Source organism: Gymnodraco acuticeps, unplaced genomic scaffold (genome assembly GCF_902827175.1).
Source record: "Gymnodraco acuticeps unplaced genomic scaffold, fGymAcu1.1, whole genome shotgun sequence".
NCBI lineage: Eukaryota > Metazoa > Chordata > Actinopteri > Perciformes > Bathydraconidae > Gymnodraco > Gymnodraco acuticeps.
In genome coordinates, this window is record NW_022989812.1 from 903 (window position 1) to 72,991 (window position 72,089).

General features: G+C 39.9%; 4 protein-coding genes across 7 annotated transcripts; 1 reads left to right on the top strand and 3 right to left on the bottom strand.

Moving 5' to 3' along the window:
* The first annotated feature begins 7,034 nt into the window (after positions 1-7,034).
* Positions 7,035-20,312, top strand: cunh6orf89 (chromosome unknown C6orf89 homolog). 2 transcript variants are annotated; one of them, XM_034230635.1, is made up of 7 exons: positions 7,035-7,369; positions 14,350-14,515; positions 15,113-15,261; positions 16,012-16,163; positions 17,150-17,285; positions 17,745-17,901; positions 18,168-20,312. In XM_034230635.1, exons 1-7 carry the CDS (start codon positions 7,181-7,183, stop codon positions 18,248-18,250), a joined length of 1,032 nt encoding a protein of 343 aa, XP_034086526.1. In that variant the 5' UTR covers positions 7,035-7,180; the 3' UTR covers positions 18,251-20,312. The 2 variants fall into 2 exon arrangements, with proteins under 2 accessions (XP_034086526.1, XP_034086532.1); XM_034230641.1 differs by having other exon boundaries at positions 7,040-7,369; positions 17,745-17,868.
* A 694-nt stretch (positions 20,313-21,006) lies between these two features.
* On the bottom strand, positions 21,007-26,807 carry dram2b (DNA-damage regulated autophagy modulator 2b). Of its 2 annotated transcripts, none has more exons than XM_034230585.1 (8): positions 26,576-26,807; positions 25,391-25,551; positions 24,937-25,004; positions 24,361-24,503; positions 23,856-24,033; positions 22,909-22,991; positions 22,613-22,705; positions 21,007-22,321 (listed from the first exon to the last, which is right to left on the bottom strand). In XM_034230585.1, the coding sequence occupies exons 2-8, from the start codon at positions 25,519-25,521 to the stop codon at positions 22,199-22,201; spliced, it is 819 nt and encodes a 272-aa protein (XP_034086476.1). In that variant the 5' UTR covers positions 25,522-25,551; positions 26,576-26,807; the 3' UTR covers positions 21,007-22,198. The 2 variants fall into 2 exon arrangements, with proteins under 2 accessions (XP_034086476.1, XP_034086471.1); XM_034230580.1 differs by having other exon boundaries at positions 25,391-25,556.
* A 4,581-nt stretch (positions 26,808-31,388) lies between these two features.
* cept1b (choline/ethanolamine phosphotransferase 1b) lies at positions 31,389-44,531 on the bottom strand. Of its 2 annotated transcripts, none has more exons than XM_034230604.1 (10): positions 44,344-44,531; positions 42,072-42,337; positions 40,134-40,308; positions 39,102-39,249; positions 38,871-39,012; positions 34,105-34,189; positions 33,680-33,811; positions 33,091-33,249; positions 32,840-32,965; positions 31,389-31,917 (listed from the first exon to the last, which is right to left on the bottom strand). In XM_034230604.1, the coding sequence occupies exons 2-10, from the start codon at positions 42,263-42,265 to the stop codon at positions 31,795-31,797; spliced, it is 1,284 nt and encodes a 427-aa protein (XP_034086495.1). In that variant the 5' UTR covers positions 42,266-42,337; positions 44,344-44,531; the 3' UTR covers positions 31,389-31,794. The 2 variants fall into 2 exon arrangements, with proteins under 2 accessions (XP_034086495.1, XP_034086486.1); XM_034230595.1 differs by having other exon boundaries at positions 42,072-42,366; positions 44,344-44,526.
* A 70-nt stretch (positions 44,532-44,601) lies between these two features.
* Positions 44,602-47,965, bottom strand: pth4 (parathyroid hormone 4). The gene is made up of 3 exons (XM_034230615.1): positions 47,927-47,965; positions 46,732-46,820; positions 44,602-45,967 (listed from the first exon to the last, which is right to left on the bottom strand). The coding sequence occupies exons 2-3, from the start codon at positions 46,815-46,817 to the stop codon at positions 45,700-45,702; spliced, it is 354 nt and encodes a 117-aa protein (XP_034086506.1). The 5' UTR covers positions 46,818-46,820; positions 47,927-47,965; the 3' UTR covers positions 44,602-45,699.
* Between the last annotated feature and the right edge of the window lie 24,124 nt (positions 47,966-72,089).

Below are 72,089 nucleotides of genomic sequence, written 5' to 3' on the forward strand. Positions count from 1 at the left end.
GTAACTTAGAGAGATATTTTATTATGTAGGTAGGAACTGTATGCATCGCTAAGGTTAATATAAATTGGCTATGCTCAAGTATGTATACAAGCTAATGTCGAAGTAGTGTATGTGAAATCAACCTCACAATAAGATGTGTGTATATTACAATTATTAATGTCATATTTCAAGATGATTGGTTAGATATTACAATATGGTTGGTTGAGCTGGAGTTCATTATTGAGCTTACACGTTAACGTCACAGTCATCTGAAGAACGGACCCAAACCTTGTTGTTTTTATTAATTGCATTACCAAATGGGTATCAAATAAACAGTAAGCATTGGTAACACAACTTCCAAAGTTACAGTAAAATAAAAAGGACTCTGACTCGGACAATACACAATCCAACATGTTCAACAGAAGAGAATAAGTTATATTGTTTGTACACATGGTACTTTACATATATATCTGTTTGTTTAAGGTGTCCAGGTGATGCAGACAGGCTGGACCAGACAGTGAGAGACAGAACTGGACTCCTCACAGCAGTGAACTTCAGCACAGGTACAAAGACTCTTTTTTCATACTGTACAAAGAATCAAGAAAGATATTGGTTTAAATGAATGAAGTATTGACTTGAATACACTTATATACATTCCATTAAACAATACTAAATACTAGATCACCTACACATCAGTTAAGTTGAGGGTTTTTTCCATGCAAAAAGTCACATTTAGATATTTAGCAATATGACTTTGTCAGCTTTATAATTGAATGTATTGAAGGCAAAGATATTTAACACATAGTGAGAACTGCTACTATTTATCTCTCAATATTGTCTGTAAAAAACGTGGTAAAAGTTATTCTTTCAGTGAGACAACAGAGCAAGCTTCTACAGTTGCACTACGTTTTGATAACAGTTAAATATTATTTTGATAATAACATATATTTCAATGTTGATGAACTTCATACTGTTCCTTCATAATCTGATTGTCTTTGTAGCTCACTGTTAAAAAAAACCCATTACAATTACAAAATATATCTACATTATATGTATATTATATCTACAGCCCCTAAACACACAAACATACCGCTTTCATAAATAACACACTTGTTCTGCAATAATATGTTTTATGTTTCCTGTCATTTTTGTTAGGAAAGGACATGCCTGAAAGACACGACATCTTCTCCTTCTCTGAGGGTCAAGAAGAACATCCAAGAGGAACATTAAAAGCTGATGCTATGAGATTTTAAGACCAGTACAGGACATTCACTAAGAAACTACTTTTATTGTGAAAACAGTCAGCTGATCGAATGCAGCTATTTCCACATCTACACTCCATCAGCTGATTATTTCTATTTGCCTCACTTTATGAGCTTCACATCACTTGTGCCTTGTACCGCAGAGTTTGCAACGTCACAAATAAATGGGGCCAATCTTCAGTCAGATGTGAATGTGTAATCTAACATTTTCAGTAAGAATAATGGACGAAAGGAGTGCAAATACAAATACAATTTATTGAAAGGTGAACCAAAAGTTAATCAAACATGTTTTTAATAAAAAGCACATATGGACAGAAGGTGTAAACCTATTAAATGTATAAGTAAACACATGTAGTCAAATAAAGTGACAGACTAGGCCTGTGCAGTTGGTATCGGCTATGCCCAGCATGGGCTCCTCCATCAGGCTTGGTCCTCCTCGCTGAGGAAAGACCCTCAGTCCTCTCCAAACCAACAGACAGGACGTCCATCACACGGAGGTTTCTCCCTGAAGTCTCTGCTGCTCTCTGGACACCACGCTGTCTCAATCCGTCCACACTGAATATGAGAGGGGGAAAATGAAAATAATAAATGCTTTAGACAATAAGAAACATAAAGTTGACTGTTGAGTTGCTCAGTTTTTTTAGATTGTCAATACTATTACTGTATAACTATATCTCAGGTTAAGAGGCACATTCAAATAAAGATTGGTCTTTAAATACATTTTGTCTCTTGAATTGTTTGTCTAAAGTCAAGGATCTATAACTGGTACTTAGTTTTAATGATATAGTCTGGTTATTATGCTGTTTGGAGGAGGCCTCACAGGTAAGAGCACTAACTAGCTACCATCACATGTACCTTAGCTTGACTTAAATGTATTAAACGTATAGTTAAGTGATATCAAAATATAAATAACTAATGTCATGCAAACATTAATATTTGCTTGATTCCAGTGTTGAATTTAGCACAATTGCATACAAACGTTAAGGGATTTTAAGATTCTAAAGTATTATGCTAAAAACTCAATAACTTAGATTATTATTTATAGTTTTGCGAATAGTTTAATGTCCGCTTACCTTAGAAACCAGTGGCGAACCGTGGCTATCACAACTGGACCTTCTGTAGACACACATCACCCTCCGCGGCATTATAATGTCTGTCTTTTCACTGAATTGTCGTCTTGAAAAGGGTACTCACAACAATTCCGCAACAACTTCATCTTCACCTGTTGCACTTGTCATTTCAACGTTAACAACAATAAAATGGCATGAATTGCTTCGTCACATTCGTTTTAGATCCTCTGTCTCGAGCCAGTTAACTAGCGGGCCTTCTAGAATACCCTGGAACCGAGGGGAACTCTGAAAGAATACGCCCATTGGCTACAAATCAATATATGATTGGTTGATCAAACTGTCAGTCCAAACGTACGCTCTCATTCAGTGCAACGGCCAGGGCATTCGATCAAGGATGTAGAATACCTTGGTTGAAGGATGTTCTACCCAGAGACCCAGAACAAGATCTGATTGGTTGCTTTCTTTTCTAACACAAAACCACTGAAATGCGTAGTGCATGGTCCGAGAAGGACAAACAAATCAACGTAACACTGTAATATTACAGATCAACAACACGGATACGATTCTCATTTATTGATTTTATATACATTTTATTTATTTAATTAAATCGATTTTTTAAATTTTTATATGAGTGTTCCAGGGTATTCTCTGAATACCTTGAAGGCCCTGACGGTTCGCCACTGTTAGCAACGTAAAATGCCACGGCAGTGTGCAGATGGGGAGCATGTTAGCTTAGCTTGGTAGCTTCAGCTAGCTCTGGAACTTCCAGCTCGGTGGCAGCAGGTCCCGCCTCGGCTCCGCCTCTTTGCCCTTATTTGGAGCAGGCTGAAGCAGGCGGGAGTTGAACTCTGACGTCACTGTCGAGCCGTTAGTGGCCGACTCCGCCTACTAAGGGCTTCTCAGCAACTCTGCAGAATCCTATGGGTGACGTCACGGACCCTATGTCCATTTATATATACAGTCTATGGTGCAAACGCGCTACAACAGCCCAAAACACTTCCAACTGTCACTCTTGCAAAGTTAGTCTGTTTCATTATTATAAGTGTTTTGTCAGTATATTTGAAATGACTGCTAGGTTAGCTACGTTAGCTAGCTAGCTTACAGCAGATCTGCAATAATGTCAGAAGGAATCATATCACATATTTAAAATAAGCCTTTAAAACGTTGTATTTAAACTTCAGGAACGTTTTCAGGGACAGTTGCAGTTGGCCCACTTTATAATCCATCCCTGAAGGTCAACAAGCACTCTGTCTGGTCCCAGCTGTTGGCATCCCTTTTTAGTTTTTGCAGCGCTTTTAATAACCGCTGCACATGTTTCTTGAAGTTGGAGAATACTTTCTGAATCCTGCTCATGTGTTGCCAAGTTCGTGAAGATGTTTCTTCACTTGCATGTGTTTTGGCACATTTGTGTTTTTTATATTTGCATAATTTTAGAAAGGGCAACAAGTTTCTGCTAATGGCAATGTTGTATGCCGTTGTAGTGCGTTTGCAGTGCACCTATCGGCCACCATAGACATCAGTATAAGACTAATACAACATGTCTGCACCATGTTACCTCCTACTTCAGGGAAAATTCGCTATTGATGATTGCCACAAATGATCTAAAATAACTCTTACATGCGCTTGACAACAAACCTGTTTGAATAAGTGGCTCTGGCATGAAGTCCATTGGTCCAGACTCACAGCACACTACAACCATGCATAGATTGCACATAATAATTAATATAATATAACAACCCAGTCTCACGGCATTTCGTGTTCACCAACACGATTTTTAATCTATTGATTCGTGTTCACCAACACGATTTGCCCCTTTTTTTTCGTGTTGCACAGCACAATTTTAAAAGCAATGTATTTCTACTGCCTGCAGCACGTCTTTTTCTCCGGTCGGGTCGTGGGAGACCGGAAGCTGTGTGGTTCATAAAAACATGTTCTTACTCAATATCAAGCCACAATTATTGCTTTTATTTTAAATCGTATAATTTCGGACTTTTGTTGCCGTCTGTGAGGAAAATAAATGGGGCTCAGAGCCTCAGAATACGGAAATCTGTATTTTTAAATATTTTTTTCCTTCTAATTCGTTATTCTTTTCAAAATAACACACTGTTATTTACTCACCAATAACACACAATTATCCTTGCTTTTATTTATTGGTTTAATTCCATAATCTCGGGCTTTTTTGGCGTCCGTCAGGAACTGAATTTCAAATTAAAAATAACCGGAAACAGACGTAGGCCTATAAGGGACATTTCGAGCATCATTGCGATTGTCAACATTTCTGAGTTTAGGATGGCCGAAGACACTACACTACCCATAATCCCTAGCTATCGTTTAGGACTACAGTCCCGTAAGGTTACGCAGAGCGTCAAACAGCTGTGTGAAATGGAACGAAACCACGCCAGACTATCCAAAACTGGAATCGAACGCCCCCCCAGAACTACACATGCTGGCTATTGTGTTTCCCAAAATGTTCTATGGGACGTCTCTACTGAACGTTTTCGTTTTTCCCACAATTAGAAGTTGTCAGTATTAAACACATTGGTGTTATCAAATGTAAAACATATAATTAATAAATGGGTGAAAATCGCTTGTGTCCATAATGCGCAGCATTAATACCCACATGACAGCTCATTGTTACTTTGTAATTATACTCCACTACAATTCAGAGGTTAACCTGGTATTTTTACTCCACTGCATTTATTTGAGTTACTTTGCAGATTCTGATTAATTATGTGAAATATAAACAACCTTTAAATCAGACTTTAGTTACACCTGAGTAAAATTCAGGTAAGGTGATTGTCAAGTGCCAACAATCAGGAGAGATATTTGATAGTTGGTGCTTGAGAAGACTAAACATGTATCTGCAATTGACATGAATGGAAACGAGTAATAAAGTATATTCATTACTCGTTATTCTCTACTAATAGTTAATTAAAGACTGTATATTATGGCTATTTTGCACATCCCTTTCAAGATTTTCAAAGGTTTATTGACATATCATATACACAACTACGGTGTAGTTATGCAATGAATGAAACACTTGGGTCACAGGTTCCTCAACAAGACATCTATCAATATGTGTGTACCTCCACCATCAAACTGTCATATTCTGCAAATTTCTTATTCTATCTACATACATAAGAGTATAATTAATATGTATAATATCAGTTAAAAATAAGTGCTTCAACATAGTTAACATTGCAGGAAAGCAATATATTAGACGTTAAGTACTTTGTCAGGCTTAATATTTATCTGTAGATAGATACCCCCAAAGTGTTTTTCTTATTTAAAAGAAGACCTTAATCTGTTATTTAATGTTTAAATAAAGGTTCATTCGTTTTTCTGTTTTGCACCTCCTCCTATTAATATCTTTGTACATTCTGCACTAAACTGTTTTATTGTAGAGATCACTTGGAGTATCTTCTTGATTTTTTACATTCTATATTTATACTTTCCCCCTATGAAAGTATGTACTCTTAATATGTTTTTAATCAAATATAACAATAATTCAATAACGTGCTTTAACCACTAGGAGGTGCACACAAGGTACACACAGCCATAATAACTTTGTATTATAAATGTAGGACACTTATGTTTTCGTACATCTGAAGATGTGTAGTTTTATGCATGCTTTCACATAATTTTACAGCATATTGCTATACTATTTCAGACTCAGTATTTACATTCTTACATTCAAAGAAAATCAGTAATATCTTTAAAAACTACAGTCCTTTTATATCAGCTGTGCACCGTTATGGTTTAAATATAACCTATCTGTTAATTAGATCAAATGTAAAAGTCAGCCGAATTAGTGTTGATACTGCAAGGAGACGTATTGTGTGAAGATAAATTGAAGATGTTGTTTAATTGTTGAATATATTTATGATCCACGTCAAGTATTCAGTTTCGGCGGCATTTTCTCAGTTTTTCCAAAGGTCTTCTCATCAGGGCTCTATAAATAAAGAACTACGGCAGATCTGTAATATACAATGCAGCCGAACCGTGTATTACAATGCCGTTATGTGATGACTTTCAAAGAGAAAAGCAAGAGCGCTCGGAATTAAGTATTATTTTATTCTTTTTAAATGTTTTCCGGATTTCATATCATATAAACACCAAATCCCAGCATGCATTGCGGCTAAAACATCCAATAAGCGAGCTTAAAACCATAGCTGAGGATCTTGGGTAATCGCTCGAAATGCCTACGTCTGTTTCCGGTTATTTTTATTTTGAAATTCAGTTCCTGACGGACGCCAAAAAAGCCCGAGATTATGGAATTAAACCAATAAATAAAAGCAAGGGTAATTGTGTGTTATTGGGGAGTAAATAACAGTGTGTTATTTTGAAAAGAATAACAAATTAGAATGAAAAAAAGATTTAAAAAATACAGATTTCAGTATCCTGAGGCTCTGAGCCCCATTTATTTTCCTCACAGACGGCAACAAAAGTCCGAAATTATACGATTTAAAATAAAAGCAATAACTGTGGCTTGGTATTGAGTAAGAACATGTTTTTATGAACCACACAGCTTCCGGTCTCCCACGACCCGACCGGAGAAAAAGACGTGCTGCAGGCAGTAGAAATACATTGCTTTTAAAATCGTGCTGTGCAACACGAAAAAAAGGGGCAAATCGTGTTGGTGAACACGAATCAATAGATTAAAAATCGTGTTGGTGAACACGAAATGCCGTGAGACTGGGTTGAATATAACAACACCTTTTAATAGGTTAGTTATGATATGTAGTTGTTTATGAAATGGTGTGGTGGTAAACATTTAATATGACTACCTAGGTGACACCATGCTCCTGAAGCCCGCAGCAGCTGAAGATCAACGTGTTTGACCAAGAAGCCGCTGTGACCGCTGCCGTCATGGGAACGACGATGAGTGAGCCGTGCATCTACGACAAACTGTCCGAGAGCATCGACATCCTCCGGCAGTCGGGATACCGCTACGGCATGTCGGAGAGGGAGATCGAAAGGTTCATCAAGCAGGTCCTGGAGACCAACGAGCCCAGGAGAGAGCCTCCGCAGTTCCCCATCCTGAGAGCCACCATAAAGGTCAGGGAAATATTTCACTGCTAAAACATCTAATCGAATGAAAATATACTCAATGAACTAAGGAAGCCCTTTGTCACATGAAAGTACTTAAAATGCAGTTACAGCCTGTACAATATGTGGTTAATTCGCAAGTTTGTCATTACTGTAAAGTGATTTTAAAGGTTTTTGAATGTGTGTGAGAGAAATAATAATAACTTTTTTGGTGACCACATAAATTGTCGAAATTGGGCCCAATCCTTCACAGCAGGGACTGAGCCCCAGTGTATGGGTCCCCAACTTCACCAAGTGAGCTAACAGCGCCCATGGAAAACACAATTAAGTCAAAGAAAAACCTGTTTGACGACATTGATTGAGGTTTAAAAGCGAGCAATTGAATGCAGTGGATTGATATTCATTCTAATTTTTTTGCAATGACATTTCTTCTAATGACGTTTTTATTCAAACATAGCAAACCATTCAGCTTATTGATACTTTTATAGCATAACATTTGAGCAGCATCCTGTTTTCAAGTGAAAACTCTGCAAAGCATTCTTACAAATCCAATGTAACTGCTATTAAACAGCTACCACAATCACATTTCATTTTGAAATATCTTATAGCTCATGAAAAGAATATTCCAGCCTTTGTTTAACGTTCCCTGAGCTGTGTCCCCAGTAGGGCCTGAGTTGCTTGATGAGTCGAGTCAGCCCGTTGAAATAAACATTTTTAGGAAGAAAAATTCCTCTAACCAGGTCAGAAAAAGATTCTTGGTCATTTTAAAACCTGTTCAAACTGTTTCCAAACGGTATATCCTGTCACAACTACAGAGGAATTTTCGATGCAAGTGACACACAAGTTTAGCATTGAAAACATTCATTTTGAGGCTCACACTTTTGCAATAGCATTAGGTTATCTAACATTTAAAAAATAATTGAGTTATTTTAACAGACAATACGCCATTAGACTTATGACGTGTGAGTTAACTTCGGTGAATTAAAGCTCTAATCGAAAAATGATTGAAAAGGTGAAGGTCAATTGTAGCGTTATCCGACTGTGTTCAGTGTAGTCTTGTAAAATGTAGTTTTTGTCGAGAAAGCCAAACAATTCAAATGTCTCAAAGATACTTTAGCATTACATGTTACTAAACACTTGTATCCAAAGTGACTTACATGCATTCAATACTGTGGACAGTACACATGACTTGTTAACCTTTTCTTACAATATATGCAAACATAATATTGTTTTTTTTTATACCATATCGAATTGGTAAACTCAGACAGCATTTAGGATGAGATAGGGCTGCTCAATTAATCGTATTTTAATCGCAATTACGATTTTGGCTTGCAACGATTGTATGAAAACAACATCATCGAAGTAAAAGGATTATTCTTTTTATTTTTTTATTTTATTTTTTTATTTTATTGGTTTTTCAGTTGAATTATACTTAAAGTTTAGAGTAATCAACTGTTAAAAACATATTATTGACCCAAAGAATCGAGATTATGATTTTTGCCATAATCGAGCAGCCCTAGGATGAGATCCACCTCACTCACCGCATAAACTGCAATTTTAAGACATAATTCATCCAATTTCTGGCGAGGCTCCTCCTTAGTAAAGATGTCACGTCCTTTAACGCCAATCTGGAGGAAACATCATAACAGATTACAAATGGCTTCGGGCCAAATTTGCATTGTTGGTTACTTGTAAAACTGGAAGCACCAGGCTGCATTCCTGGCATGCAAAGGAGGAACAAGCAGGTTTTACCTTGGCATGTCCATGCTTTCCAGAATGAAAGTTAGTCACTTCTATGATCTCACAGGGACGTCCTTTCAGAATGGCCAGGTCAGTCTCCTTGATATCAGAGGACCACTCAAAACTATGCTTCAGTGAGATGTGATCTGCCATGTTGGGCTCTACTCCATCCAGAGGAGCACAATAAATAACATGCAAGAGTTAAGACGGTAGCATTGCTAACAAGGCTCGCCCCCCCCCCCCCCCCCCCGTTTATCTTGTCATCTTACATCATCAACAATCTCCCGATTTAAAATCAATATTAATATTTGAGAAACATAAATATATAATAATAACATTCTTATACAAACTATTTTGTGTAAATATATTTATCTTTACATTATGAGTTTAGGAAACTATCCTTTGACCAATTTCAAAAATGTGCAAATAGATGAAAAAAACATTCACATTCCCTTGAGTAAAAGTAGCAATAACAAAAGGTAAAGATAAATATATTTGCACAAAATAGTTTGTATAAGAATGTTATTATTGTATATTTATGTTTCTCGAATATTAATATTGATTTTAAATCGGGAGATTGTTGATGATGTAAGACGACAAGATAAACGGGGGTTTTCAGTTTTAAATTAATTTAAAAAAAGATAATAAAAACAACAAATTATTACTTAAAGGTAGGGTAGGTAATTCACTTCAGAAACACTTTTAGTTATATTCCATGGAATGCTCTTAACATCCCGATAGCAATGAATATATGAAATGCTTTGACAATAAATATATACAAATATATACAAATATTTCATCTGTGGAAGCCGTGGAAGCCGTGGCGCTGTAAAAAGCACGACCAATCATCTGCCTCGGCCCGCGGCAGATGATTGGATGGCCTACCTGCCTGTCAGCCTTCCATCTCGTGCACAAATGTATCTCGTGCCCTCATTGGTCATGTGCACGTTCGTGTGTGTTGGAGGAGGGGCTCTGTAAGGAAGTCTGAAGGAAGGCGCAGATTTTTTTCGGCTGCGTACTTTCAAATTCTAGCGCACTCGATTTGGTTTCTCCATTCTTACCTATTCTACCTTTACTTAATACAATGTACAAAATAAGGATTCAGGTGGAAATCTTCCAGGTTTCCCCCTCTTTCATAAATCCATAATCATTGCTTTGTATTATTTATTAGTTAAATATTTATTTTCTTCATGTTTTGTATTTGGTAAATGAATCATTTATTGTGATTTATTTGAGTTGATTAGAGTAGTGGTTTATGCTTTTATTTTGAAGGCAGGGTTGGTCATGTATTGGGGACAGGTGGAGCAGTGATTGGGCCCCGGGAATAGGCAAATGTTTTTTTTCTAATAGAGAAAGAGAAGACGTAAAAAAGTTGCAATAAAAGGTGCTTAACAATAGAAAGGAGAAAAATAATTTTAAGGTAAAATAAATGTCTTAGATTTTGTTCAAAGGTATTTAGAGATTGTGATGCTCAATCTAGAGACGATGACAATATGAACTAAATGCTGCCTCCTTCCTTGCCTCAGCCCTCACCCTGGGAATATTTAAATGTCAGAGGAAGTGTTTAAACTAGCATTAATTAAAAGCATGGCTGACAAGCATTCATGTGCTAGTCTATGAAGGGATTAAACACAATTCTATAACATATAGGTGTGAGCAAGCTCTCTGATTGGTCAATAGGCGTGTTTGATCGATCAAAGAACGGTCAAATAGAACGTGCCTTTTCACAACAAGTCAGTATCCCTCCGCGTCTGAGAAAAACGGTATACCCTTGGCCCGAAAAGCAAACTGCTTGCAGGCGCAAACTGCTTGCAGGCGCAAACTGCTTGCAGGCGCAAACTGCTTGCAGGCACAAACTGCTTGCAGGCGTACGGACCTCGGCGCAAGCGCCTCGGTCCTGCCGCAGTACTGTCGTACCAATAATGACGTTAAAGAACGGCCTCTCGTGTATGATTGCTTAAGTAAAAGGATCATCAATTGACAGGACCTAAAGCCAATGGAGATGTTTGCTCTTATGTTGGTCCTGGTCAGAAAGGTTCTGCTTCATTCTGCACAATGTCTACCTAATTATACCTTTCATAAGACCAGAAGGTAGAGTCAGTAACAAAGGCATGCATAAGTGTCTCAGTATAGGCCTGGGGGAGAAACGGATGAACTTTAAGAACATCTGAGGTTTCAAAAAGACGTTTTTGTCTTATTACGGATATGAGATTCCAAGATTCAAACCTGGTTATAAAAGCAAGCCAATATTTATATATATATATATATATATATATATATATATATAGCCTACTGTATATGCAAACATTTCTCCTTTCAGAATTTGTTATTTTGAAAGGTTATAGCTGGAATCCAGATGTCCTCAATTTGATTTTATTTACTTCGCGTCGGGCCCCTGATCAGCCTGTCGGGTGTTCTTTTCCCCATAATGACCACGTCGCTGCACATTATCCCGCTTATTACATGGCCACATTCTCAACAAAGTAACGATATGACTGCCAATATTAATTGAAATGCTTTTATAGATTTAGAAAGTGTTTTTATTGATTTAAAAAATAGTACGCTATTATTTATTTAAAATGACATGCATCCGCTAAGAAAAGTAGTCCGTTGTTACCGTTTGAACTAACGTAGCAACGGAAGGAACTAGGCTTGTTTGAGACAAGCGAGACCTGCGCAGACATGCGCAATGTCGATCAACGTCTTGCTAGTGCGTTGCATGATGGTTAGTCATTTTGTCCGACTTGCTCTGGAGGCTCGCCTACATGAGACGTTGAAATCTCGCGGGACAAAGACGCCCGCAGCCTTAAGAGCGAGGCGCAGCGAGGCGGCGCAGTTGCTCTCCACGGGCTGCGGAAGCGAAATGCTTGATGGGAAACGGCTCGCTGGTATCTCGAGCTGAGCGCTCATTGGTGGTTTTTACCACGTGCTGCTGATGAAACTCTCCAATTGGCTCGGCAAAAGTTTGTTGTTGTTTTGTGTCAGTTTTACGTCGCCACATCCATTCCCATTATTCATCATTGTTCCACAATGTTTATCATCATGAAATTAATATCTATATATGTTATACTATACTTGCACTGCTTACCGTTTTCATACTTTATATATCTTAGCATATTCATACACACTGTTCATACTGCTCACGGCTGATATCTAGTGTATTCATACCCCTCACTGTTTATTCATCATTCAATTCATTCTATATTTTATTCTGTAGATTGTGTACATTACTTTTCACTTTACTGCTTGTTGCACCTGGTTAGAAGCTAAACTGCATTTCGTTGTCTCAGTACCTGTAATATGTGCAATAACAATAAAGTTGAATCTAATCTTGAGCAGGAACAAATGTATTTACTTAGTACATATCTGACATTAACGATTAAACACATGTGTGCATTCTTTATAAATGCAAACCGAGTCAAGCCGACTCCGGAGGCGGCGGTATGCACCTTAAAGTTCTTTGCAATCCGCCAAAAAACCGAGAGAAGAAGAAGAAGACGAAGCCGACTCCGAGCATGGACTCCGAGCTGTCCGACTTCAGGCGAGCTTTTTGAGACCTCCCCCGGCTGCGATCGGCTATTCTCGTCTACTTTCGAGGCGAGCCGCAACGCGTCTCAAACAAGCCTAGTGTCTCGATAGCGTTTTTGAGGAGCTTTTTGATTACAGATTTGAAAACATCGCTGCTTGCTTTAAAAGTAGCACAATTCATGATGTCAAACCTTGGAAAGTATCTAGATATCCCTGCCCTAATGCTAAAGTAACTGCACACTGAATATGTGTCGCCGTCTGATGTCTATTCGTTCACACACACATACGGGTTTTGGGCCGAGGGCGACACCGTACTTCCGGTATCCACCATTTCACACGAGGTGCAAGCAGAATATCATAGTCTATTGCCTTAATCAATATCTAGTCAACTCTAAAATACCACATATATGCATTGGCATGATAATATTATTGTGACAAGTGGGGTATTCACCTGGTGTTTCTAGAAGATAGATGTAGATGCTGCCAAAATCGACCGAAGGCCACTTTCGAGAGTCGTTTTTCCATACATCTGCAGGCAGTCTGTAAAGGCAATCCGACAACCCACACAGATCTAGTTTACGCTGGTAACGACCTAGAGCACACCCCTCAAGTCCAGAGATGTAATCCGAAGACATGCAGCGATTTCTTCGGTCGTTAATTCAGAAAAAAAACCTAGTGCGCTCTGCCTGGCTACGTTAGCTAGCTGTTTATATTAGCACCTCCAGGATATTAGCACCTCCAGGAAAATGGCGTATTTCTATATAGATATATGGCGCGCGTTGCATTGTGGGTAGCTCGTGACGTCACTGTGTGTGAAAGAATGTCTGGACCGCTGCGTAAAAAGGAGGGTTTCTGCCCCGTTACTTCTCCGCTCTTTTCTTGTCGCTCTTGTCTTGTCAGTTAGCCAAACTGTATACAGTTAAATCGAACGGACTTGTTTGTGCAGATGTGAGCGTCCTTAACAACGGTCAATAAATCCTTGACAGCGGTCTGTCTGTTCTGGATTAAACAACGTGTCACATGTTCTGAATTGACCAATCAGAATCAAGTATTCAACTAAGCCATGTAATAAATAGGAAAAAATACAGGAATTGAAGAAATTACAGTTTTTTTTTGTCCGCAAACCATCCTTTCTTGAACTTTAATGCTATACAATTGGTATTTTTTTAACAATATTTAACCGGATGAAGGATTTTACTCACGGACTTCTGGATCTTAAGTTATCAGAGCAACAAGCTGAGCTAGCTCGGTTATCCTGCTGTGATCTGATCAAGAATGGTTGTGATTGGTGGTTTGCTGTGCATGCAGAGCCTGCATGTCACTCACTCAAGTACCCCTGACATGAGAGCCACGCGAGTTTTCCTTTTGCAGCAAGCAGCAAAAATAATTGTAACATGACGCGTTTGAGTTAATTTGCCTACTTAATATCGCACGTCCTAGAAAAAATAAAAAAGGATTGAATTATTATTATTTTTTAAAATAAAAATAAATCGCACGTCCTGCGATGTCAATATCGTGCATGCGATTATCGTCACGACACGATATATCGTGCAGCCCTAGTATTTGATTAAATATCAATTAATGCCAAGATCCAACTGACCGAAATCAATCTCTAGTAGATTAGTGTTTTTATTGTTAAACACTTGCCTGTGGTTGGAGAGTAAAGAGCATACAGTCTCTGCTTTGAGGCGAGTGAAGTGACATCCCTGTGGTCTGTGCAGTTTGTGGTGGCAGTGGGCTTCCTGCTGGTGGTGGTGCTGGCCTTCACGTACCCTCAGAGCGCCCCCCAGCTGGGGCTGGTCAACCTGGGCTGCTACAACTGGTCGTCCCCCCTCAGCCACGTCCGCCTGCTGTCCCTGCCCATCGCCAAGAAGTACAACCTGCAAGGTCTGACGCACTGACACACAAACACAGGTTTCATTAGAAAGTACTGGGTGTCTAAAGGGTGAACAAATAAATGATATTTTTCTTTTAGGAGGGAGTCCAATTAGAGCTGTACTGGATATTTCAATATGAACACTTTTGAATATAATATTTTTGTTCTTATGTAATCCTACACTAATGTAAGCTACACTAATATTATTATTTGTAGAACTAGAGTCCAGTGTTTGCTGCGTAGGATTGTTCCCATGTGGTCTAAATATTTAGCTTTCAATCCATACTTGTTGGCATTAATCGTTTTAAAGACATTTAATGTGGTCAATAACCAGTTTGCTGTCCCAGACTACAGGAGGCTCACAACTGTATTCATCTAACAGCACCGCAAATGAAATAATCACTATAAGCAACAATGTATTTGTTCTCTTTAGTTGTAGGGTGACCTTTAATAAAATATGACAGACATACAGAGCCTCAAAAGTTAAAACAAAGACAAAACACATTTGCTTCAGCCCTAAAACCTCCACTTTCCAACATCTGTCTTTGGAAGAAACATCAGCTTGAACTATAGTTTGTCTAAAGTGAATCTGTGTTTGTGTGCTGCAGGTTTCCATGAGTGGTGGAGTGCCGGCTCTCTCCGGCAGAATCTGGTCAACTGTTCGGGCTGTGCTCAGATCTCCTCGGTGATGGAGGTCCCAGAGAGCCTCAGGGGGACGGTGGCTCTGAGGCGGGGGCCGCAGCTCGTCCTGCTGAAGGTCAGAACTGAAAGCGTCCACACACTTTCACTCCTTTTCCCATGGTGTAGAAAAGCATGAACTTAACCCTATATTGAGTTTTGAGTCCAAATGAATTCTAATATTACAGTTACTGATACATATGCTCCTTTTTTTTACACTTCTTTAGAGTTAAACGTGTCCAAGACTCTAGCTCTTTAAAAAGGTTCTTCTTTTTCCTGTTGAACACGAACAAAGGCCAGGAGTCTGGAATCTCATAATTGTAAGAGCAAAAATGCATCTTTGCGCAGCCTACTTGTAATGGGTTTTAGTCCCGGGGTGTTGCTGGGGGCTTTTAAGAAGGACTGCGTGTTTGGGTAAATTGACCTGTTTGAAAACACAGTACTGTGTGTGCTCTGGTAAAAGTATTTGTCTGCTCTCCCTAGTCGGTCTTTACTTACTAAAGCTCTGGCTGTTAATGCTAGAATCCCTAAAACCCGTTTGATAATAGCTAGTGTGATAGAGACTGTCATTTTTCTTTATCTCAGTTGATTGTTATTTGTATACCTGTTACTTGCCCACTGCAGTTAAAAATGAGCTAATTTAAGCATTTTTTTTTAGATATAATGTATTTTCTTTTATGCATGGTCCTATTTTCATAACGATGAGAGGATTTAATTCTAGGTTTACAATACTTTACTGTCCGACTCTTTGTGAGTGTTGCATTGAACTAGCAGAGGTTTGAACGTTGCTGGAAAGAGAATAACGGCTCCTGTAATGTGGCTCCTGCAGGGCGGGGAGTCCCTCAGCGTGCAGCGGCAGCAGCTGGAGGAGCTCTACCTGGCTCACTCCAACTCCATGTCCATCCTGCTGGAGGAGGACGACGGTCTGCACAGCCACAACCAGGGCCTCCCCCAGGGGCCCGCCAACTTCACTCTGCTCTGGTACTCATTGGTTTTGAATGTAGACTTAGATTTATAGTCTAGTTTCCAGCATAGTTAACCTGGAACGTCAAAGTTTTATGTAAGAAATGTATAGTACGGGTCCCCAGCACAAACGGATGCTAACTTGCATATGTTGGGCAATTTGCACAGTTAGCATAAATTGCGTTAAATGAAATGAATTGCATTATCGCCCACGTAAACAATAGTTAAAAAATGGCTTGGCCAATTCTGGTGGTAATTGAGGATGCTGAATGCATTTCTGACATTTTCAGTATCAGAAATTGCAGTTTTAATCAGAAGGTGGGCTGATTTTGACTCTGCTGAGTAGTGTTGCGACCATTGGATATTGAGAGCACAAGATGAAAATGATTATCTCTACTGTAGACAGCTTTTCTTCAAATAAATTGACAATTTATCCAATCCAGAGGATCCAGAGTCCCCTAAATCTTCAAAATCGACCCAAAATATATGAAAATCAGCCCACCAGGAGTACTAATATGACCCTATTTTTGAATGTCAGAAATGGACTCAGCATCCTCAATAATCCCCAAAACCTCTCAAAATGGTCCCCATTGGCCAAGCCATTATATCACTAGTTTCTCCACAGGCTATAATGGTAATTCATGCTTATTAATGCAATGCTAATTGTGCAAGTTGCCCAACATATACAAGTTAGGATTCGGAAGTTTCTAGGTGTTGGGGACCCCTACTATACATTTCTAACATAACACTTTGGTGTACTCAACATTTCAGGGTTCCCAACAGGACTCTATGAGCTGGCAACTAGACTATAAGGCTTTTATGGAGCAAATGTACTTGCAGGATTCTGAATTGATATCTTTACTGAAGGTTTTTTTTGCACTTATTGAAAGCTGCTTTGGATAAAAGCGTAAACTAAAAGAAATGGAATGTAATGTATTATGAAATGATATGCCGCACATTTTGGGCGAGGGTTTTTATGATTGTTTCTGGTGTTTTGTGTGCAGGAGGTTCAGCTCGGGGACCAGGGAGAAGGTGCTGAGGTGGCTCTTCCCCAAGGCGGAGCTCTGCCCCCTGCTGGACAGTGCCGGGACCATCGTGCAGCGCTGCCTGGTCACACACAGCACCAACTCCCAGAGCAAGGTCAGTCCACACACACACATCTTTACACCTGGACCGTCAACATGTCCAGGACAGGTGTCCTCGGGCGAGGTACTTCACCCCAAACTGCTCCCATAGGCATGAGTACGCCATTCAAGTGTGGATTTCTTTTCTAAATAATAATGGCACTATTACCCTGTTTTTACATCCATTCTGTTTTCCCCTATTCGTAATGCACATTATGCAGCAATCCTTTTATGGAAGGTGCTATACACTGATTATAAAAGTATAGAATTTTGCAAAGAAAAAACCCCTTTTCTTCTGATCAAGTCTGAATGTCCCAATGTTTTTGTCTCCATGACAGCGGCTTGTGACATCATTTGCCCTTTCCATGATATAATACATTTCTGTCTGAATTATCTAAGGGTGAAAATGCAGTTGAAAGTGCATCCGTCCATCACTCACCGTAAATAACCCCTCAGCCTCTGCTCTGTGTTTCAGGGGGTGGGAGTGTTTGGCTGGCTGGTGGTGGGGGAGGGTCTTCCCACAGTGCGAGTCCTGCCTGTCCAGCGCTGCCAGAAACACTGCAGCTCCTTCAACCTGTGGCTGAACCCTGGAGACATGGGTACCACCGTTTTATACCGCGTACACTTTCATTGTAATTTTTATATATATATATATATTGTGTCACTGCCCTATAATATAATTTAGATGAATACATCTTGCATAGATAATCTCACATACACTAAATCATTGTTTGTGCGTCGTCCTTTCAGGCAGCAAACTAAGCAAACAGTGTAACTATTTCTACAGTTAACAAAGATATTGTATTGTCATAGAAAACCATGACTGTACCTCGCGGCCTGCTGGATCTGTTCTCCTCATCACTGACCGTTGTTCCCTGTGACCTTTGACCCTGTGTAGTGTACGCTGACCCTCGGTACTGGCAGATGGAGCTGTTCCCCGGCCGAGGCCAGAACATCATCTGTGACGGATCAACGTTTTAACGTCAGGAGGAGCGACGTTCAGGAGCAGCGTGGAGAGTTCAGGATCGTGCAGATCGGCCTTTCTGTGGCCCCGCCACACCGATGCCTTATTTCCCTCCGGCCTTTTTTACTGACGCCCGTCCGTCCCATAATCCTCCCGGCGTCCTCAGAGAAACACTGCTCACATGACTTGAGTTTGGGAAAAAGGGATCCTCCTCCAGGAGGTCAGAGGATGGAGAAATGACTTTATGACTTTGTCCTCCGGAGTTTTAAACTCTCCAATGTTCTGGATGTGGATAGCTTCAAGCATATATTTAGAACTTCATATAATTCATCAATCATTGGGTGTCTCTCTTTCAGAAGGTGGTGAAAAGTGATGAGAGCTTGGCATTAACCTGAGCATCACAGGGAATCGTTTCCTGTGTTAAAAACCACAGCTTGGTGGGCCTGGATGTATGAGGACCCCTCTGAACAGAAAGCAGCTGACATGAACACAGCAGACTGAAGGCAGGTTTATCTGTAAAGCACATTTCAGCAACAAGGCCATTCAAAGTGCTTCAACATAGATATGAAAGGCATCAAGGCAAAGTGCAAATCTAAGAACAAAGACTACATTGAGCGTGTGTATCGGGGACGCTGCAGATTACATGGTGAATGTTCTTTTTGCATTTAATCAAATTATTACAAACTAAGTTTAGGAGCATGTGGAGTTCATTCAGTCAGTGAGCACTTACTTCATTTGCATTGCATTCTGGGAACTTTCAGCGTCTACTCTTTCACTTCCTGCTGTGTTTCTGATGCTCACCCACAGCTCTTCACCTGGTTCGTTCCTTGATGTTAAAGGGACAGTTCACCCAAGTCGAGTCCTCTAGTAAACACATGTCAGATCATTCTGTTAATGAGTACCACGTCGTTCTATATGTAAAGAAGAAATAATAATAGATACAAATAAGAGGAAGATGTGACTCTTCCTCTTATTTGGATCTATTATTTGCTTCTTGTTGACAACTTCCTGTTTTTTTTTGTCATTTCTGTTTTCTATAGACTTATAACATTAGTGCCAAAAAGTGACGTTGCTATAACAATGTATTAAAATAGAGATTTTCAAAAGCAGTTTCATATTTATTCTAATTTTTAAAATGGCTAACTCGGCCAGCCATAAATTGGACTTTTTATTTTTATTTCAATAGCAGATTAGTACATGTTCCAGCTCATTTGAAGTTTGGAGATTAAACTGAAATTTTTGCTAGTTTTTTTAGATATTTTTTAATGACATAATAAAAAAAGTTGCTAAAAAATGAAATCTTTTAAATAGTGATTTGAATTTCTAGCAAATTGTCAATCAAAGCCAGAATAAATGTTGTACAGTTTTAATTGGGTTAAAATAGTGTCCACATCAGAAATCTGTCTCCATCAAATGTTTCTGGATTATCCAGTATTTCATGGGGACACTGTTCCTCAATAAGAAGTTGATTTTGTATTTTTTTTTAAAACACATTTTTAATGCTGAAATCTCAGAAACATCTGGAGAGAAAAGGTAGTGAATATGTGTTTAAGATTTGGGTGAATTTACCCTTTAACGACTAGATTTTACTTTAATCTAAAACCTTTTTTTTTAATGTATTCTTATCCACGTTGTTTATAAGGATCAGATATTTTTAATTCTGAATGTACAAACAAAGCTGCTTCTCTAATTTTGCTGTTATGATTGTATGTACATATGTTTAAAACATTAATATTTGAATAGTAATGTGTTGTGAATGGATATTGTTCGACTTTTATCACCTGTGCTCACAGTTAACATCAAATCCTGTTCAACAGATTTCCTGAAACCCATGAAGCAGTGAACGGTGTGATTCGTGCTTGATCAGCGTTTCCTTATCCTTAAAGTCTGAATAAAATCATTTTGCCAAAGTTGATCGGTCTCTCTCATTTTGCTCCAGAAACCCAAAAAGCCACAAGTATCCAAACGTCACCAGTTGGGGTCTCTGGAACCAAAGGAAGGAGGGAAGATTTTTAAATGTACGCTTTGCATAGAAATGTCAACATTTTATGAGAAAATAAAACTTGTCATGTACTTGTGTCCGTCTGTGTTGGGTTTCTCTTGACTTTGTGATTTGAAAGTGGTCGAGTTTGTTGGAGAACACAGGGATGTAATATGAAGATCAGTGTTGGAAAGTAACTAAGTACAATTAAACATTTTAGTTACTTGTACTTTACACACGTATTTTCGTTTTATACTACTTTATACTACTACTCTACTACATTTTGGAAACGTTGCACTTTTACTCCGCTCCATTTATTTTACAGATGTATTTACTACTTTAGATTAAACCATCCTACATTTGATTTAAGTAACTTAAATGCGTCTATTGTGCCAAGAAGTTTTGTTATAAAATCTTTCACAGTTCCAGCTTCGTAACTGAGGATTTGTTGCTTTTGTTTTAAAATATTGAAAAAAATTAATAATCTGGAAAGAGTACTTTTACTCCTAAGACTTTAACTACATAATTCTACTTAATTACTTTTCCTGATGCAGTTATTTTACTTGAAATGTAGTATTTTTACAATGTGGTATTATGTCAGTCATTGTACTCGAGTGAAGCATCTGAATGCTTCTCCACCAATGAGAAGACAGAAGAGAGAGAGTTTTCAGGCTCTCTTTGCCCGCTCACATCACCACGTCATGCTCAGAGCTTCAGATGGAAAATACGTTTCTTTTTAAAGACTGAATAATTGATGATATCCCAAAGACAAATGTGACCATTGGGGCAAGAAACAAGAAATACATCTTTATTTCTCTCAACATGAATAACGTAGCAACAGAACAATGCACAATAGCAACTCAATGTTAGCAGTAAGGAGATTGTGTCTGATTAAATATTGTAGATATGTCAATATATGATATAGACAGATGGTTTATGTTTGTATTTTGTGTCTACTGTGACATGTTTCCATACTTTAATGTTACATAGTGATGCCACTATATTACGGAAGTAAACAAAGGTGTCAATTGGAATTGTTCAGGCGGCATTAATTAAAAGTATTAATGCTATCTAGTTTAAGTAAACAATGAAATATTCAGAAACAAATAACATATTAATTGTATCCACACACATTCATGCATTCGCACACACACAACTGAACTAACACTTAACCTCCGTGCCAAATGTCAGCCTCAGAGTGCAAAAAGTTATTTTGTTAATGGAAACCATTGTTGGTCTCAGCTAAAAGCTAAATGTAAATATTTTCTGGAAAACAAAAAAAGAGTTGTTACCGTTTTAAAAACAGTATGAATATTAAAGCAGCAACAAAATATGAAAAAAAGTATTTTACATTGAAAATTAAAAGCTAATCAGTTATTTTAAAATGACATTATTCATGATGTTAAAACATAGAACCGGTGAGTAATTGATATACAAATAATTATCAAATGTGATCGTGTTTATAATATATTTTTGAATTTGAGTTACAGTAAAAACTGTGAAAAATACACCGTATTATTTGGTAGCATATGGAAAGCATCCTTAGAAATAGTTTTAAAAATGCAACGGTCCTGTATGCACAGACTGTAAACTCCCATTACAGTTGAAACCATATGACCCTCAGTGGGCTTTATGGACTCATTAAGGTGGTGAGAGGTTGCCTTTTTCAATTGAATAGCAAGTATACATGATATAAAGTGCTGCGCTGAAGTGGACAAAGTCACTGAGAGGGACTGATGCAGTTTTAGGTCAAAGTGCAAAGTGTCACATTTGCATCTAAAGGGTCAGTTCACCTAACATACAAAATGAATGTATACATCTCTCCAGTCAGATAGTTTGGCTTGACTAGCCAGGTGTGTTACGTTGAAATGCTTTGATCAAAACGATTTGACTGGAGAGATACAACTATGCTGACCCAAAACAGCAGATTTGAGAAAGTCTTTAGAAAAAGGTTCAAGTCAGTGTAAAGCGGGAGGCTCTGCGGTCACGTCCCTCCGGCCAGCAGAGGAGACGTCTCCGAGGAGTCACCTTTGTGATGCGGAGACTGAGACCAGCTGTCGTACAGGTGGCTGCTCTGAAGGTCCGCCTCCACACGCAGGGTGATTTTCTTCAAAAGAAAGAAAGAAAATGAGAAAGAAAGAAAATAAGAGAGAAAGAAAGTAAAGTCCCAATGTTTTTTGGCTCGTGTAACCATTAGCTAATAACCAACCAATGTAACCCCCCGCCCACCTTATCACCTGAGTCTCCTCCTAGAGCACCATTACTACATAGTTTATGCATTCGGAACTATCATATCTCTATACTACAAATACACCATTTATTTATGTCTGGTTGTTTCTAGTAAATATGACCTACGTATGATAGAAGATGATTAGAGCCACTGTGGGGGTCAAGGTACCTGAAAGTCTCTGATGTAGGTGAGGAAGAAGCTGATGAAGGAGAAGGCCAGAGACCACTCAGAGATGGTGCTGATGATGTGAGCCGTGTAACCCTGAAAATACACATACAACCATCAATGTAACACTGATAGGAGCCGTGTTACTGTCCAAAGTGTATATTTGATTTTAGACAAAGTTCTAACATGATTTGAAAAACATGATTGTATATGTCAAATAATGTTTCACTTTGTAGCAGCTCTAACAGATCCACACCGGACCTAAGATTTCATCCATCTTAAAAATATGCAGAACTGACCGTCTCTCCAGGAGTCCAGTGCAGTTTGTGAGCGACGTCGACCCCCGGCAGACTGCTGTACATGATGACCGACGATACGAACACTGAGGAGGACGATGTTAAGGAATACAACAGGACATGAAAGATGTGTATTTGTCTATGTAAGTGTCAGGGAGTAGCCTCAACCACAAATTGAACTGCATTTCCCATAACGTCCTGGTTTTTATCCCTAACGTTATGTAATCTAATTTGAATGTAGCTTCAATATTAAAGAAACTGTAGTTTTGAGCTTCACATGACCAGAACTGTACATTGTGTTGAGGAAATGAGAAAGTTTCAAATATGAAAAAGAAATCATTTGTTTAGTTTTATATGATAATAATGAGCTCAACACCTTCAGAGTCGCTCACAACTATCCAGATAATGTCAATTGAAGTTAAAATGAGTTTTTTTTACGTGTGATTTAATCTTATGTCGCCCAATTCCTACGCTTGTGTAAGGTCAAATCAAAAGTCCCCGACTGCAGGATGACTTTTTTTATGATTTAAAATAAAATACTGCTAAGAACTACTACTATATTACTTTGTTTTTCATTGTTTTGCCAGGTACTGATGCATAGCAGAACAAAAATGGCATGAAGATATTTTTGGCTTATTGTGGAAACTTTTTAGTTCAAGTTGTAATTAAGACACTTTACGGACAACGACACCTGGGAGGCCATTTGCATGTTTACACAGATTGTAGAACCAGTGAGTCCGGACAAACTTTACACATAGAGAAATGCTCTTTCTATCTACTGTAGGCACATTTAGGAGCAGCATAAGCAAAAAGAGAGAAACACAGGCTAGGACAGGTAAGAGTTCACACCAGTTATAGGGAATAGAATCAAAAATATATATGATATGAATAAATATGTCTGGATGTGTAAGAATAACTGAGCTGTGTGTTTCCAGCTGTGTTCAGGATACTGGTGATGATGCTGCCGAGGGTCCAGAGGCCCACCCCCAGACGGACCAGGTAGATGTTCTTGCTGTGGACGTGGGGCTGCATGTAGAGCGAGAGCAGCGTCTGCACCAGGATGTAGAGAGCCCCCACCCCGAAGGTCAGCACCGCCCCCACCAGGTGCATGGAGAACAGCGTGGTCTTCTGCTCACACACCGTTTGGGTTTTACAAACAAGAAAGACAACAAAACAAATGGAAAAGATTTACTGATATGGTTTGTCCTGAAACTAATGACAATGACTGACTGTAGGTCTGGAAATCACATTTGGAGATGTTAAGCTCAGATTCAGCTCAGTCAAGGCAGCGATGTCCACAAAGTTTAAACCTGAGTTCCTGTCCAAGGCTAGTTCTCCTAAACTGGAACACTTCTCAGTTCCTTCCAAAGAAGGAACTGAGAAGTGTTCCAGTTTAGGAGAACTAGCCTTCACACACTTTACAGCAGGAACTGATCCCAGAGCAGCAGCACTCACCTGGAAGTTGGCGATCACGCACATCCCGAAGGAGCTGATGAGACCGAGCAGCAGCCCGACGCGGTTCAGTCTGACCCGCTTCAGCTCCTCTTCACACGTCAGAGCCTCCACCTGCTTGTAGCGCACGTACACCGTCGCCATTCCTAGACACATATAAACACACACACATTTCTATTTGTTATTATTATTTTACGTAGACACAGTTTTGCTAAAATCTCTCAAATACAACAGATAAAGAATAAAAGAATGAAGAATATTTAACTCCTGTACAATAGATTGATCATGAGATTGATAATGATATTAACCTATTATAACATTTAGATTGAGACACAATACATTTAAAACTTATATTAAAAACATTTTAAAGTAACTAAAATAATTTGACTGTCAATTAACCTCACGATTAATTTAAATACATAATTCCTTGTTCTGGTGATCAATAAAGTCTGAACATTTTAAGAAATGTCTCAACACTGTGTTGACATTGGGTTATGTGACAGTGTGTGTGTGTGTGTGTGTGTGTGTGTGTGTGTGTGTGTGTGTGTGTGTGTGTGTGTGTGTGTGTGTGTGTGTTACCTAAGAAGGCTGACACATCCAGCATGATGCCGAACACACACCTCTCTGGTGCCATCGTTCCCGTGTCGCTGCAACACAAACAATTTAATAATAATGACTGACTGTAGCTCTGCAAAATACACGAGGAAATGATTAAGCGAGTTAAGGAGTTTAGGTGAATTATCCTGCATGCTAATGACCTCATAAAAGGTTGCACTCTTGTTATTAGCGTCTCTAAATCGAAAGAGGAGTGAGACAATATCTTGAGTATAGCGTATGTTTTTTTATACTTTATGGATTCTACAAAAACATATTTTGCTCAGATCGCTCTAAAAGTAGTTCCATGAGGCTGGAAGTTACACTGACTGTGCAGGCCCCCTGTTCTGAGTGCAGCAAAGAGAGTGTGTGTGTGTGTGTGTGTGTGTGTGTGTGTGTGTGTGTGTGTGTGTGTGTGTGTGTGTGTGTGGACTCACACCTGATGTAAGGCAACAGAGGATCCACATGCTTCAGCACCACGGCTGTGATGTAAGCGAAGACAAAGGACGCCGCCGTCCAGATGACCAGCGCCGCAGGCAGGAAGCACAGACCCTGCTGGAACCACCACATGGTGTGTGTGTGTGTGTGTGTGTGTTCACTCTGCCCTGTGTACAACATACAAATAGAGGTACACACATTCATATACATCACAAACTGGCCATCAACGTCCTTGCCAATGCTAATATTGATTTTTCTTTCTGTTTCTACCAGGTTAAAACCTATCATTTGTACATTGATAAATCCAAGACAAATTCTGGAGTCTCAAACATACCACTGTATTATATAATTGGGTAAATAATCAATTCTGATACATTTGAATCAATTAAATAATAATTGAATTCACAGTAATTCAAACTACATTATTAATATTTCGCTGCTTTTCTCACTTTTAAATTAACTAAATATATTGGGGTTTTGAACTGTTGGAAAATATACATTTTAAGATGTAACTTATGCTCTGGAAGTTATGATTTGTAAACAAAATTGTGGCCCTGTCATTAAAACTTTTGGGGCATCATTGTTCATATTTTGAATTTCTTTGTTATTATTATTTATTTCAAGGGTTAAGGGAGTCTAAAGGGTCTTTCAGAGTGTAAACACTATTTTAGCCTTTTTGTGTTTATTGAGAAGTGATCCTTTTGCCTTTCTCTGTAATTAGTAAAAATAAGTCTGGTTTTCACTGAGGAAGTGAAACCGAAAACAGTCAGACAAGATGTCGGTGACATGAGCTGTTTACTAGCTGTCGTTGATAGGAAACCAGGACAGCAAACCAAACTCCATTAATACATGCACGCTTTAAAAAAAACATTATACAATTAAGTATTCGAGACAAGGTACACCAAACGGCCCACACTGAATATACATGAACTCTAATGTTTACAGAAAATACAGAAACATGAACCTAATAATATTGGTTAACAATTACGGATAAATATAATAACAAAACAAATTAATGCTAACACCAAGCTAGCTAACGTTAGCTTCACCACATAGCATTCACCGAAGATATTAACGTTGTATTTCAACCTTTTAACCGTGTGTTTGGCGTTAGACACAGCTCTGTGGCTGAGGAAACAACATCATGTGAACTAACCACATTGACAGGCTGTTTAATGACACTCACGTTATCCGAGTCCTCCAGAAACCTTCAACTAAAGTCCTTTAATCCTTTATTTCTAACCCCGACTATGAGGTTGAGATCTCCGGCAAACGTCCGCAATTCTCGGTGTATTTACGGGGTCTTCTCTGAACAAAACTTCCATTAAAACATACATCAAGTTTAAAAGTTGTCTCTTCGTCCTGCTACTAGTCGACTTGAGACCACGCATGCGCAAATTGACTAATGTGAGATTGCTGTCCCGAGATTTGTCTGAAAGGCGGGCTGTGGCCTCATTTGACTCGGCAGCATGGGAGGGGATTGGGGGAGGTCATATGAAGGGTTCTACATCATTATTTAATACACTATATTAGTCATTTCAGATACACAGAGAAGCTGCAAGTCAATTCAATTAAATAGACTTAAGTGGCATGACATAGCACAAGACAAGGAAAAACAAAGTTGATATATTAAAAGAGATTGTAAGTAAATGAAAAAAGTGTATATAATATATTTACAAATGTAATTAATTACGTTATATATTATAAAATATTAAATGAAAAACATAATAGCCTATATATAAGTTCCTCGATTAATTTCACAAAAGGTTTTAAATAATTAAATGTTTAAAGTATTTAAAGTAATTATTAAAGTCACAAATTCAAAGATAACTAACTTTAACAAAAGACCAACAAAAACAATGCAAGTGTTAATAACATAATTGGCTGTTAGTCTGAGAATGTAATACTCTATTGATAAAAACAGAAAATCTACTAATAAAATAAAGACATGATAAGATAAATGAAAAATATGTTAATGGTACAGATAATACAAGACAGCTATTGTACTAATAGGAGACTGACCAACAAGGTAAGTGTATTTTCCAAACTGTTGCCCTCTTCCTTCAAGTTTCATTTTGTTCGCACACAATAAAGAACATACCATCGTTTGTGGCTCAGAACTGAATGTTGTTTTCATTAGAAGGCAAACAAGTGAGGCAACGAGGAAGTGAATGCTTCAGTTTGAACATTTCCAGTGAAACACACACCTTGCTCCAGGTGAAAGTATGAGATTTATTTGCATTGGTAGATTAAGAGATGATCAGATGATCTTGTTTACTGTATTTCTGCACACTGCTAGGGACATACCTGAGCTTGTTAGTCTGGCAAACACAACACACTCTTCTAGACAGCTGTGTGCAAAACAATAGAACCAACAATTGTTTAACTATTAAATAACCACAGACTCAAACTATCCAAACAACTTTAAAAAGCCTGTTTGTCCTCACTGTATTTTGTATAGTTTCAGGAGGCTGTGATTACCGTAGGGGTCACATACGTTTTATACACTCACATCTAGTTTCAGTAATTGATTTCCCTACAGCTAAACGGCTGCAATGGACACAAACATGATGCCATATCATTTTCCATCTTAACTTTTCAGTCATACCTATTCGTGCAATTGCAAGGCTGTTTAGGGACTTAATAAGCATTCAATTACATACTTTTTGTAGAGAGGACATATAATACTACTATGCATGTTCATATTTGTTTGTAGTGTCTCTCCTGTGACATGTCTCCATGCTTTAATGTTCAAAAAGCTCTTTATTTTTCTCATGCTGCCTGTGCTGCAGCAACTCTTTTCACCCTCTGTCTGAAACCAGAGCCCAGTCTGCTCTGATTGGTTAGCTGGTCAGCTCTGTTGTGATTGGTCAACTGTTTGGAGATGTCCAGCCCTTAACCCTATAACGTACAATGTGCTGCTGGTCCAGTGGCAGGCTGGCAAATCCTAAAAGCACAATAGGTCGCTTTTAACTATACGCAGAATCTGCATGTTTTATTCTTTAAGTGAAGCTTCTTTTCTTTTCGTGGATAAAATGTGTTCTTCTCCCAAGCTTCGTGGAAACAATTGGGACTGAACTGCATTCATTTAAAAACCTTTAAAGCCGTATCTTGGACCAACTGTATTCGTATCATTACTATTCATTTCTTTAGAAATGATATATCTTTATAACAAAACAACTTTATCTTTAATGATATGCATCTGTATTTTATTCATCTTACAATATTCTTGATATTTTGCTAATATTCCATCTTAACATACTGCAAGGCATTTAAGAAAAAAATATGGTTGTGATTTGAAGTGACTCTTTAACAAGATCGCAGAAGGGTTTGTCAACATTGTTCAGAAGACTATTAAATCACCCTGAACCTGAAGTCATAAAGGAAACCGGTTAAACTAAAATGTTGAGGCTTAATGCAGCATCTGCAGATAGGACGAAATATAACTTAAAACAGGCACATTATGCAAAACGCAATTAACTAATATATAATGGACACAGATATATTGAAACATCACTACAGGCTCTCTTCAGAAGCAGCACCATTAAACAACAGTCCAAATAAAACAGGTTTTTATTTTAACGGTCAGGGACAAAAGTTTGATCCGTTTCTTTTCAGACACCACCTTCAAAACTGTGATGCCATCATGGGACTTTATCTCCGACACATGTCTGCTTCATGGGTTCAGTTTGTGGTTTCGGGGGAAACTACATCTCAACCAGATTATGTTATTAATTTAAAAAAAAGTATACAGTCACTGATTTTAAGTTTTCAACCTCTAACATAGTATATATAGTTTATTATTGTATTTGTTTCAAATCACTTTAAACTGAATCATTGACATTAACAAACATCAAAAAGTGAAATGGACATTTTCTTTACAATATTTTACGACATTCAACGAATCAGCAGATCATTTGATAAATAGAATAATTGTTATTTAGGGTTTCAAGTTTTCAAAAGTGTTTGCAGCACCCCCTGGTAATACAGGAGTGTCATTTGCTCTTGTCAACTCGGTTTGTGAAAATGCCAATAACCAGAAATGAATTGGTCCAAAGACACGTGTATGTATAACCAATAAAAACACATCAATGCGCCTCACTGTTGCACTGACATGTTCCTTCATGAACGCGCACACAGTAGTTCATTTGGCCACAAACACTCAGTACCAGATGGGGATTAATCCGCCACTGAAAGTAGTCCCTAACAAATGGAGTCGTTCCTCCCGTTTCAGTAACACTTGTTACAAGTAACACTTGTTAACCAGCTGTTTGGAAGTCAGCATTTCTTTTTTTTAAGCATAAAACCTTTTTCTTTTTTATAAAGTATAAGATCCAATAAGTTTGAGGCTGAGTGATACAGACAGAGTAAGGAAGGCAGTGTAAAGAGACGGATTAACACGTCTTTTCCTAGGATTTGTTGACAATTTGAAAAATATAAAAAGAAGGTGCGAGTGAAGGAGAAGCACTGACGGTGAGAAGAGGGGGCTGGTGAAGGAGAAGCACTGACGGTGAGAAGAGGGGGCTGGTGGAGGAGAAACACTGACGGTGAGAAGAGGGGGCTGGTGGAGGAGAAGCACTGACGGTGAGAAGAGGGGGCTGGTGGAGGAGAAACACTGACGGTGAGAAGAGGGGGCTGGTGGAGGAGAAACACTGACGGTGAGAAGAGGGGGCTGGTGGAGGAGAAACACTGACGGTGAGAAGAGGGGGCTGGTGGAGGAGAAACACTGACGGTGAGAAGAGGGGGCTGGTGGAGGAGAAACACTGACGGTGAGAAGAGGGGGCTGGTGAAGGAGAAACACTGACGGTGAGAAGAGGGGGCTGGTGGAGGAGAAACACTGACGGTGAGAAGAGGGGGCTGGTGGAGGAGAAGCACTGACGGTGAGAAGAGGGGGGCTGGTGGAGGAGAAGCACTGACGGTGAGAAGAGGGGGCTGGTGGAGGAGAAACACTGACGGTGAGAAGAGGGGGCTGGTGGAGGAGAAACACTGACGGTTGAGAAGAGGGGGCTGGTGGAGGAGAAACACTGACGGTGAGAAGAGGGGGCTGGTGGAGGAGAAACACTGACGGTGAGAAGAGGGGGCTGGTGGAGGAGAAACACTGACGGTGAGAAGAGGGGGCTGGTGGAGGAGAAGCACTGACGGTGAGAAGAGGGGGCTGGTGGAGGAGAAACACTGACGGTGAGAAGAGGGGGCTGGTGGAGGAGACTGACGGTGAGAAGAGGGGGCTGGTGGAGGAGAAGCACTGACGGTGAGAAGAGGGGGCTGGTGGAGGAGAAACACTGAGAAGAGGGGGCTGGTGGAGGAGAAACACTGACGGTGAGAAGAGGGGGCTGGTGGAGGAGAAACACTGACGGTGAGAAGAGGGGGCTGGTGGAGGAGAAGCACTGACGGTGAGAAGAGGGGGCTGGTGGAGGAGAAACACTGACGGTGAGAAGAGGGGGCTGGTGGAGGAGAAACATGTGTGACATCTCTTATTTTGTTCCCAACAACTACAATATTTTTAGAAATCTGAGCAATCATTTACATTTTTAACTTAAAATGCCTACCTGCAAACGTTAACATCTGAATGAACCTTGAGTTTGGATTTTTTTATTTTTTGATATTCTGATTGAGGCTCTCCTTTTTTCATTTTGTACATGGAGTGTCTTTAGTACATTTGAAGGCCCAAGTCTTATAAAGAATATATATTAGCAAATAACACTACATGTGACAATAAATACACAAAATCCATACCCAGACATGGAAAAAGCCCAAAAAAGTTGCATGTGTCGGCTAACGGAGGGGTTTCAGTAGAACATATTACATTAAAAAACATTGTTGGAGAATTTCTTTGCAATAACAATACTCTAAGATCGACATTAAGTTTCCTCCAAAACCACATTTGTGTTGATCAGTCGCAGTTTCTGTTAATGTGCAGGAGATAAAGTTGTATTAAAATAATAAACATGAGGGTATATACATGTGTCAAAGCAGGATTTTAACTTAAAAGAAAAAGCAGACACTGTAACAGTATGTATTTACAATAGCAAAAAGGTGAAGTTATGCAAATATTACAAAAATTATAATCATGAAAAGTTTGATTCATGTCCTATACATTTTGTCTTTGCACACGTACAGTTAAAACACATGAAGTTTCTCTCCTGGAACACACCGAGTAGCACCTGTGCTCTCCTGAAGTATCTGCTCACCAGTTTGTCAGAAGGAGAATTGTTATTACTGCGGCAGAAGATGAAACAAAGACAGTAATACTCCAGTATCTTAATATATATTATTTGTCCACACATTCAGTTGGCAGAAGCACATACTTTTACACCACGCCAGCCCCTGCATCGCTACGTGGAAAACAGAGGAAGAAAAGAAGAGCGCGACTCACAGGAAGGAAGAGTCAGTGATGGCGGCGTGTCCTCAGTGAGGAGCGGAGCTGAGCACTGAGCAAGGCGCGATTTTAAAAACGAAAATGTGAAGATGGCAGGCAATCTGGTTGCAAACACTGACACAGTAACGCACCAAGTCAAAGAAGGAAATGATCTGCAGAGAGAGGGAAACAGAATCACTGATCTGACAGGAGGGTCTCAGTTACCTCATCGCTACCTAAAAAGCTCATCATCGTTCTATTTGACTTACTTTCTCATCGTTTTAACTATAATCACAATATAGAATTTCAGACTTTTGACTTTGCTTCAGTCTCATCATTTTTACTCAGTATCTTACTTTTGACTTTATCATAAATAAAATCATACATTTCAGTTATTATATAATGTTTTCTTATCTCGTGGTTTTATTTATAAAAACGTACATTTAAATCTCATGGTTTCGAGTCTTAAAATCATTATTTGAACTTAATATTTCACAATTTTGACTTTGCATATCAGTATACATTTTTACTAAGTATCTTAATTTCGATTTTATCATAAATATCTCAGTTTCAAATGATGAAAATCATACTTTTGACTTAATATTTGATCATTTTCTCTTACTATCTCATGGTTTGAATTCATAAAATCATACTTTTCTCTATTTGAACTCAGTATCTCAACATTTGATTCTTTTAAATATTTATGTGTCAAATAAAAAAATCATACTTTTTGATTTATAATTGAAAATGTTTGACTTATCTCATGTCAAATGATATTTAACATTGTTAAAGTCGAAAATTGGACTGCATTTCAGTTTTATAATATCTCATTGTTAATGTATACAATCATACTTTTAACTGACCCTATATATCTCATAATTGTGACTTACCATGTTCAAATTTAATAATTGTAACTTACTATCTCACAATTTTGACATAAGAGTGTTTTAATCTCTTATTCCTGACATGTATTATTTTCTTTCTTACGTACAGAAAATAATGACTCATTGTTACTTACATTACTGATTAATCAGGACGTAACCTGACTACATATACACATATGTTACTGCTGAGTAGATTTAAACAAATACTTACCAATGCAATCCACAGCACCAGGTACTCGTCGATAAAACTATTGAAATACTGATCCAGAAACAGTAGTCCTGGTCCCAGGAAGGCTAAATCGTGGAGATGCATCTCACTTTTTGTCATATGTGCTACCTGAAGACAGAAATAAAAACAGTCGGCATCACACCACAACAGATTCATTCTGGCACTAAAATCTCTGCAAAGCATTCAAATCTTTTTATTTGGCCGCGCTCCTAATAAAAGTAGAGTTGACTTACAACTAATTTATTGGTGATTTTGGCCGAGACGCAGCCAAACGCCAGGATATAAAGACACGGGTGTTTCTCAAAGAGCTGGACAGCAGACTTCTTGTATATCATCATCGCCAAAATAATAACCGAACCAATATGTAAGACTGGAGAGAGGACGCTGGTTCCCTGAGGGCAGACACACAAAAACAAAGATCACTTTAATACGATAATAATCTGATCTGCAACATGAACTGATGCTAATAAAAATCTGTCTATTCTAGTCAGAAACTTTGAACTACTGGTATTTGTGCCATTATGTAGCAATGACTGCAACATAGAAGCACACAGTATTTCTCAATATCAAAACAATACTGCATGGTGGCGCATACAGACACACATAGAAAGCTTAAAGATATAACATTAAATAATACTTGACTTTGGATCACAACAGATTTAATGTTAATTCTCGTAATCATGCGGATGAGAAGATCTAACAATCTTATGACAGACAAACACAGATAGTGTCTGTTCTCTTTTTGTCAGAGCATATCATTTATTTGTTGTTATTTGGATGTTAAAAGAATAAATAAATATAATAAAAACTAAAATGACTTACTGCTATCGTGGATCCGTTTTTGCCCACACCTCCTGTAAAAATAACTCTGAAGTAATTGGTGCAGGAGAAGATGGCTCCTAAAAAAGTGCAGATGGCGGGAACCATTTTCATCTGGATATTTAGGATCGGAATCTAGAAATCAAAACACAAAAAGGAAGTAACAATAACACATATTGGACATTTACGTCCAATAATGTGTTGATCAATCTTTAGTCGTCCAGATATTTCTGTAGCTTGTAAATGTGTGTAAATACACCTTTGCATCCACAATAAAAGCATCATGAGTAGTATTAGAGAATGGTAAATTAGTTATTATTTCCTGATAAAAATGACAGTACACAATAATGTAAAAGCAAGAAGAAATGAACATGTTTACATTATTACAACATCATCTCAATCTGTAGGAATTAAAACCCATAAATTACCAGTGACTGCCAGAAAGCAGATCCTCCCACGGCGGCCAGCAAATACATGATTATTATGAAGAGTTGCACCTCAGTCACATCAATGCTGAGAGGGAGGAGGAAGCAGAGAGGACAGTGAGGATTAGTGAGGACCAGCAGCAGCACGCAGCCCTCCTGCTGCCTCTCCCACAACACGCTGCTGAACCTGGAGCTGAGGGAGCGCTGTGGGGTTCTTCAGTAAAATGCTATCAGCAATCCACCTACTTCCAGTCTTTATGCTAAGCTAACAGGGCTGTGCATCTTCACTGGTCTCACTATTCGATTAGGATTATCCTGTCTTCGATTCGATATCCCGATTCATAACAATGCGTTGCATCCTCAATTTTCTATATTACTGCACAGGGCTTCTTTTTCATCAATCAATACATGCAGTAAGATAAATATGAACTCCATTTTTATTATTTAGAAAGTGCTTCAGAAATAAATAACATAAATGTCTTGACATTAAATTATAAACCAAAGTAAACCAAGTGTATAGGTCTAGCCTTCCTATATCTGTGTGTGAAGTTGTTCCATCCTCAACAACTAAAAACTAATGCTTCTGCAGTCTAGCTGCAGCTTCTAGCAACGGTCTTCTGTTAAAAAAAGGACAGTGAATGTCCTGAATGTGGCATCACTAACATGACTTTAGTCTGAACACAGCAGACAACAGGAGTATTTACAACAGTATATCAAAACAAAAATACTGCATGGGTGCACACTTACATTCTCTGTCTTACTGTTACATACATCGCATGATTGTAGGAGATTAAGTTAGCTTCATCATATCTCAATCAGTCATTAAGTGAATAATAAAGTTTCTATCGGGTTACTATCAGCCTGTCACTCATTATTTTCAGGGGAGGGCGGGGCAGTATTAATTTCATCAACGAAAACTATGACGAAAAATGTTCGTCAACGACCTTTTTTACATGACTAAGACGAGACGATGACGAGCTAAAAATAGATTCTTGAAAACGAAAACGTTGACGAAATGTATATTTAGTTTTCGCCAGGCTCGGTAAATTTCCAAGTATGCTGGACATTGGAACAGTACTTCGGCGGCACTCGATGACGTAGTATGCTTGAAATAGTGGCTCTGGAGCAGCTTTACTCGCGATTGAGAAACACCCCCTGTGTCTCTGTGTGCGGGGGGCCTAACAGACACGCTGCAGCGGACACAGAGATCTGCCGGGGACGGAGCGTTCAAAAGTATAGAGATACTCTACAAGGCTCGATGTGGACAACGCTCGTTTGCCATTAGTGATTTCGCATTAGCACGTTGACACGAGTAGAGTAGTCTGTCCAAACAGCCGGCCAAAAGGCGTCATATTCAGTCGGAGAAATGCACAATTTTCGACTTCCTTAACTCGTAGCTCTGTTGCCCCAATTACGAGTAACGTTATCACATCAGGTGCGCAGAGGTGGGAGAAGTATTATAATTGATGGGGTTCTCCCTTTCCTGTAGTGTGTTCTACAGGTTTTTGTGCATGTAAATGGTCTGCAAAGGCTAGAATCCCTGTGTTCCCTCCAGAGGGAGTTTCTCTCCCACACACTCCCCCCCCCCCCCCCCCCAAGTGAGAGAGAGAGGGAGAGAGAGGGAGAAAGGGAGAGAGAGGGAGAGAGGGAGAGAGGGAGAGAGGGAGAGAGAGGGACCGCTGCTAGCGGGGACCGTGATGTTAGCATCTGATTAGCTAGCTGCACTAACGGACATATAGGTAAATCCCCCCCCCTGCGTGAAACGCCTCCATTGAACTCCTTTGTTTACTTCCGTTACAGTGACATCACTATGCAACTCATGCTTCTATTGGCTAGCACTTCAACAACTTGTACGTGATAGGCTAAGGGGCGGGACATCTCTAAGCGGTTGACCAATCACAAGAGCCAGACAGTTAACCAATCAGAATAGACTGGGCTCTGGTTTCAGACAGAGGGTGAAAAGAGGTGCTGCAGCACAGGCAGTATGAGAAAAATAAAGAGCTTTTTGAACATTAAAGCATGGAGACATGTCACAGGAGAGACACTAAATACAAATATTAACCTGAAAAAGAGTTTATAGGGCCTCTCAAATCTGAGCACGTCACACTTATACCCCTTTCACACCAAGGCTTTTCCCGTTCTAGCTCCGTGCTAGAGCTTTTCTGGTTCGGAAACCGGTTCTTCAGCTCAGAGCCCGACTGGTGCTGCGTCATTGCGTCATCGTTTGCGTCATGACGTAACAGTTTGAGTGCCTGCTTCATAAAGCCAAACCGCGAGGAACCCCCTCACATCGACAACAACAACAATGGCCGATTGCATTGAAGCGCTACTCGTTCTGCTCTGTCGAAACGAAATGGAAGAAATGGGACGACTTTACTACCAACTTTACAGTCGTTACATGCTACATTCAAAAGTTCTTTACAATTATCATCAAATTCAACGACGATTCCGTAGGAGAAAGAAGGTAAATATACGTCCTATTCGATGGCGTCAGAGCTAGCTGTTGTAAGCCTCTGCATGCGCTCAAAATACCCAGCTTTGCAGCATTAATTACTATGCTATAGCATTCTCAATGTTATTTCCAGAGATCATGTTGAAGCTGGCGGAAAGGTGGATGTCGCGTGTTATTTGGACACAGCCCAGATCCGACGTAAGCGTGACGTATGCGGTGCTTGCTTTCTAGACGGACAACTTTTTGGTGCTTGAAACTAACCGGATTTCGGAGTTTAGAGGCGGCTCCGCTGCGGTGTTAACAGGAAAAAACGGTGCTTTTCAAGATCCAGCTCCGAACCGGCCCTGGAACCGCGTTGGTGTGAAAGGGGCATATAGACAGAAAGACAAGACTGTCTAGATACACGAGTTCAATAGAGCTGTAACAAACATTTTCCTCATCATTCACAGCCTGTAGTAACTTGCCCAGCACACAATCATTTCTCTCCATTACCTTTTCAGAGACTGGGGCAAAGGACAGAAATGTTACTAGAAAGGCACATTATACTGCAGCTCTTCTGCTCTCACTGTAAAATATAATATTTAATTTCACTTTTCAGCAGTTATATAATTTTTTTTCAGTAGTTAGAAAATTAAGTTTAGGAATATGTAGATTATTCAGAATTTGTTCTCCTCATTCCAACTAAAGGAAGGAAAATGTATGTATTGGAACTCCACAGTTGTACTCCACAGTTGTGCTCCACAGGCTGCTGTCAGTCTGTACTCAATCACATGGACATTTGTCTAACCTGGTAATGCAAAGTCAAATCTAATTTCCTAATTATTATCCTAATTGAGAATTAGCAAACATATTAGGATTTTTGAGATCAGCTGAGCCATGTTTTACTGGCTGCAGCTTTAAGCAGAACCGACATGTGAGTGGAGGTCAGAGGTCGCTGGTGAAGGAGACGCAGTGAGCAGCGGGAGGTTACCGTGGTGTTCCACAGACAGGGACCCACAGCTGCTGTGAACATCTATAATCCTGATACACACATCTGCACCTCTGTTGTGTCAAATCTACACACAGAATACATCCATTTTCATTTTTGCATGCGTTTGTTTACATGCTTTAAAAAAATGTTGTTTTTGTGATTCCTTAGAAAAGTGATATATTAAATAAATGCATGTATTATTATTGTTTTATAAATATAAAATATTAATAATGTGGAGTTTTTAGAACTTCCTTAGTCAGTATTTTAGTTTAACTTCAATGTCAGCGTGCTTCTTGTCTGTTTTGTGAATCTAACAGGCTTCTCAGATTTTGGCACCATATTTGTTTGACTTTAGAGAGTAAATGCATGAATTTACTGTTCTTGTAATAGAACATTTCTGCAAAAAATGTACAGCCCTTTAATTTTTAAACAGATATATTGTACATATTGTTGGAGAATAATTCTCATAGATATCCACCTTTTGCCCTTCGACGTTTATGACCAACCCTGACGTCTGTTATCTCCCTTAAGGAAGGGGCTGCTTCAGCCATGATGTTGTTGTTCCCATTCTATGACCGGGCAACTCTAGGTCACAAATGGTTTATTGTTGTGGGTACACTGGAACACTTCCTTCTTGGGGTTTGTGGACTCCAAGGTGTGAAATATTCGAGGCCATAAGCGTCAGACGCAAGTAATTCAGTGTTCCCAGCTGTTTAGTCTATCTCCCCAAGAATGTTGATTACTCTCTCTGAACTAGATAAAAGGTCTATCGAGAGAGGCTCTTCAGAATTGACGTGGCAACTCTACCGTGAAGTCAGAACCTCTGGCTCTTGGACTTGTGATGGGAATTCTCCGGCCGTAGCTCCTAAATAAATCATCAGTGTTTGACATCAAAGCTCCAGCTCTCCCCGTGTCTCCTTCCTGAGTCGGTGACTCCTCCTGCATTGCTACACAGAAGTTTCCCTCACACATATATGTTTTAATGTCTAATAATAGAATATATATATATATATATATTGGAGTTTGCTTCCTTTTTTAAATGTTCTCTTACTGTGTGTATTTTTAACCAATAAACTAAGAGAAAGATTTGTTGTTGTATAATTGTATTGTTTTCATTTTGTGGGTATTTAAATATATAATATAATGCCTTAGTGTTTCTGTTATTAATTTGAAATGTAAAATGAATAATACAATTTAAGACAAAATTAATAATAGTGCATGTTATATGTTTTTGTTGAATGCAAGAAAAAAACATGTTTTTAATCATTTAAAATCAGGTATTCGGGTAAAATGAAAACATTATAACTTAAACCATCAAACCAACAAATAACAAGCCGCTCGACTTACATGCCGAAGCGCAGCGTTCCCGACACGTATGTTTGCCAGTGAGCGCAGTAGAACATGAACATCCCGGCGAAACAGCAGAAGAACATCCAGTCCGGGTTGGTGCCCATCTGCACGGCTATACTGGTTCCCAACACCACAAACACTGCACACACACATGAACACAGTCAGCTTTAGAGAACAAGTCTCAGAATAAAGACAAAGTGGATCAGAGTCCAGCCGGAGAGAACTGACCGGTGGAGAGGGAGTCACAGCCGTGGTCGAACAGCTCGCCCAGCGGAGAGCTGCTGTTGGTGCGTCTCGCCTGCTTCCCATCAATGGCGTCCAACGACTGGTAGATGAACAGACCCACCGCACACAGCAGGTACGCCCAGAGAGGAGCCTGAAACACACACACACACACACATTCATATCAAACTCAAAGCACATAACAGGTAAAAGAGATCTCAGATCAGGTGACCCAGACGGTATAATAACAATTCATTAACACTGTAGTGTTGTCACAATACCAAAATAATGACTTGATAGTAACTATACCTACCTTAAGATATTGATACTCAACTATTGAATTAAGTTATTAATTAAGTAAAACCTCCCTGTTTCTGATGTGCTTTGCGGCTCTGCCATATGGAGAAACTAAAATATCACAATATTTCTGATCAAATACCTCAATGATGATATTAGGACAATAATGTATGGTTTGATTGTTGTTCCTTCACAAATTATTTACACATGGAGAAATTCTGATAAATAATCATGAGTAAAGTGGATTTAATGATTAAGTGGGTAAAGGCGAATAGTATAACAGCTAGGACAGTCCAGTAAGTTCAGAAAGCACATTCACATATAATGGAATGCAGCCTCAAAACCAGGAAAAGACTACTCTCACAGTATAAGAAACTCAAAACAGTATGTAGTCTCGTATTACAACATAATAGCAATAGTTTTTCTTCATTTGCTTTAATTTGCTCTTAATGCCAATTTATATTCCATCAACTCTGCAGCTCCTTCAGTTTCTTTTAAACACAAAAACATGTTTTTATTCATGGCTTTATTCTAATGTATTCTCCTTAGCTGTAAAAACTCACAAAAACCTACTGCAGATGTTTTACATTAAAACCCTTCCTGCAGCTACCTTTCATGCTGATTTGCATAATATTTTGTTTTTTATTCACAGTATCATTACAGATACAAATCCAATATGGAGAAGCAACTGGAGTGAATTAGTCATTTTAACATTTGAAATGTTTTAAGATGAACCCCGACCTGTTCAGTGGCCGTGGGGCAGTAGTAGATGAGCACCAGGGTGGTGAAGACGTTGGTGGCCAGGCCGATGATGGTGATGAGGTTGGGGGCGATCCAGGCGGGGACTCGTCCCACCAACCACTCCCAGTAACGCTGCATCAGCGGCTCCAGCAGGGAGCGCCCCGCACTGCTGTACCTGTGGGGGGGGAACAGCAGCCAGGAGAGGATTTACACCGGAGATTTATCAGAAATAATGATGGTGACACAATATAGGGGTCGTGATGAGAGCAGTGGAATACAAATAAAACTAACTTGTATTAGGGATGGAACTTGTTTTAATACTGAAATGCTATAGGAAAGATTACAATTTTCAAAGCTGCAATTGTTATATAGTTTATTATAATAAACAACTGTTCTTAATACATACAGCTCTGGGGAAAAACACTCCAAATGTTTCTTAAATCTCAATCTCTACATGTATGGCAGCCATTCCATTCCAGTGTCTGTTGACAGAAATGTTTTCAGTAGTTTATAGAATCAAACAAACTCAAACACATACCTATAAATAGTAAAACCAGAGAAACTGATCGTTCTGCAGTGGTCTCTTAATGTTTTCCAGAGCTGTATAATGCCAATTTTGAATGTGTAATGTTAATCAAATACTGGTATCCATACCCTATGTAATCAGATAAGTTTCTGATATTATCGGAAACATAATTTTTTTTTTGTTGAGAATTATTAATCTCAAACAGTAACTAAGTTTTAAATTATTTGACAAAATGTATCCTACTTGTTAATGTATGTGAAACTGGAATTTTATTTAATTATTTTGCAACCATGGTATGTTTTTCTATTAAGTTCTATTACCATGTTGTTTCATTTTTTAGCAATCTCTGGAACAAGTATTTCCCTTAGGAATACATAATGATCCAACTTATAGTGTAAGGCAGGGGTCGGCAACCCTAAAATATTTAAATTGTATTTTCGGATCCTGAACGAGACCGCCGCCAGAGCGCGTCTCCCCGTTACCTGCAGAAGGAAGCCATGCACGCAACGCAGCGCAGAAGGAAACAAAACATTTAAGAAATCTAGACCGCAACAGAATTAACCAAGCGACTGCCTGTTTTTCCTGGCCAAGGACAGGTTCCTTGAACACAACACGTCTCAGTCCCAGTCCGCCCCTATCTGTCATACTGATCATACAATAACGCCATCGAAAAGAATATGCTACATTACAGTAGGCTTACAACTACTTCTGGGTCTCTGTGTGTCATTCAAGCTCGGCTCTGTGTGTGTGGCACGAGCGTATTTTGTGTGAGCGAGCGAGCGAGAGAGAGAGAGCGGTACCAGGGATTATTGCATCTGGTTAGCTGGCTATGCTAACGGATATAAAGAGCTTTTTCTACAACCAGGTGGAAGAGAGCTCTCCTGTCGGACTGAGAGGCTGATAACCTCAGCTGAGTGAGGTAAAGGCACACCTTTATATGATCATTATAGTTATACAAAGACAATAAATGAAAAACAGGTATAAAATACTATATGACGGTAAAAAAAAGTTGTTAATAAACAAGATAATAAACAAAAATACAGTTTGAAAGGGGAGTGATTTGTAAAATATCCATAAAGGAAAAAGTAAACCTGTTTAAAGTTCTGTTTCATATGGGTGATGAGAGATGTATCCATAGATCTCTTAATGTTGCTCTCAAAGTGCACCAGATTGATGCTTTTAACATCAATCTAAAAAAAAAAAATTCACACATCTTGTGTCCATATCTTTCTGTTTGGGTGGTCATGCCACAACCGTGCACGTGCATGCATGCGCGAGTCATAGTGATCTTAATGTGGATTTGGCACACTGATCACATTTTTATTTTATTTTTTTAAATGGCACTTCATATCAAAAAGGTTGCTGACCCCTGCTGTAAGGTTTTCCCTGAGCGTCTCAGTCAGCTGACTCACCTGTGCTCCTCCAGTCTCTTGAGCTGGTGTCGGGACAGGGGGGGTGAGGGCAGCTCGATCAGCCTGCGCAGCACTCCGGGGGCCAGCCAGCAGGCCGCCTCCATGCCCAGGCCCGGCACAGGGTCCTTGTCCCGGCCAAGGCCTCGGCGAGAACGCAGGCCCCCCCCTTGCTGCTGCTGCCCCGTGGCGCTCATGGAGCCCTGCTGCCTGCTGCTCTGGTCCCCGATGGCTCTGGCTCCACCTCTGCCACTGTCCTGCCGGAGGGGCTAAAGATCCACAGTGGGGCTGGATGAGGCTGCACAACACGTACAAACAAGAGACCACTGTCACGATACTGTCCCGTGAAAATATATTTGAAGAGCGTTTCATCATTGTTTAATCTGATGATTATTTGTTATACTTTTTGTCAGGTCTAAACCAATACCTGCATTTTAATATGTGCAGATACAGATACTTAGTATTTGGTTAGCATGAACTCCTGGGGTTCTTTCAAGTGATGCTTTTGCAGATGCTAAATTAAATTAGCATTATTGTAAGAAGCCGCTCAGGATGTTGATTTACACACATTACAAGCTGCTCTCTTGCTTGTCTGTATTTCAAGAATAAAATATTTCCAAAGGAAGGACACATTGAGTAAGCCCTCTGTTACTAGCTCCTCAGACGGCAGACTGACTCATGTTACGTTTTGGCGGTTTACGGCCCAGCACAAACTGTACCTCAATCTCAAATAATTCTGGGAGACAAACATATATAAGTACTTCTTGACATCTTTAAAGAGCTAAGCTTTTAAGTAATACATATTATTTATTTGTGCTACAATATTTTAGGAAGGCTTATAATTGCACCATTAAATACTGTATAGAGCTAAACACACGACAATAGGCCAGCTGGATCGATATATGGAACGTCAGGTTGATATCTGATTAGTTCATTACGTCAGGATCGGCACCCATTATTATAATTCGATCCAGTCCCAAGACAAGTCTGATAATAGGTGAAAAAATAATTGAAGAATGTCCATCACAGTTTCTCAGAGTGAAAGGTAATATCTTTCAGGTCCGGGTTATTGCCACTGGTTTATATATTATAATAACAAGTGAAACATAAGTCTAATATCAGGCGAGAGAGATTAGTTACCGGGGGTGGATAAAGTACATGACTATTTCAAATGACTAATGCCAGTGTAAACATAAAAGTAAAACATTGAAAAAATAAAATTATACAAAAGTAAAAGTAGAGCAAATGCTTTGACATCTAGATATACAGACCAATAAGTAAAGTAAACATTAAGCCTAGTGGCTCATTTCAGAAACATTTACATTATATTATTAAACAAAAGGTTAATTATTAAGGTATTCATGCCAAAGACTGTATATAAAGAGGACATATATATGTATCCAGATCAATAATGTCTAATGATACATCATTATTTAGTGGTGAACATGTTTTGCAATAATAATGTAAATCACTCAAGTAACTTAAGTTATCAAATTAAATACAAATGTAGTAGGATATAAAGAAAATATTTGCCTCTGAAATCAAGTGGAGTGGAGGAAAAAGTAGTACAAAATGTAAATACTCAAGTAAAGTACAGGTCCCTCTAAATTGAACTTAAATACAGTAGTTGAGTAAATAAATATACTTAGTTACTCTCCACCACCAAAATGATCAGAAACTGCCCTGAACACACACGTGTTATTGTTAGCACCAGGGCTTACATCAGAGTGTACTACAGTACTAACCACATGACTGCACTTAGTACCTGACATGAATATCAACTATGAATACATGAATACCAAATAAGACCCCATTATCTGCAGACATTGACAGGGTTTATTCAGATAACTGTTGCCAACTGTAACAACCAAAGACAGTGTGTGATCTACTTGATGGACCGTGTCTGTACTAACCCATTTATTGTGACTGTCAGCAACACATGAGCTACTGACGTTAGCAAAACAACCTGCTACCAGCGGTTTGCTAATGCTAGCATGCTAGCTGCTTCCTCCAGTATTGCTACTGTTGAAAATTAGCATTAGCTGGTAGCTACGGAAGACAATGTTGTCACTTTAATATTTTTAAATAATTTGCTTCATGTTGGCTTATTATCACTTATTCACACCACCATTAATGAAAATATCAACACCTTTTAAAAATATTGATGAATTTAGAGTGTACTCTTGACACCTGCGGTGATGAGTGCGGCTAGTTGAACTTAGCTTGACGAGCTAACCCCAGAGACAGCTAACTGACGGATGTAACACCGACTGACCTGGCCGATTAAAGGACGAGAGCAGCGGACAGTCCGAGGGGCGAGGAGGGCGCTTCAAGCCAGCAGACAGGACCCCTCTGTGGGTGGTTAGTTTATACGTTTCTCTCTATCAGACGTAGACCACCGGAGGGACGATTTGCAGCTGGAGGTGGATCACCAGTACCGGTGTCACAGTGGTTGTTACAGCTAGTTCACGTCAGTTCACGTTAGCCATCAAGGAAATCTCGCGTTGTTCTAATCTTCATTTGCCCTGAGTTTGGTCTCCCAGGCTATTCAAGGAGAAATTCAATTTAACATTATTTTTCCTAATATGAAACTGTGCACGGATTTTGAAGTTTAAAATGCACCAAAAGCAAGGGACGTCCTCTTTGAATTGTTTAATGGTTTAGGCTTTTTTCTGGTGTCCACAGGAAAAAAACGGTATTATGGTAGAAGAAGTTCTCAGGAGAGTCAAACTACTGTACTTAAATACAAATTCATACTTCAGTTGAATATTTACATTTAATGCAACTTTATCATTTTACTCCACTACATTTTTTATGACAGCTTTAGTTACTTTAGATTTAGTTAAACACTTTTTTATCTCCGTCCTGTCCAACATACAAATGAATGCAGCAGTTAAATGGTCAAATATAGTTTGGGGCAAACATTTTCCCCTCTCCTCAGTTAGAAAGTGATACATGTCTCAAGACAGACCTTCTCTAAATGTATTTGGTTTAGTGTAACGTCATGACTCATGTCAAACAGCAATAGTGTCAATGGGATCAAATAATATATAGTCAAGATCAATCCAGGAAACCTAAAGGGGATGAGGTATCTGGTTCTAGACTTTGTCTGCAGTAGGTCTGAATTCTCGGACTTTAAAAACACCTCCTCTAAACCCGTGGTTCTCAACCTTGGGGTTGGAACCCCCAAGTGGGTCCAAAGATATTTTCTTGGGTAATAGTAACCACTTGCCATGTAGCAACACTACAGCTGTACATGCAGTTTATGAGCAATCAATGCATTTGCATGGAGGGGGGGACAGGTTGTGACACCAGTCTAGGGGCTTGCGAGTCAAAACAGTTTAAAAACAACTCGTCCAGACCAACAAGTCAGGTTCAAGCTCTGTGTTGCAGATAGCGGGCACAATATTTCAGTTTTGTATCAGTTTTGCTTGACTTTTTTTGTAGTTTTTTTTATTGTGAATCCCCCCATGCTTGAAAACATTACTTGTTTGTATCGCCCAGCCCTCGATTATACATCACGACATGTCTGCACATCTGCAGTTGAATGAGTATCTTAAGACAAAGAATGGACACAGAAAACTTTGTATGTATGTGTGCCGTAGCTCCATGTTTGAGCATCAAAGTGATGTTAGGCCTCCCTGTCTGACTGTTGAGTCAGGTAAGGGTTAAAGAAGTCTCTCAGGAGGCTCTGAACCCGGGGGGGCTGTGGGCTCCCGGCCCCAGACACCAGCGCTGGATTCAGAGCCAGGTTCAGGGTCTTTGTGGGGTTGAAAGCAGAGCGGGTCTGAGCAGTGTGGAGACCCTCGATGGCGCTGGACAGCCAGATGAGCCTCTTGAGACTCTGGATGCTTCGGCCGCGGTCGTGCATCAGCTGGTGCTCGCTCACAGCTCGACGGCTGCAGGGAGAGGGAGGAGAAAGACTGGTCAGATATTTCATCCAAGTACAGAGTCAGATTCTAAATACATACAGTGGCAAGTTAAGTGTATGAATATCTATGACGTGTAATGCTTTATTGGCCATTTTAAGCCTTTTGCATTGATCATGTACAACAATAAACCTATAACATCTACTGTGAAAGCAAGCACAACAAAGTACACAAGTTTGTGTTGGAGAAATAGATACTTAAAACAAATGATGAATTATAAAATGTCTATATACAAGTGTTAGTTGTAGTCTTCATTCAATGGGTGAATGTGCACATTATTTAAAGCATATGGCTTTATACAGGCATGATTATATAATGGTTATGATTTTATCTGTAAAATTATGATATTAAATATAAAAAAGTGCTTTTTTACTTTTGAAAAAACATCTTTATGAATGAAAGGTGCTTGAAATGTACAGTAAATCCTGATATATTAAAAATCATCACCAGACATGCATCCCTCGCATATACAAAGCGATCATCCTAAACATGATATCTATTGCTGAAAAACACTGAAAAATCGATATCTGATTTTGTTATAGAATTTGGTTTCTTTTTTGTAGACATTCTGATGTTTTGCTGTGATTTTATGGATAGATATAATATATATTGTATCTTTAAAAGTCTTCCTCTAAGACATACTGTACCACTTAAATAAAGTTTCTAAACTTATTGCACGATTTTGCATCATGTATAAATATCAATAATAAATTAGGTGGGAACAGGAGTCTCACCTCTCGTTCTGTTGACACAGAGCAGCTGTAAAAACAACGAGAAGCATGACAGCGAGCCACTCCACAGGTCTGTGGGACATCTGCATCTTCTGAAACAAAAACGGTAAGACAAACACTCAAAATTCAGATTCAGAGGAAAAAAGTGACCTGGTCCAAGAAAGACACATATTCCAAATTCTGCTGTTATATTTGAAAAACCTTTGGAAATCTGCATCAATTCACAAGATTTCAGAGATTTAAAAAACTAAATTGTCAAACCCTAAAACACCTTGTGCAACAAAACACATCATATGTTGTTGTTTTTCCCCCTGCATAAAACACTTGACGGCTTTGCGCTTAAAAATAATTAGCAACCCTTCTTTCAATCTAAATACACCCACAATGGTACAGCTCATTCGTCAGAGTAGTGGATGAGCAACGTGTAAACGGACCAACCAACTGCTGTCAGGAAGATTGTTAAAAGCAGAATAGATAACGTGTAAAGATAAAAAAAGATCTGAAATCTCAGTTTAACTGTGTGTGTGTTTGCCTCTATCCATCTTTAAATGTATCAGGTATGTAAGGTCTAACTCATAGATCTAGAAATGAAGTGCCTGAAGCTCAGGATGTATCCAACAACAAGACAAAAATGCAAAATCTCTATTCAAATTAGGAGTAACTTTAAAGTAAACACAATATAAGAGAAATATATATTCAAAAGAACTATTTTGATATTGTGAATATTATATTAAATAATATTCTTAATGCAATAAATAACTACACACATTGTGATAGTTATATTATGCAATGATGATAGATGCGACAATGACTGTACAATGCACATGTTATGATTACAATGATAATAATAAGAGAATGATCATCATGGTGCAATACAAGTATAGATGTCAGATTACCAAATTTCCATTTTGTTAGATTTTATGTTTATCCCATGAATACATTTTTTTATAAAGATAAATCCGACATATGTTAAATTGATTTATAAAACTGAAATTGCATCACATGTATACTTTTAAACATAAACAACCTTAAATAATCCAAAAGCAGTTTGATGAACACAATTTCAACAAAACACACCACATTCACCGAAGCAACTTAGAATAGAAGAGAAAACGGAACGTGACCCAAAAAATGTAATAGAATAAATCACGGAAATGAATATAAGTGAAGTGAGGGGGAGATCCCTCTATAAACTTACATTAATTGTCCCTGTTGGTGACAGCAGCTCCTCTGATGATCAGACACTAAACTGACTTCAGGTATGACCTCCAGACCTTTTTATAAAGAAGCCCCACACACACACACACACACACACACACACACACACACACACACACACACACACACACACACACACACACACACACACACACACACACACACACACACACACACACACACACACACACACACACACACACACACACCTCCCACAGGCTTAAGAATCACAAAACAGTGGCTGAATGAAACAAACGTCAGTGCCACATCTCTCTGACATGTGATATTTGTGTCTCTAGGGTAAAAAAACATCAAACATTTTATTTTCAAAAATTACAATCCCTAACAGCTTCCCCCACCTCACTCTGACAGTTTGGCTGTTTACACACTCGCAAATACCCTTTACATAATCAGGTGTTTTGAAAGGGGAGATGAAATTCAATTGAGGGATTTTAATTTTTCTATTTTCTGGTCTAATCCGCCCCTCTCTATCGGACAGATGCAGGCGTGTGACAAAGGAATTTATAAAAATAGGACTGAGTGATCTTATGGATGTTGAGTCAGTGTAGATAAACTGAAAGTCAGCAAACTGTCAGTCAGCTCAGGTTTAAACTTTTGTGAACACACTCTGTCTGTAGTTGAGATGTTTGTCGCCTGGAGCTCCTCTGCAGCTGCTTGACATTACAGTCACCTCCAACAGTAATGAACCCCGAATAAACTGGAGTCCCTGGTTGCCACGGTGTCACCACAGACACTCTTAGAGATGCAGTCGTCTTGACGACACCCTCCAGGACGAGTTTCCCTCAGTTAGAAATGTCGGCCAGCATCAGAGGATTGTGGGTGGAGAGATAGAGGACAAGTGATTAAGTCCATTAAAGAGTAAATGATGGCCTTGTAAAGAAAAGTCAGAGACTAATAGAGATCAACAGAGAAGAAAGAGAGGGCTGCAGATAAACTAATTATCTGTAGCTGAAGGGAAACTTTATCACAGCCGGAAGCACAATGCCTATCAGGGCCTTATACAACTTTTTAATATATTTTACAGATAACAGTTATTTATCAAATGTTATCAATTTTCTTAAAATGTAGGAGCGCTCCAGAGGATGTTGAATTCTATAAAAGATTCCAGATGGCAGCAGTACATAGACAGAGGTGAAAACACCAATATCTTAAAGGTCACCTATTATGCAAAATCGACTTGTTCATGTCTTTTATACATAACCATGTGTCCCCGCTGTGTAAAGAGATTCTGAAAGTTTCAGGAAAAAAGACCCCTCTCTTTTTGTCCTGATCCATTTCTATAAAAACCTGTCTGAAAATGAGCTGATCAGATTTTGGACACTTTATGATGTCATAATGTCGTGTAACCATTAGCCAATTACCATGTGTTTTTTGTATTTATTGATATAGATATTACAATGTGATTTGCCATAATTGAATAAATCCTAATGCTTCTTGCTTTTCCACTAGTAGCCTGAATGAGTTGCTAAATGTGTTGCTAGGCTTTGCAGCAGCGAAACCAAATACTAAAGCACCTTGAAATGCGAGATGGTAAAAGTTTCCATTTTAAATTTGTTTACTGCAGGATTGTATGTAATCAGCTTTTTTGCAGATGATGCAACGTGTCTTTCTACCGCTGCTCCATAGAGAATGTGCTGGCGTATTGCCTAACCACGTACTGCTCAGAAAAGGACAGGAAAGCCATTCGGAGGGTCATCAACACAGCCCAGAAGGTCATCGGCTGCTCACTGCCTACTCTGGAGGAACTCTTCAGCCAACGTTGCCTCAACAGAGCAGGCAAAATAATTGCAGACTCTCCACACCCTGGACACTTCCTGTTTGCTCTTCTGCCCTCCGGTAGACGCTACAGGTCAATTCAATCAAGGACAAACCGACTGAAAAACAGTTTCTATCCCAGTCATACGAGAACAAACGCTGAACTAGCACACACACAGTAACAATTTGCAACTGCACTACTTTTTAATAGTTTTATTAATTTATTAACTGATCGACATCAGAGAAGTCAAATATCATCCCTGTGTTTTTATTGTAAACTGTATTTAAATTATGTGCGGGCATGTATGCATGTTGTTATGGATGTGTGAGCATATGTTTATATGTTTATAGCGTTCACACCAAAAAGAGTCGGTACTAAAATTAGTTCATGAGAACCTTTTTACCCCCACGAAAGTCCCTGCTAGAGAGCAGAGAGCTGCTAGAGAGCAGGGACTTTCGTACGGCTCTCTTGTGAGAAAAGAGCTATATTTCTGATTGGCTGGGCGGATTGCAAACCACGCCCCGTAAAACTCCCAAAAAGTTTTGTGAAGCCGCCATTTCATTATCCTCGCATTAGCATTATTAGCATTAGCCCAGCGCAGAAACGCAGAGAGACTAACTTATGGCAACACAAAATAAAACATGGGAGCGGTGGAGATGAGGAGGTGTCGGCGTTCTGGCGATTTACTCGGAAGGCTGCTGGGACTCCCAGCAGCTTCTACTGAAGCCAGTCCCCAACTCCGGGGACTTCCGGCCGGGGACTTTGGGCGGCAGTATACGCCGTGAAGTGGTTTGCGGCCTGCCAGTAAACCCAAAGCAGAAGAAGAAGAAGTGACGTCAGCGGCTTCATTTGTTCTCATGAACTAAGTTCTCATGAACCTTTGTGGGAAAAGTACTGCGGTGTGAATGCGCCTAATGGTATACTAAAATACATGTGAAAAAAATTGCTTCTCACTGTTCTTAGGTCAAATATTTATATGCGATTAAAAATGCGATTAATTTCGATTAATTAATTACAAAGCCTCTAATTAATTAGATTAATTTTTTTAATCGAGTCCCGGCCCTAGTTTATATAGATGTGGAAATGCACTGCAAGGATTGCTTTTTTAAATTTCGTTGTACCTGGTGCGATGTCAATAAAGGAATTATATTCTATTCTATTTGTATTCAATTGTCATTGCCAGCCAGGGGCGGATCTATCGGGGTGGCAACTGCCACCCTAATAATAGGTCTTGCCACCCCAGCTGCCACCCCAGTTGGCAGCTTTGTTTTGAAAGAAAAGTTGTGGCGGACATTTATGAGAGAAAGTCTCTAATGTCCGAGTGCAAGTGAATGCAGCACAAGACGCGAGCCGTGTAACCCCTCCCCTGGCGCGAGCGTGGAAATATGATTGGCGGCGATTTCATTTGAACGGGACGGCGCAAAACCAGAAACATTCGGACCCAAGAAGCAGTGACGGCGCCAGAGATTTTCTTTTGGGGGTGCTGTGGGGTAGCTTGACATTTCATAGAGGGTGCTCAAACATTTAGGGTTTCCCATTAATGTCCCGGGCGCTACAGTTGAATTTGAACCCACACACACATACACAGTGTACCCGCGACTGTTACAATGAATGCTCGATAATCAGCTCACGGCATATACGTGTAAGCAGGGTAAAGTACTATTTTTTTACAAGTGGGGAGTGGACCTCACATCCTCTAGGGGGGTCCGGGGGATTTTTTAAATATTGAAATTAAATGCATCAATCTGGTGCACTTTGAGAGCAACATGAAGAGATCTATTGATACATCTCTCAACACATATGAAACAGAACTGTAAACCGATTTTCTATTTCTTTATGGATATTTTACAAATCACTCCCCTTTTAAAGTGTATTCTTGTTTTACTGTCATATAGTATTTCATACCTGTTTGCAGAGATGTTCACAAGTCTTTTTTTGCAAGTCCAAGTCAAGTCTCAAGTCTTTGGTCACGAGTCCAAGTCAAGTCTCAAGTCTTTGTGGGGTGAGACTTGATCAAGTCTCAAGTCTTTGGTCACGAGTCCAAGTCAAGTCTCAAGTCTCTAAAAAATAAAAGTCTCATGTCTCTTCTGGTTGTAATAAGCCTTCTATTGTCTGCTGCTATCCAGTCTGTTAAGAATACTGCACAGCTATATCTAAGAAATTCAAAGCATTTACTGTATCTGAAATATACTGAACTGGTGATATTAAAACATGGACCTGTTCCAAAAGAGATATCTACCATTAACACCATTTACCAGCCAAATGCTGGTAAATCATGCAAGTGGCTGGTACTGTATGTTGCACGCACCAGCCAAAAATAACAATGGCAATCTATTGAGTGGCTGGTAACATTTCAACATTTACTAGGCTAGCCATTTGGCCAGTGGACAAAAATGTTAAAATTTGACCTCTGCAACCGTATTGTTTAATTACACTGGGTCTCTAACATCTTTTAATAAACATATTCCTATATCCTCTCACTCAAACCCAGTGTAATGGTAACCTGATAAACCTGTAACATTAACGTTACGTGGTCAACAATAAACCTGTAACCTGCCTATAAACCGACAGATGTATTTATGTATGTAACTATGTATTTTTCTACGTTTAACGTTAGCCAGTAGATGGTGGAAGCGGAACGTAATGATTAACGTTACCGACCTTTTTTATGTCATGTCAAGAGTTGGATGTCACCGCCACTCAACGCAAACAAGTGTGACAAGCAAACATTCACTCATCTTTTCAAATATTCAGTTACAAAGCTAGTAGCAAGCTAAGTTAACATTACATAGCTAATGCTGAGCTAAACATGTTTGCTAACCGTCCATATGCGTTAATGTGACTGACCTCTCCGGGTGAGTTTTCAATTGCCTGATGACATTTGACGTTGTTGCTGTTATGTTTTGCATGGGGCTTTTGTTGTTTTTGTGTTTTACTTGTTGTGTGCTCCTTTTACCCCTCACTACTCTGTCTTTCTGTCTCTGCAGGGCTGGTGTGTGACAGGGGGGCGTGGCTGGTTACTCCTGGCTGCAGATGAGGCACACCTGTCCCCACTCACTTGATTACCTGCTCTTTAAGAGCCTGGCCCTCACCTCACTTCTCTGCCAGAGTATTTTTCATGCTGTCCCGCGGTCCGGAGTGCCTTTCTGCAGCCTGGAGTCTGTTGTTGTTCACTTTGCAGTTAGTTAAGGAGTTCTTTTTGAGTTTTGGTTGGGAACGTTTTCCCGCAGCTTTATTTTTGGATTTACTACGGCCAGCCAAGCTCCCTGTCGTCAGTACCTGCCTTGGACTACCTTTGTTTATTAAACTCATTGAAACTTTATTTTTGTCAGTCTCTGCTTTGGGGTCCAGTAGTATCTAAACGTCACAGTTGCACCAGCATACTTGATTTTTATATTGCAGACTTTGCAGTGTGCGCTCCTTTTGTTGGTGCCGCCGGCGTTTTGTTCGAAGTTTTTATAGTTGAACCTAATTACAAGCGGTACAGCTGCAGGTGTGCCGCCGGTCGCCATGGTGTTACCATGATGTTAATGTTAATGTTAAAGGTGCGGTAGGTAAGTTTGAGAAACCGGTGTCAGTACCAGATGTGTTCGGGGTACCAGATGTGTTCGGGTGTATTTCCGTCATATTCGTCATATTTTACGGCAACTCAAGAGGGCCATCACGGTCAAATTCCGAATATTTAAACATAGCCGACACTTCATTCTTTACTTTGTCCGTTATTATATGTAGAAGATTATACTTTTTCTCCGTCATGTTGTTTCCATAGCAACAACTTCAAACAGGCATAGCCTACACTTAATTCTTTACTTTGTCCGTTATTATATGTAGAAGATATAAATTGTTTCTCCGTCATGTTGTTTCCATAGCAACAACTTCAAACAATAACAACTAACCGCTAGCCGCAAAGCTAGCATCACAGCCACTGCTCCGTTTTCGGAGACTTTGCACACGTTTTTCACAAACATTTTCACAGGCTATGAGTACTTCCATTCGCTTCGTCTTGATCTGTAGATGTGATTTGATGTGTCGTGTGTCCCCCAACTCCTCTCCAAAGTTCAGATATTTAATAAAATACTCAGGGGAGTTTCCTGAATGTTCATGCCAAAAGCCAAGCACTAGGCCCTGGGTAAATTAAGAGGCTGATCTCGGGCACTTTTGTCCACTTTCCCTGGTGGTAGAAACTCAAGCCAGACATCCCTGGAATCGTCTCAGAGAGTAGATGATCAGTGGGGCCTTGTTTTTACTGAATGATGTGTTTTTTTTATGGGGAATTCAAATATGAGCTTATTTTTAGGATTTTCGGAGACTTTGCACACGTTTTCACAAACATTTTCACTCTAGGAGTATGGGAGTACTTCCATTCGCTTCGTCTTGATCTGTAGATTTGATGTGTCGTGTGTCTCCCAACTCCTCTCCAAAGTTCAGATACTATATAAAAATATTAAAAGGTAAATAAAACATTAAACATAATGACAAAATAACAACCTGAAAGATATGTAGGCCTATTCTATCTACACATTTCGTAATTATCTAATCTAGTGGCCTTATAAAAGTGTTGGCTAAAGTAACGCAGAATATATATATTTTTTAATTGTAAATAATTAGAAACATTTATGTGCACAAGTACATGGGACCCCACCATAGCACCCCACACATAACAAGCTGTCCCGAGTTCCTCCGGCTGCAGTTCCGCAGACGGCCGGTGTGTGGCAGCAGAGCGCTGGGAGCAGAGGGAGGTGAGTATATGACGGATATGACGGATGACGGATGCGACGGAAATACACCCGAACACATCTGGTACCCCGAACACATCTGGTACTGACACACTCGAGATACACTTTTTGTTATATTCCATGGAATGCTCTTAACATCCCGATAGCCGGCCCGGCTAAAATAACTGGATGGCCTACCTGCCTGTCAGCCTTCCATCGGGCACAAACTTACCTCGTGCCCTCATTGGTCATGTGCGCGTTCGTGTGTGTTGGAGGAGGGGCTCTGTGAGGAAGTGGCAGATGTTCTCCGGTTGTGTATTTTCAAATTCTAGCGATCTCGAGCCGGTTTCTCAAACTTACCTACCCCACCTTTAATACGCCAAAAATATAAAACACAATGATTGTTCACGAGTCCCAAAACACGAGTCCAAGTCGAGTCCGAAGTCTTTTGAGCAGGAGTCCAAGTCAAGTCTGAAGTCTCTGTGTGTGCGACTTAAGTGCGACTCGAGTCCGAGTCACAAACTCGATTCCCCATCTCTGCCTGTTTGTCATATATGCTCTTATTTTTTTTATACCTATAATGATCATATAAACGTGTGCCTCAGAAATACTTATTTACATTAACCGTGACCAAATCGTTTTGTGACCCACTGAGATAACTTAGACTAAAGTTAAAGGTGGGGTATGTAATTTTGGAGAAACCAGCTCGAGTGCGCTAGAATTTGAAAATACACAGCCGGAAAAAATCTGCCACTTCCTTACAGAGCCCCTCCTCCAACACACACAAACGCGCACATGACCAATGAGGGCACGAGATAAGTTTGTGCACAGATGGAAGGCTGACAGGCAGGTAGGCCGTCCAGTTATTTTAGCCGGGCCGGTGATTGGCCGTCGTGCTTTTTACAGTACTACGGCTTCCACAGATGACATTTTTTTATGGATTTTTTGTCAAAGCACTTAAGATATTCATTGCTATCGGGACGTTAAGAGCATTCCATGCAATATAACAACAAGTGTATCTCGAGCCGGTTTCTCAAACTTACCATACCCCACCTTTAAGTGGATAATAGCTTTAATAAATTGTCAGCTTACTAACTAGATATCAACATAAATTGTTCAATTGATCAAGTATTTTTCAATTTAGTGGTGGGCGATGTATCATGGTATATGTCATTTTATATTACGATAAGGTGTAAAACGAAAAGTGACATGCGCCAAAATAAATATTTATTTCCCCTGGTCCCAAAAGAGTTTTGCATAATTTTTCTGTTGCCTGTGTAACCTTAAGTGCTCAGTAAATATTGTAGATACAGTAATTGTATGGTAAATTCACTCAAAAAATGAAAACTAACTTAAAGTGGACCTATCATGCAAAATTAACTTTTGTACGTCTTTTATACATGAATATGTGTCCCCGGTGTTCCAGGGAACTCACCAAGTGTCAGAAGATACAACCCTCTCTCTTTTCCTCCATTCCCAAATCTTTTAAAAATGGGGCTACAACGAACGGATACAGATTCCATCCGAGCTGACGTCAGCCCGGAATAGTGTTGTTCACGAGACATGTCCGTTCACACGAGACCGCTCGAAAGCGCTGGAGTACATATAGTAGTACATGTAGTACATATGCCAGGCCTATAAGTGGCGCTGTAGTCCTGCCACAGAAGCAGCGAAGAAGACTTCCTGCACATGGTTGCTATGGTTGCCCTTCTGTTTATTCTCCGCTGTGGCTCTTTTTCTCCCTCCTTGAGGCAAGCGTTTGCTCCTGCTGTAATTCTCTCCGGTAGTTCACCAGCAGATGAAAAACACCCACCTCTCTGCCTCTTCCAAGGGACGAGGGGACCGTGCGGCAGAGTTTCAGCTCGATTTTTTTTCGCCAGTCAACATGTCCGTTAAAGTTTAAATCTTTTAAAACAAGTGAATAACGACTCTATATAATCATATAAGAATAAAACACGGAGGACAGAGCCTCTCTTTTCCTCCCCCTCTTCTGAGAGCCCAGCAGCTGCTCTCCCTCTCCTGCAAGGGGGCGTGGTCAGCTGCAGCTCATTTGCATTAAAGCTACGTCACAGAATCAGCCCTTGCAAAAACAGGGCTGGAATAGAGCAAATAGAGCAAAATGAGGCATGGCTAAAATGCATGATCTGTTTGGTATTTGGAAAAAAAAACTTCACAGACATATTTTATATAGGTATGGCCCTACAATATATTATTCAAATATAGCATGATAGGTTCACTTTAAACTAACCACGCTGTCATCAGATTTGATAATTTTATTTTGTATTTGTCACAAATGAGATAACACTTAAGTTAAAAAAGTTAAAATAGTAACACTAGAAACAATCTCAAATCTAAATCTAAATGGAAGCTTTAAGGTCTCTGAGAACAAAACTGTAAATTGTTTCAGGTTTTAAGGTTAACAACTGCAAATAAAAGTCACCTTATTTTACTCAAATAACCCCTGCTCAGATTCCTTACTATTTTATGTTTGATAAATCACATGACTATATTTATGGTGATATTTTATGATTAAAATGATACCAGTAGTAGGCTACATCTCTTTGTGGAATGAATGTAAGTACTTAAAGGCCCAAGCCCCTCTTTCAAACAGCATATTTGCTTGATTAATAATTGAAACATGGATCTTTTCATTCATTTACATTCCTGAGAATCAGGCCAAGATGCTCAAGGGTGGCTCTCCCTTTGGGATTGAATAGAGCTTGAGTATCTCAGGATGATGTCAAGAAGGAGGCTCATTAAGACATACTGTCTCAGATCCAGAAGTAGTAAAGTATCAGGTCAATGAGCTCAATATGTTTCAAGCCAATATTCATTGCGGGCGGCTTTGGATTATGTTTCTAATAAAATGTTATTACTGTACCGCATCATTTTTACAGTTTAGTTATAATCTGTTGCAGCATGAGTTCGTTCAGGTGTAAATAAGCTGGTGTCCACAGGGTGGCAGTGTTGCACTGAGCAGATCAGAGATTTTGAGGAAAAAACAAGTTTCTACACAACTGGAGCTGCAGATTGAGCTCCAAAACCCAGAGTATCATATGAGTATGGAAGAAAAAGATTGAGGATACATTGAAAATACTTTTTCTTTTTACTTTTAGAGCACTCCTCAGCTGCCCTTACAAAAATATATACTGTATTACATTCTACCTTGTCCTAACGTTAGCGCCTTATCCTTTGACCCTCTTGATCAAATAATTGTCGGTCAGAATAGCAAAAAGTGCATCTCTTGCATAGTTAAAAATGCAACTAAATGCAGTCTGACATCTTGGTATGTTCGGCTTGCTTAATATGTATTGTAATTAGGGCTGTCAGTCGATTAAAATATTTAATCGCGATTAATCGCATGATTGTCCATAGTTAATCGCGATTAATTGCACATTTTTGATCTGTTCTAAATGTACCTTAGAGGAATATTTTTCAAGTTTTTAATACTCTTATCAACATATGAGTGGACAAATATGCTTTATGCTAATGTCTATTATCATTTGAACAATGACAAATATTCTCATGAATATTAAACACAACAACCTCTGAACATTACAAATATTCGCCTCAATTCAACCTGGAACCTCTCTCATACAATAATACAATACAAATGGTGTTGTGTGTGTGTGTTGTGTGTGTGTGTGTGTGTGTGGTGTGTGTGTGTGTGTGTGTGTGTGTGTGTGTGAGATCGTTGGAGCTATGTGCAACTCAAGGCATATGCTCGAACGGGAGCTGCCTGGACGCTGCAATCATGTTGCGCGCACTATCCGTGCTGAGTGTGCTGACATTTCGTACACTGTCTGGCTACATGCATAAAGTCAAGTGCTCGGCACAGTTGTGGCGAAATGTCGCTCCTCTGTTTTCATTTAAACAGCTCCTTATATCCGTTAGCGCAGCTAGCTAGCACCAGATGCTAACAACAACAATGTACGTAAGGTCTCTCTCTCGCTCGCTCCGGCCACACACACACCCTCCCGGTCCTCCCAATAGCCAGTTGGTGCCTGCCGGTGAGCGTGGAAGTGTGGTCTGCTGCTGCAAGCGGGCAGCAGGAGCGGGGCTGTCAGCATCAGCTTGTAGATGGTATTTTAAACTCGATGCGCTCTGAAACTACGGGGCGGCCGAGGAAAAAAAATACACATGCGTTAATCACGTTAAAATAATTAGTGGCGTTAATTTTTTTTTGCGTTAACGCGTTATTAACGCGTTAACTTGACAGCCCTAATTGTAATATACTTAATCTATTTCTGGCACGTTAGTATGGTAGTATGAGTATTGCAACACAGGGTAAGGTAATACACCATTAGTCTGATTCATCCAAAAATACCAGGATGCCCAACTGCATCTGGTTGCATTTTGCTCATTCGGAAGCGAGCATGCTTTTCTGGTTTTTCTGACCCACAATCCTTTGTGCAGCAAATATAAGATTGAGTAGGTTAAGGCGCTTTGTCATGAAGAAGTATGTCCCAATTGTATGCAAACTGCCTGCAAGAGTACATACTTTTTGTGGGCAGTTGCAGTTTAGTGAAAGTAGAAAGAAAAATGTTGGATTTGGAATGCAGCCTCTACTTTGAATGATGTGTAACACAGAATACATTATTTTTTATTTGTTTCCCTTTTATTGTCATTACACAGTACAGGTAACAAAATGGTTTCTCTGCATTTGACCCATCCTAGTGTTAGGAGCAGTGGGCTGCCATTATGAACGGTGCCCGGGGAGCAGTGTAGGGAACGGTGCCTTGCTCAGGGACACCTCGGTAGCACTTGGTCTTGCCGGGACTTGAACTGGTGACCTTCCAGTCCCTATGGACTTCGCCACCGTCGCCCATTAGGACGGTTGGATAGCGTTTCCTAATGGCATAACAATAAATTGACAGACGCAAGCACCTAAGAGCCTTGCCAGCAATAGAGCTAAAGATGTAGTTTGTCAGTATCTTACATTATCTTATCTGTCCTGTTGTCCTGGGGAGGGGTCCACTTGTTGCCTCGACAGAGAATGAGTCCTAACCCAGGACCGAGTCAGGCCAGTCCCTTGTGATATTCACACTAATCTGGTCTGCATGACTCTGATCTGAGTGTTGTATATTAGAGTTGTTTCTCTGTTTGTTTAAGTTGCATTTTGGATCAGCTCTATCTATCCTCCAGTCTGTTTGTCAATCTGGTGCCAGACCACCTGTTGCTGTACCACCAGAATCCAGAGCAGCTTCTTTCCTCCGGCTGTAAGAATCATCAGCTCCGCACTCCAACATAAAACATAATTTAGTTTTCTTGTTTTTCTTATGTAGCATCAAGGGAATTTAAATGCATTTTGTTGTGCCACTGTGAGTTGTCGAGTGCCAATAAATTAAAGTTGAATCTAATCTCATTATTTCAGGTTCAGGAAGATTTTCACTTCTGACCAGGGACAAACATTTGAACCTCTGGAAACCTCTAGTGTGGCCAGAAAGAGAACACTTTAGGAAATTAAGTGACAAGGAACCATTCCCTCGCTGGCTTTTCACCCACATACAAAACAACCTACATTTGACCATCAAATGTAACTTTCATAGTGTCACTGTTTGTCGCTTTTGCACCAGGTGTGGGATATTTACTTAAGACTGTAGCTGGCATTTTGGAAACTTTGGTATAATAGTGATTATTGGAGCTTATCAATAAATGACCAGCGCCCTGTTTGTGCAGTTCATTCACAAGAAAACTCTTGTACGTCCATTATAAGCGAACCAAACTAAAGTGTATAACCAGTAGCGGCTGGTGGAAAATATTTTTGGTGGGGCTATGGAAATGGTGACCAAACCATACTAGGGGGGTCCCGGGGGATGCTCCCCCGGAAGAACATTTTGAGAAATGACCCCTTAAATTTTGACTTCTGGTGATGTTAGAGGGGGGGGAGGACACATTTAGGCTTAAAAATATGAGATAATCCATAATCTTCAGTGTGGTTAGCTATGAATCTTCCAAAACTTCGAAACACCTTGTCCTGGACAGCGTCTCTTTAGCAGCGCGCGCAACTCAAAGTCTGAGAGGGTGAGGAGTCACAGAAAACTCGACCCTCTGCTCACTCCTTTCCTGTAAAATACAGGTCCAGCCCACACATATGCTCCATGGTGCTACAGGCATTGCACTTACAACTACAATAAGCATGTAAATGTTAATCTACAGGTCCGGCGATCCACTAACACCCGGAGTCTCCACCTGCAGACGCAGCCATCCTCATCAACTACTGACTGTAGCGTCACCTTGGATACGAGTCCAAACAACTCACAGACTGCATCGGGCGCTGAAATTGCCGCCCTTTGACCATCAGATCTGACGACGCTGATTGGTTGAAATTATGTTTCGGCGGCATAGTTTACAGATAGCAACAGTCAGCAATGTGTTGGCTGCTGCTGCTCTGGCTGAGGGCTCCTTTCTTAGCGCCCAGACGAGAGAGGGTAATGATACACGCTGCGGCCAGGCAGGAAACATGTGACTTATCAGTAACTTTAGACATCGTAAAACAATTTCCTCCTAGGGCCTGGTGTACACATGTGTGGACATCACATTTTTGGCCACGTATGTGGGCACTTACACTGCCATCTGGTGGTGTCAGAAGAGTACAACACACTACGGTAAAAATTCTAAATGGCGGCAAACACAAGGGATAATTCAAGTGGCAGCTCCAAATACAAACCTCGACAAGGTAAGAAGTCTTATCATATTTCAAGGCTTTTTCTGATTTAGATATTTATCAAAGCATTGTACGTTTGTCATGACATGCAAATTTGACAAAAAATGTGTAAAAATAACAATTTGCTATGCTGCTAAACATGATGTACACGTATGCGTACATAGGGACTTAGGTTGGTCGAAAATGCTAATATGTTAGTAAAAATGTGCACAAGTAAAATAGCTTATAGCTAACTCTGGTGCAGCTAAAAAGCTGTACATTGTCCCGATGAAATAAATAACAATTAAATAACTAAATACATATATACATAAATTAGTTGGGTTGAAAATGTTAATATGCTAGTACAAATGTGCCTTGCTATAGCTAATAGCTAGAGTTGTTTATAGCTAACTCTGGTGCAGTTGAAAAGCTGTACATTGTCCCAGTGAAATAAATTACAAAGAAATACATAAATACATACATATATAAATGACATTGGTTTGTATTTGATTTTTTCATGTTTTTATTTCCAGAGCGTTTTTCTGTGCAAAGAGCATTGGAGCTACTTGGGTTAATTGATGGAGACAACTCAGATTTGGAAGACTTGTCTGACAACGATGATCCCATCCTGGATGCCAATTATCAACCCCCACCACAGGAGCAAAGCAGCAGTGAGGATGAGGATGACAGTAGTGATGATGAGGACCCCATTCCTCAGCCCACTGAGCACAGCAGAGGATGTAAACGTCTCCGTGGTGCAAATAATGGTTAGCCAAGACCCAGTGGATATTTGTTTATTTTAGGCAGGGCCTCAGGGCTAGGTGAAGGATAGGAAGCAAAATGCTTATTTACAACACTTGTTGACAGGTTCAGGGACAGGGACAGGGACAGGGACAGATACAGGTTCATCCCGCACTCCCAGACGGCGCCGTCAAACTCAGCAGATCGAGGCTGATCGCTCCGATGATGACTCGGAAGAGCCAACACCAGGACCAAGCACTCAGGGACAGCCCAATAAAGGTAATTGTTATTATTTTAGCATGCCTTGAGGGTAAATGTATACACGTTATGCACCAATACACCTCAGTGAATTGCTTGCATGGGTACAAATATGTAACTTACTTTGCAATAAGTACTATTTTTATTCTGATTCTGGTTGTGCAGGACGTGGGTTGCACTGGAGGGCTACTCCATTGACGCCAGACCTTGCCCAGTTTGAGCATGAGGACGAAACTGAGCTTGACAGAAATGGCTGGACCCCACTAAACTATTTTGAACAGTATATAGATAGAGATTTGATGAAAATGATTTCAGATTGCTCTAATGCTATGTCACTGTCTAGGAGTGGGGATCCACTCAACACCTTTGTAGATGAGGTTTACCACTTTTTTGGTGCCTGTATTTTGATGTCCGGCATCCGATACCCAACAATCAGGATGTACTGGTCCAAAGCCTTGAGAATCACTGCCATCACTAACAGATTCACGCACAACAGATTCTTCAGACTGAGGGGATCAATAAAAGTGCTAATTGGGGTTGATGTGCCAGAAGATCTGAGGAAGAGGGATCAATTCTGGAAGGTGAGGCCTTTTCTGGATCGGATTCTGCAAGGCTGCAAGTCTCAGAATCGACCTGAATGCGCATCTATTGATGAGCAGATGATTCCTTTCACAGGAGCCTGTCCATACAGACAATATCTGCCAATGAAGCCAAACCCAGTTGGCATCAAGAACTTCGTTTGTGCTACAGCAGATGGCATTGTGCTGGACTTTGATCTGTATCAAGGTAAAGGTGCACTGCTTGAGCAGGTCGAAGAAGAAGAGGGGGGCCTGGGGTTGGGAGGCTTAGTCTTGGCTCGTCTGTGTGAAACTCTGCATCGTGGCACGAAAATGTATTGTGACCGGTTCTTCACAAGCATCCGATGTGTGGAACAAATGATGAAGAAGGAGATGTACATTACTGGTACAATAATGAAGAACCGACTCGCTGTCGCGAAGGAGAAGCTACCCTCTGACAAAACCATGAAAAACACAGGAAGAGGTACCTCATCAGAACTTTCCACTGAAGACGGAAAGTTGTGTGTAGTGAAGTGGTACGACAACAAACCAGTATTGATGATGTCTGTTGTTCATGGCACAGAGCCTGAAGACACCTGCCAGCGCTGGGACAAGAAATTGAAACAATATGTGACTGTCTCGCGACCAAGCATTGTCCGTGAGTACAACCTCAAGATGGGTGGAGTTGATTTGATCGATAGAATGATTAGCTACTATTGCATGAGCGCCCGTACCAAGAAATGGACAATGCGGATGCTAATGCACTTCACGGATCTGGCTTTAGCCAACAGCTGGCTACTCTACCGCAAAGACCTCGCAATATGTGCTGCACCAAAGAAGAGCATCATGCAGTTCCTTGAGTTCCGTACGGAAATGGCTACGACCCTCTTGGCCCAGCATCACGGTCAAGGAAGCGATGCAGACCTCTCTGAACAGTCAGAGGAAGAAGACAACTCAAATCAAGGGAAGAAACGTCCTGTGACGGCAGTGCCCCATGTCTCGGTCCGCAGGAGGGCGAATGCCCATCTCCCAAAGATGATCAGCCTGAAGAACGCGGCGCGCTGCAGGGTAGCAGGCTGCACTGGAAGAACCCGAGTGCGTTGTGTGACCTGCAAAGTGTTCTTGTGCTTGCAAGGCGATCGCAACTGTTACACAGCCTTTCGTGTGAAAGGCAACTGTTACACAGCCTTTCACACATAGGTGTGTACATGTTCCTAAAGAAAAGGGCATTCCTATTTATTTTTTTACATGACCAATGCAACATTTCACATAAGCCATACTGTAACTGTGACTGTCCAAAGGGGGCAAAAATGTTAGTTTTTTTTCATTTTGTTTTGTTTTTTCACAATGATGTTCAAAACACATACAATAGTAGCCTATGTGGTATTATTAGATGCAACAGTGACAATGCAAAATGCTTTGAATGTTTTATATTTTGTTACAGGCATACGATGTGTTCCTGCAACTGTTTGTAGCGTTTTAAATGAGCCGTACTGTAGTTGTGACAGTCCAAATGGAGCAAAAATGTAGTGTTTTCATGTTGTTTTTACTCTCAGATGTTAAAAACATGTTGCAAAACATGCAAAATTATGTGTGTATAAGTTATTAATACATGCAAAAGCAGCCAGGAAAAACTGCTGTGTTCAAGGTGGAAATAAAAGAGTTTTTCACTCTATTACAAAAAGGTGACTTTAATGACTTTTTTGGAAATTCAGAACGAGTGTCCACATATGTGGACATCATTTTTCTCTAAAAGTATCATCATGTCAAAAGATGATACTTAGTTTTTATACTTATCAGGTTCCAATAAGCCCAAATAGCAAAGAGAAATAAAAAATGCATATAAAAAAACCAACTTGGGTCTTAGGAGGTTTTAAACGAGATTTTATTGTAGATTATACATTTTACTGACACCAACTATGTAATATTTACCTTGTTCATTAAAAAATAAAAAATAAATAAAAAAAATTAAAAAAAAAATATATTTTTTTTTTAATGACAATCAAACATGTGGGAAGAGGGGGTGTGGCGCCCCTAGCGCCCCTATGGGCCGGCCGCCACTGAGTATAACCTATGTCTAAAGTCACGCATTGGTCATTTTTCCTTTACAAATTCATATTTTGAATACCTTTGACAGCCATGAATTCCTTAACAAGGAATAGCAAAACAATTCTGATTCAATTCTGGTAAATGTACGGATGTTCATGTATGGAAACTGTTTTTGCTATGTAGAAATTTGATATGAAAAAATGTATAAATAAAAACAATATATATATTTTTTGTAATGTTCTCAGAAATGGCTGATGTTGTAACATCTGCAAATAAGCTTCACACAATAAATCCTAATAATATATTTGTGTCATTGTTACGGCTGCTGCCTTCCGGGTCGGCTTTATTGTATGTAAATGAGCAGTGCGATTGCCCTGACGTCATTGGCTGCCATCTCCTGGTCCGCCCCCTGAGGATTGTGATTGGAGCACGCCGGGCCCGACGCACTCCAATCGCAGCGCACAGCCGGCGCGCACCTGCTGGAGATTACTTCAAAGCCTGGGGACAATCATCACTCTGGAGGCTCTGTGATGTGGGACAGACGCCTCTAGCCTCTTGGTGCATTTACTCGTTTGGTTGACGTTTAGTGCTTTTGTGATATGTGTTAAAGTTAGACTGTTTAGCAGCGTGTTGAACTAATGTTTCTGTGTTTAGTTAGGTACTGTAGTATGATTGTGTAAATAGGATCCAGGGTAGCTTAGTGGTTAGCGCCTGTCGATTAGCAGCAGCTGTGTTTTTGCACAGCCTTTTCAGTTACATGTACCACGTTTAACGTGAGGTTTTTGTTTCCCATTTGGGTACTAATTATTTTTCTGTATGATCTGTCAAACTCCCTTTTGGAGTCCTCCTTTTGTTGATTGTTAGCGATCAGTATTTGGCACTTTGTTTATGCCAGGCTGCACGCCTTTATTATTTTGTTACCACTATTTAACTACAATAAATCCTTATAACTATTACCAATTCCAACTGGTGTGTGTTGCACTTCCTCATCCCTAGTGGGGACGTAACAGTCATATTAAAAAAAAAATACTTTGAAACAAAAGAATGTTTGTGATTGATGATATTATCTTATAGAAATATGTGCACACTCACTTGCCAGATTTTTTGTCAGACCTTGCAAAAACTAATGCAGTCTGATGGAATGGACCTGCAACAAAATGAGTTTTTGTTAAAACCATTTCAGAGCGGTGTTTATTCAACAGTATAATAATGTTGAAGGATATCATGTGTGGTGCTGCTGAACTGCATAGAGATTCACTGAGAAATTCAGTTTATATCCATGAGAGTATAGACGTTATAAAATAAAGACCTCTGTTTACTTGATTTAGTTTAATAACAGCGCCAAATGTCACCTGCAAGTTATTATCCCTCAGTTAATAAATCGGACCTTTGGGAAGATGTAATACTGAGTCATAGCAACAAAATGTAAAAAATGTGCATGTTGTGGTATTTCCTATAACTTTAAGGAGGCGAGAATACATTTTTACTACCGAGCATTATTGCTGAGGATTTCCATAAGCTGTGTGTGTACGTGTGTGTGTGTGTGTGTTTATAGAGCAGGTTGCAGCTTCCTAACAGAGACCAGTTCACAACGTCCATATTTAGACAATTAGCAGGTCCAACAGCTCGCCATGTTTATGACAGCGAGACACAAGACACAATCCAGCATTTTATACCCGCATATGGTGTGTGTGTGTGTGTGTGTGTGTGTGTGTGTGTGTGTGTCGAGATGACTTCCATTGTCATGACTAAGCAGATATTCACAACTGTTTCTTTCAAGTTCACATCAGAGTTAGGCTCTTTCACTTCCATCTAATTGAGGCTATCTTAAAGGAAGTATACTACAGAAACAGAAAAAGAGTATAACAGTTATTTTCATTCAAATCAACAAGTGGATGGTCAGAAAGGCAATTTGTATCTGTACCGATGCCATGGTTCCGAATTCTGCCAAGTGAGAAATGTTCCAATAGATTTTTTTTTTAAAGAAACTTCCATAAAACTGTTGACAGTATACTACTCATCAAATTCTTACTCTTTCTATTTCAAAATGAAATCCATGGTCCAAAGTTTCCTATCTGTAATGTGCTCTTCTTGCCATGGTGTGCTGGAAGGGAAACATAACTCCAGGGATAGTGATCGGCTTAACAAGCTTGGAAGGCTTGCTCCGTAGTTGGTGATACACCGGACAATCTGGAGGAGGTGTCGCAGGGGAGGATGAAAGAGAACGTTGGACTGTATCCTGGAGAAGCCCTCCCCTCCATGCAGAGCTAGTGAAGATTAGGAGCACGTTCAGCCACAGACTCATCCCTCATCGGCACAGCACCAAGCGCCTCAGACAGCCCTTTGTGTCTGAAGCCATCAGGCTGCACAACCAGTGTTAACCCCCAGTTAACTTCAACATTCTGCACCTTATGTATTTACAATGTATATAGGCCTAGGCCTACTTGGATTTGCACTTTCACACATAGGCTACATGTAAACATATTTAACAAAAAAGCAGGGCTGCCAACATTTGAGTTCAGCTTGGAGTGAGATTTTATTTTGGTGAACCGAAAAAAGAAACGTTCATGTGTACAGTGTTACAAATGTATTGAACATGTACAAACTGTTTCCCATTAATCTACCGGGTGCTACAGTGGAATACTTACATACAGTGTACCCGCGACTCTTACAATGAAGGCTCGATAATCAGCTCATGGCATATAAAATGGCATATAGGTGTAAGCAGAGGTAAAGTGCTATTTTCTAAGTATATATATTTTAAATATTGAAGTTAAATGCATCAACCTGGTGCATTTAAAGAGCAACATGAATTTAAGGATACATCTCTCAACATCCATATGAAACAGAACTGTAAACAGATTTTCTTTTTGGATATTTTACAAATCACTCACCTTTTAAACTGTATTCTTGTTTTACTGTCATATAGTTTATGGGCTCAGAACAGTCTCATAATACACACATGCACACAGAAGGATTCACACTTGTATTTCATGATCCGCAAAAGGATTCACACTTGTATTTCCGGATCCACACTTGTGTTTTTCAATGCACACACAAATGTGTTCCGTTTCATATACATGTAAATAAAATCCAAATACAGAAACAAGTTTTACATATGTATTTTTGATCCACACATATTTGTTTTCCGTTTAAATCCCCTGAACCTGCAAACACAAACCGCTTTCTGTGCACAGATCGCTGTGCATTCGTGTGTGGGTTTTTTGAGACTCCCCTGACGGTCAGCCGATTCGTACTTGTAATTTTTTCTATCTATAGCCAATCAGATGTCTCCTCAATTCTAAGCCAATCACATGAGCGCGCCCCCACGAGGGTAGATTCCTTGCGTTCATTACGTAGCGCTTCATGTACGCATTTTGCGCAGTCCGGAGCTGACAGGTCCATGGAGCCTGCCTGCAGGCGCTAATGTCAAGACACCTCCACTCTCAGTACAGCGCCACTTTCCGAACAGGAAATGCACGCAAATACAATCTTATATATTATTAAGGTACAGCGCCACTTTCCGAACCATTGATGAATGCTTGTGTACACAAAAACGGCAGGCAAAACCGTTTTAAATGTGTGTTTCCTGTATGGCGAATACAGCTGCTTTATTTATGTCTGTATGAAGTTGTTGTGAGTGTGGAGGGAGCAGCTACAGTTTAGTTTAGCCTAATCGATCAGTGCACTACGAAGCCAGTCCTAGACAGTGAACTGTCAACGGGGGGAGCCCTGCCGGTCATTATCGGCCGATATTCACTCTTAATAGTTTGATCGGTGCTCCCTATAAAAGGTTGATCAGGAGAGCTGGATCTGATCGATATGGACATAAACGCGAGTGAAGTATAGCCGGACGCGAGAGATAGATCAGCTGCTGAGACTGACAGAGACACGCAGCTCTGCATGATCACCTGAAGCTCCGCCCTCTGTTTAGCGAGCTGACCGGACAGCGCAAAATGCGTACATGAAGCGCTACGTTATGAACGCAAGAAAATACCCTCTTGGGGGCGCGCTCATGTGATTGGCCTAGAATGGAGGAGACATCTGATTGGCTATAGATAGAAACAATTACAAATACGAATCGGCTGACCGTCAGGGGAGTCTCAAAAAACCCACACACGAATGCACAGCAATCCGTGCACAGAAAGCGGTTTGTGTTTGCAGGTTCAGAGGTTTTAAACGGAAAACAAATATGTGAGGATCAAAAATACACATGTAAAACTTTTTTCTGTATTTGGATTTTATTTACATGTGTATGAAACGGAACACATTTCTGTGTGCATTGAAAAACACAAGTGTGGATCCGGAAATACAAGTGTGAATCCTTCTGTGTGCATGTGTGTATTATGAGACTGTTCTGAGCCCATATATAGTAGCCTTTAACTGTTTTTCATTTATTCTCATTAATGGTGACCAAAACGTTTGAGACCCACTGAGATAACTAGACTAAAGTTAACTATGTAAACAGAGAGTCCCTTACCTCACTGAGCTTAGTTCTCTTAGTCTGACAGGACAGAGCTCTCCCTCTCCTTGTTTTAGAAACAGCTTTTAATATCCGTTAGCGCAGCTAGCTAACCAGATGCTAACAACAACAATGCAAATAGTGAGTTTGGTAGAAATATACTGTAGCCTAATAGTAAAGTTATTTAAGATGATTTTACATTATAAATGTTCCCCAAAATTATTCAAAAGCATATTCTTCCAAACTCCTTGCTGTAGTATGACACACAGGAGACTATTGGTGTGTGTAGTGAGTTTAATAAGCTGTATAATAGTGATTGAATATGATTGTATTCACTTTTTTCGGAGTTGCACTTTGCAGACGGTCCCTGAGCACTCGTTTCTTCTCCGGCTGCGGATAGAGACCAATGTAATGTGTCCAACTCGGAGGACGGCGCGTATTGGCTTTTTGTTGTGATTGTAGTTCGTTGTCAACCTTACCACGGTACTTAGGAGACGTCATTTGTGTCTGAATAACGTTTTGTTCATGAGTTATTGATCCGTGAAATCAGAATCTCCCAATATCGTTCCAACTTTACTGAACTAAGCCAGAAGACCTTATTCCTCATTTCGTAGACCGCTCGGTTTGCTGTTCCTTAACTTTATTTGTATATTTATATACATTTATTTTGGACGACAACTTAGCGTGAGGAAAGGCAAGTGTGGCGTGAGTGCGTGAGATATGGGTTAATTGCGTGACTCTAACGCTCAATGCGTGAGTGTTGGCAGCCCTGAAAAAAGCATTATTATTCATGTTTATATAAAATACTACGGTGGCCCTGAAGTGCAAGTCAAAACAACATTTCACAAAACACTACAGCATTTCAGAAAACGCTACAGCCTTTCAGAAAACACCACAGCATTTCACAAAACACTATAGCATTTCACAAAACGCTACAGCATTTCACAAAACGCTTCACCATTTCATAAAACACAATAACATTTCAGAAAACACCACAGCATTTCAGAAAACACTTCAACATTTCAGAAAACACTTCAGCATTTCAGAAAACACCACAGCATTTCAGAAAACACTTCAACATTTCAGAAAACACTACAGCATTTCAGAAAACACTACATCATCGCAGAAAACACTTCAACATTTCAGAAAACACTTCAACATTTCAGAAAACACTACAGCATTTCAGAAAACACTACAGCATTTCCAGTGGTGGCGCCAGAGTATTTTTGTTGGGTAATCTATGGTAGGGCTAACCGATACAGTGGTGGGGTTCAAGTCAGTATTTGCAATGTAATTACATACACGCTATATCGCCATACTTGCCAACCCTCCAGATTTTCGCGGGAGACTCCCGATTTCATTGCCCTCTCCCGGTTTCCTCCCGGGGTGATATTTCTCCCGCATTTCTCCCGATTTCTGACAAAATCAGATTTACTCAGGACTGTTTCCACTCGGACTTTAATACAGCTACACCATTGTTTGGTTTCCATGGTAGCACGTCTCTTTAGTAGCACGCGCAACTGAAAGTCTGAGAGGGTGAGGAAGATAGTAGGCTTGTTTGAGACAAGCGAGACCTGCGCAGACCTGCGCAATTTCGATCAACGTCTTGCTAGTGCGTTGCATGATGGTTAGTCATTTTGTCCGACTTGCTCTGGAGGCCCGCCCACATGAGACTTTGAAATTTCGCGGGACAAAGACGCCCGCAGCCTTGAGAGCGAGGCGAGGCGAGTTGGCGCAGTTGCTCTCCACGGGCTGCGGAAGCGAAATGCTTGATGGGAAACGGCTCGCTGGTATCTCGAGCTGAGCGCTCATTGGTGGTTTTTACCACGTGCTGCTGATGAAACTCTCCAATTGGCTGGCAAAAGTTTGTTGTTGTTTTGTGTCAGTTTTACGTCGCCACATCCATTCCCATTTTTCATCATTGTTCCACAATGTTTATCATCATGAAATTAATATCTATATATTTTATACTATACTGCTTACCGTTTTCATACTTTATATATCTTAGCATATTCATACACACTGTTCATACTGCTCACAGGCTGATATCTAGTGTATTCATACCCCTCACTGTTTATTCATCATTCAATTCATTCTATATTTTATTCTGTAGATTGTGTACATTACTTTTCACTTTACTGCTTGTTGCACCTGGTTAGAAGCTAAACTGCATTTTTTTGTCTCAGTACCTGTAATATGTGCAATAACAATAAAGTTGAATCTAATCTGGAGCAGGAACAAATGTATTTACTTAGTACATATCTGACATTAACGATTAAACACATGTGTGCATTCTTTATAAATGCAAACCGAGTCAAGCCGACTCCGGAGGTGGCGGTATGCACCTTAAAGTTGTTTGCAATCCGCCAAAAAACCGAAAGAAGAAGAAGAAGACGAAGCCGACTCCGAGCATGGACTCCGAGCTGTCCGACTTAAGACGAGCTTTTTGACACCTCCCCCGGCTGCGATCGGCTACTCTCGTCTACTTTCGAGGCGAGCCGCAATGTGTCTCAAACAAGCCTAGTCACAGAAAACAGAACAAGAATCGACAACTCGACCCTCTGCTCACTCCTTTCCTGTAAAATACAGGTCCAGCCCACACATATGCTCCATCGAGGATTGTCGAGACGAAAGTCAGTATAAAAATGAAGAAAAATAATATTTGATAAAAACGGAGGGACAAATAATTATTTGTATGTATTCATTTAGATTATTGTTATTATAGGTGTTCAATACCAAGAGGGGATATTCGTTTTTATTTTGAATAGCGTAGGCTACTTTTCTTAATAAGCGAGCTGTTATTAAAAAAATATGAATACCGCTTCCGGTAGCACGGCAACAAAAGGGGCAAGAATTGTGATGGCCGCTCTCTTGTTCCCAAAGCCACGGAGGGAGAAGTTGGCGACAGTGTGTGTGAGGCTCCAGAGACGCCGTTGGT

Coding starts and splice junctions, on each gene's coding strand:
- cept1b (XM_034230604.1), bottom strand. CDS start 42,265: ATGAGCGCCACGGGGCAGCAGCAGCAAGGGGGGGGCCTGCGTTCTCGC. Junction 33,812..34,104: donor CTGCTTTCTGGCAGTCACTG/GTAATTTATGGG, acceptor TTTGATTTCTAG/ATTCCGATCCTAAATATCCA. Junction 32,966..33,090: donor AAATCACCAATAAATTAGTT/GTAAGTCAACTC, acceptor TTCTGTCTTCAG/GTAGCACATATGACAAAAAG.
- pth4 (XM_034230615.1), bottom strand. CDS start 46,817: ATGCAGATGTCCCACAGACCTGTGGAGTGGCTCGCTGTCATGCTTCTC. Junction 45,968..46,731: donor CTGTGTCAACAGAACGAGAG/GTGAGACTCCTG, acceptor CTCTCCCTGCAG/CCGTCGAGCTGTGAGCGAGC.
- cunh6orf89 (XM_034230635.1), top strand. CDS start 7,181: ATGGGAACGACGATGAGTGAGCCGTGCATCTACGACAAACTGTCCGAG. Junction 15,262..16,011: donor CGCAGCTCGTCCTGCTGAAG/GTCAGAACTGAA, acceptor TGGCTCCTGCAG/GGCGGGGAGTCCCTCAGCGT. Junction 17,286..17,744: donor GCACCAACTCCCAGAGCAAG/GTCAGTCCACAC, acceptor TCTGTGTTTCAG/GGGGTGGGAGTGTTTGGCTG.
- dram2b (XM_034230585.1), bottom strand. CDS start 25,521: ATGTGGTGGTTCCAGCAGGGTCTGTGCTTCCTGCCTGCGGCGCTGGTC. Junction 24,034..24,360: donor GCGTGATCGCCAACTTCCAG/GTGAGTGCTGCT, acceptor GTGTGTGAGCAG/AAGACCACGCTGTTCTCCAT. Junction 22,992..23,855: donor CCTCGGCAGCATCATCACCA/GTATCCTGAACA, acceptor CGTCCTCCTCAG/TGTTCGTATCGTCGGTCATC.